The sequence below is a fragment of the Aquarana catesbeiana genome, linkage group LG13 (genome assembly GCF_042186555.1).
Source record: "Aquarana catesbeiana isolate 2022-GZ linkage group LG13, ASM4218655v1, whole genome shotgun sequence".
NCBI lineage: Eukaryota > Metazoa > Chordata > Amphibia > Anura > Ranidae > Aquarana > Aquarana catesbeiana.
In genome coordinates, this window is record NC_133336.1 from 194,501,864 (window position 1) to 194,573,952 (window position 72,089).

The 72,089-nt window shown below is 44.3% G+C and overlaps 1 protein-coding gene across 1 annotated transcript; it reads left to right on the top strand.

Moving 5' to 3' along the window:
- The first annotated feature begins 4,756 nt into the window (after positions 1 to 4,756).
- Positions 4,757 to 53,996, top strand: LOC141116646 (Fc receptor-like protein 3). Its single transcript, XM_073609038.1, has 7 exons — positions 4,757 to 4,874; positions 16,420 to 16,440; positions 18,675 to 18,926; positions 26,586 to 26,843; positions 29,819 to 30,100; positions 51,876 to 52,157; positions 53,701 to 53,996. The coding sequence occupies exons 1-7, from the start codon at positions 4,757 to 4,759 to the stop codon at positions 53,994 to 53,996; spliced, it is 1,509 nt and encodes a 502-aa protein (XP_073465139.1).
- The last annotated feature ends 18,093 nt before the right edge of the window (positions 53,997 to 72,089 follow it).

Sequence of the window (72,089 nt, forward strand, 5' to 3'; positions counted from 1 at the left end):
GTTAATTGTATTTTTTAAAATACAAACAATGAAAGTACCTGAATGTGATCTGGTATCAGCCTCTTATAGCCCCTGTACAGCAGAGCTCGCGTGTGAGAGCAAAAGCAGCACATGGAGAAAATGTGTTAATTTTCTGATATGAAGCATGCTGATGGAAGGCAAAGCAGAGTGACAGAGGGATAAGCTCATCACTGTGCTGCTTCTCCTTTCACTCCTTTCACTGTCCAGTCACAGGTTGGGGGCTGGTCCGGGATGATCTGGGCTCAGAAAAAAAAGGTTTGAATGGACATTTATCAGTGGAAAATAAGTACTCTGGTGGTTGTACTAAAGGTGAACATTGCAAGAAAAACATTTTTTCTTTTAATGGGCTATTCAATTATATCTTGTTATTTTTGGTTGGAATTCCGCTGTAAGAAGTATAATTATGTAACTGTTTATGACAATCAGTCGTAATATATGACAATGTAGGTCTATACAGACATAGGTAGATAAGATAGGCAAGGCAAAACTGTAATTCCCTTCAGCCAACGCTTACCCCATACGTGGCAGTGTAGACCACAAACTAGGGTGGAGGAATATTCGGACAGTGGCAGACCACGTATTCTTTCTTTCTTTCTTTTTTAATTTAGTGGTATGCAACAGATACAGTATAAATATACTTCTAGGGAGAAAAACTGCGTTAATGAATTTTGAAAATAAAAACATAAATATAATTTGAGTGGAACAAAAACAGTGATTAAACAAGCTGCAACTCTACTGTGTGATATAGGCACAGTCAAACATAATCATATACAAACAGAGTCACGCTAACAATTAGCAATTATAAGTGTAAAAATATAATAAGAATTATACTAAAATAAATATAAACATAAAGTCCAAGAGGATGCTGCAAAAAATTATTGAGATAAGTCCTCCACATATGTAACCCAGGTTGGAATACATGCAGTCACAATCTCATCACTATGTCTGCAGAAGATGCTGCCACCTTGGAATAGTAAAATTGCCTGCTTACCAGCTTGAATGGACCTTTGCTCAAGAAAGATCAGGAGCGCTTTTGGCTATATATCCAGCCAGGGTCTCTCAAAGATGTCCCTGCGGGGTACCCTTGGGCCAAAGTTTGGGTTATCCAACCAAACTCTCCATGTTATTATACCCAAAATAGAAGATGCTCCACATAGTGTAAAAACGTATTGGTAATTTACTATCCCATTACTTTACAATGACAGCTGATCATGTGACATCAACAGAGCCGCTGACAGCGTGAGGAGGAAAAAAAAGACGATCACCGGCGGCCGTGAGAGGGACATGAGTCCCGATCATGGCAAGCGCCACCAGATCATCAGTACCCACCTGTGCCCTCTGCCAGTGCCACCTAGCAATAGACAGCAGTGCCACCTACCAGTGCCCACCAGCGCCACCCATCAGTGCCCACAGTGTCACCCATCAGTGCCCACAATGCCACCCATCAGTGCCCACAGTGCCACCTATCAGTGCCCACAATCAGTGCCTCAACAACAGTGCTGCACATCAGTGCCACCTATCAGTGCCCATCAGTGTCACCTACCAGTGCCCATCAATAGTGCCCATCAGTGCCACCCATCAGTGCTCATCAGTGCTGCCAATCAGTGCCACCCATCAGTGCCACTCATTCATGTCACCCCTCCGTGCCACCCATCAGTGGCCATCAGTGCCGCCTTATCTGTGCCCATCAGTGCCGCCTTATCTGTCCCCATCAGTGCCGCCTTATCTGTCCCCATCAGTGCCGCCTTATTTGTGCCTATCAGTGGCGCCTTAACTGTGCCTATCAGTGCCATTTTAACTGTGCCACCTTAAATGTGCCTATCCGTGCCCATCAGTGCAGCATATCAGTGCCCACCAGTGCCGCCTCATCAGCGCATATAAATTTTATGTAAAATTTTATAACAAACTATTAAACATGATTTTTTTTTTCAAAATTTTCCAGCTTTTTTTGTTTGTTTAGCAAAAAATAAAAATCCCAGCTGTGATTAAATACCACCAAAAGAAAGCTCTATTTGTGGGAAAAAAAATGATAAAAATCTCATTTGGGTACAGTGTTGTATGACCGCGCAATTGTCTTTCAAAGTGCGTCATCGCTGAAAGCTGAAAATTGGTCTGGGCAGGAGGGGAGTTTAAGTGCCCAGTAAGCAAGTGGTTAAGAAAGACTGAACTAAAGTGAGCAGAGGCTGCAAAGAGACAGAAACAGCCATTTCCTGTAGACGTGAGAAACCCTGATATATAGATCAGGGGCGGAAGTATAGGGGTCGCAAAAGTCGCCATTGCGACTGGGCCCCATGCTGCAGGGGGCCCGTAGGGGCCCGTGTGCCCCCCTCTCCCCGAGCGGTGGCTGCATATGAGACCGAGCTCCCTCATCCTCAGCCGATGCGTAAATCATTGCAGGAGCTCGGTCACAAAGTGAAAGTAAGTGAGACTGTCTAGCACACTGTGTGCTGTGCTCTCTGCCTCCCCCTACAGTGCAGTACCCGGCATGGAGAGTTTAAGGTACAGAGCTGCAGCTGCAGATTTTTAAAAAGGCGATCTATATATGTTTGTATGCATGTGTGTGTGCTTATATGTGTGTGTCCGCATGTTTGGGTGTGTGCATGTGTGTGTGTGTTTTATATGTGTGTGTGCATTTATTTGTGTGCATGTGTATGTTTACATGTGTGTGCGCATGTGTGTGCATGTGTATAGAGTTATATGTGTGTGCGCATGTGTGTGCATGTGTATAGAGTTATATGTGTATGTGCATGTTTGTGTGTTTGCTCATGTGTGTGCGTTTATGTGTGTGCATGTATTTATATTTATATGTGTGTATTTGCGTACGTGTGTTTACATGCGTGTAGGTATACACATTACTTGTAATTCTGACCCCCTTTTTCTTTAGAGCCCTTTCACACTGGGGCAGTTTGTAGGCGATATTGCGCTAATAATAGCGCCTGCAATCCGCCCCGAAAGTGCCGCTGCTTTCATTCCAGTGTGAAAGCCCCGAGGGCTTTCACACTGGAGCGATGTGCTGGCAGGACGGGAAAAAAAGTCCTGCCAGCAGCATCTTCGGAGCGGTGAAGGAGCAGAGTGTATACCGCTCCTTTACCGCTCCTGCCTATTGAAATCAATGGGACGGCGCGGCTATACCGCAGGCAAAGCGCCTCTGCCACCGATGCCGTCCCCGCCCCACTGTGAAAGGGCTCTTACGATCAGAACAGATTTTTTTAGGGTGGGTTCATAATACCAACAAGAAAATACCATTCCTCTGAAAAGCGATGCAGATCGCTTTTCAGAGGCATTTGACAGGCAGTGAAGAGGCAATATGTTGCATCTTGACTAAAATGTTGAAGAAATGTTGAAAAACACCGATACAGAGAAACTGATCTCTCCATTCTCCTCCTGCAGCTGCTGAAAGGAGATGAGAAGTGGGGGAAATGGAAAGATCAGTTCCTCTATATGCAGCCGCACCCACCATGCCTCCTATGCAGCTTCTTTCTGCTGCCCCGTATGCTCTCCAGCCCCCCTGTACTTTTTCCTGCCCCCCCCCCGCTCTCTCCTGGCCCCTCCCCTTGTCCCCACAGCTCAGCAGAGTCCCCCCCTCCCCTCTCCTGCCAGCTGCTGTAGGGTATCTGCATGGAGAGTCAGTGATCCATACCGATCACGGACTCAATCCATTCACAACTGAAACATAGTAAACTGTATTTACTATGCTTCAGTTTGCGAATAAAGGGGCAGCTCTATACAGAGCTATTCCTGTCCATTCACTCTGTGCAGCTGAGGCTGTGCTCTCAATCTCCTTTCTCATTCTTAAAGGTGAAACATCAGAGGTCTGCTTAGACCCCTGATATCTCACCAAAGCCCCCCAACTCTTAAAAAAAAAATGTAATATTTTTTATAAAATAATATTGTAAAACAATAAATAAATGGTAGAAAAATACAATAACAATAAAAAAAACAGACGCCAGTGGCAGAACTACCAGGGTCACAAACATCACACTTGCGACCGGGCCTTGGCATTTATGCCATCGGCTCGGAGGGAAGGGCCCCAGCTGGGGGTCAGGGGGGCCCTTCATGATTTCTTGCACCGGGGCCCTGAAGGTTCTAGTTACGCCACTGATATAGATATGCAGCAGTCGGGTGTTTGGTTGTCGTGGTCCACTATATACCTCAACACAAAAAGAAAAAAATCTGAAGCCTTTAACCACCTCTATTTCCACTAAAGCCCAGAGCATTATTTACATTACTGGTATGTACCAGTTTATTAAGCAATAACTTTGTAATCACTTAAAGTGATACTAAAGTCTATTTTTTTTTCATTTCAAAATAACAAACATTATACTTACCTGCTCTGTGTAATGGTTTTGCACAGAGCAGCCCCAATCCTCCTCTTCTCGGGTCCTTCTTTGGCACTCCTGGCCCCTCCCTCCTGTTGAGTGCCCCCACAGCAAGCATCATGCTATGGGGGCACCCGAGCCAAGTCACAGCTTTCTGTGTCCATTCAGACATGGAGCTGTGATGTGATAGTACACCACAAGGAAAAGGGCGTACTCAAAAAAGTCTAAGGAAAAGTCTGTGTAAATAGTGTTGAGGTGAAGTGGGTCTGGGATAAAACTCCATCAACAATCTGAATATCCAATATGGGGTCATCAAAACACTGGATAGGTGTGGGTACGCTTACCGGAACCGGTGGACTCTAGTGCCAGCAGCATAGAGTCTATCGAGCAGTGTGCCACCACGGGCAGATGTAAAGATGGCCACAGGAAAGATGGATGGCTTCCGGATCACCCAAACCACGAGCCACACGGCTGGATCTCGAAGGAGAAAGCAGGGATGGACTCAAGATGCAGACGTCCTCTCGTATCCGGGAAGTATGTGGAAAAAAGTAAAATGCTTCCACAGTGCAGATCAAGGTTGTTTATTGCTAAAAAACCACTGTACATAAAAGTGATCACAAAGATAAAAAAGAGTGGCAATGTAGAGAGTAGTAGCCGCCCTACGCGTTTCGATCAATAGATCTTCAACAGGGGCATAAGAAAACCTCTACTACACTGCCTATATATATAGATAACATTAAAAATAGAATTATGACACAAGACCAATCAGCTTACGGGAGACTGAAAAAAGAATATGATTGGGCAAGAGATCGTCACATGATACATGTGGCCAAGCCTCACTGTGAAATCCAATCAACAGCCAGTCATTGGACAAAACTTACCAGTGTTGTCCAACCAGAAGGACACACATCACATGACCGGACAGTCAGCTGACAGGCCCGGGACGCGCGTCACGTAAGAAAGCCCGCCAAAAAAGCGGGACGATGATGTCCAACCAGAAGCACACACACCGCGTGGCGGGGCAGCCAGCCGACAATGTACATCACGTCAAAAAAAACAGCGAAAACGCGGGACAAATCACGTGACGATCACATGACCTGGCAGACATGTGACCAATAGTGGCAGGCGTCCTGTAAAAAAACGCTAAAACAAAAATAAAAAACCACATGATAAACAAAAAGCAAGGCACGCGGCCCCACAGGAAGGAACCGGAGTCCATAAACAGCAGGGCCACGTGACTGGCTGTTGATTTGATTTCACAGTGAGGCTTGGCCACATGTATCATGTTACTATCTCTTGCCCAATCATATTCTTTTTTCAGTCTCCCTTAAGCTGATTGGGCTTGTGTCATAATTCTATTTTTAATGTTATCTATATATATAGGCAGTGTAGTAGAGGTTTTCTTATGCCCCTGTTGAAGGTCTATTGATCGAAACGCATAGGGCGGCTACTACTCTCTACATTGCCACTCTGTTTTTTATCTTTGTGATCACTTTTATGTACAGTGGTTTTTTAGCAATAAACAACCTTGATCTGCACTATGTGGAAGCATTTTACTTTTTTCCACATACTTCCCGGATACGAGAGGACGTCTGCATCTTGAGTCCATCCCTGCTTTCTCCTTCGAGATCCAGCCGTGTGGCTCGTGGTTTGGGTGATCCGGAAGCCATCCATCTTTAATGAGGAGGGGAGTCCGAGACAGCCGAGTCTCTCGAGGACATCGGTGGATCGCGATGGGGCTCTGGTAAGTATTAGAGGGGCTGAGGTGGGCTCCTGCACACAGAAGGTTTTTTATCTTAATGCATAGAATGCATTAAGATAAAAAACCTTCTGACTTTACAACCACTTTAAGATAACAGCGTAATGCATATTATTGTGTTTTTTCAGGACAATCACGGCTTTCATTTGGTGATATTATCTTACATTGTTTTTATTTTCTATGCAATCCAAATAACTGAAACAAGTGCATATTTTCTTACTTTTATAATTGTTAGTTTTTTAAAAAGGTTTTACTGTAGATAAAAGTATAAATGCTATTCAATAATGTGTCCTTTTCATAATGACACAAAAATTACTTTCTGGTACAAAGTACTGCAGTCATTTACAAATGAAATTATGGCATTTTTTCCATTTTGCTCATTTTTTTTTTTCGTTCAATAAATGTTTTATTATATAATTGTGATTTTAACAGGGTTACATTCAAAAAATAAAGAAATAGTACATTTAGGATTACAATTTGTAAGAAAAATTAATATGTCTCTAGAAAAAAGATGTAATGAAAATGAGCGTAATTGTCAATTGGTGTTCAATATACATCAGCATAAAAACATAATAGGTAAAAGATTAAAAACCCCAAAAATGAAAATCAGATTTTAGACTCAACCCCTTCTCTTGTATACAAAGTAGAAAAATACTCTTTTAAAACTCACTGGACTGTATGCAAAAACTTATATTATACTTTCTTTTTTACCAAGCTTAAAATGACAACAAACACTGTGCCCGGCTCTCTCAAATAGATCACCCATTCTCATAATATACTGTATATAAAGCATCCTGTGTAAATGTTCATGATTATGATAAAAATAGTTTGGGTAGATCTGTGGTAGTCTTCGAAATGGAAAGCAACTATGGGGTCAAGTCACTAAGAGTTAAATAACGGCTCATAAAATGCACTAAAATCCTGCACGCGGTAACAATTGTGCAACTGTTCAATTCATTAAGAATTTTGCGTTAAATAGCTAATGCGGTATTTGTTCTATTTAGCACCCCTCCAAGGCCACGACAGCCTAACTCTCCATATCCAGATTCCACCCGAACTCCACCCTCCGCCCAGCTGGGCTGATCCAGAGTATTTGAGGGGGCCTTCTGTTGGGGATTGGTCAGGGCCCTCAGAATATCCAAACAGCTCCACCCTACTTCCCCTCCCATTCTTCTAGAAGGTTCCAGTACATTCTAGAAGTAAGGGGGAGGTCTCAGTGATGTTGCTTGTGAGTCATCCAGCTCTCCCAGGATCTCTGCCCAACCCAGAAAAAACACAGACAGGCTAGGCTGCCAGCCAAGCCTGCACAAATGTACCTGCTCTAAATAAAAAAAACTACACTCCTAGCACACCAGAGGGTGCTACATATATTATAACTCTTACTAAATCCTTTCACACACAAACATAAAACACATGACATGACACTTGAGATGAGACAGACTAACAAGGGTACAAATCCAAATAATCCTTTATACCTTTTACCAAATAAACTGCTTACTTCTTATTAAGCTTAGCCTAATCCTGACTGCTCACATTTTCTATTGCCAACTTGTGGGCTAGGTGCAGTCTGGTGCAGTGGCAATAATCACATTGAGCCCCAAATTGCAGAAACCAATGCATTAAAGCACTTGCAAAACAGCGCAACAGCCTGGCGGGGAGGCCAACTGACTCACAGTCAATACAGCAAAGAATCAGTGGAAGTAGGCCCAAGCTGAAGGAAGTGCTTGCCAAGGAAGGTGGAGTGGGGCATGGCCGGTCCAACCCAAGAGGGAGTTTGTGGAAGTGCAGATGTAGGCTCTGCTCTTTCCCTACTCCTCCAGACCATCTCTCTACCACTAGTGCTGTCCCTAGCAGATGGGTGTACTCTCCCTACACTACCCACTTTGCAAATGCGCACCAAAACCTGGGGGCAGGGACTAAAAAGACTCTGCTTGACCCAAGATGGCTGCCAAGGTCACCTGCATGCAGCGTAGCCATCTGGAACGCTGCTCCAGGGGACCAGGGAAATCATAGAGGAAACCAAGTTACTTTTGACTTCCTCCCCAGCTGCAGTATCACTCAGGTCAAGCACCACACACAGTGGAGCAAACACACTGCACATGCCTACAAGCTCACCTTGATCCCTTTACACAACTCTAACTTATATCTCTCGATTGTTGATTCTCTGCACCACTAACCTACTATCCCCCCCCCTTCCTTTTACAATCTGGATGTCCTCTTTCTCACCTTCTATCACTGTCCTATCCTATCTTTTATCAACCAAATCATGTGGGTTGGGAGATATTCCCACCCTACTATCAACCTAACTAAACATGGGGGGTGATGAAGCTGACCCTCAGTCTCCTTCCTAGTTTCTCAAATAGCTCCCTTTACTTTAAGTAAAGGATTATAACTCATTTTAGTTCATAATTTGTGTAGGCTGGGAACTTCTCCTCCTGGACAAGAACAGGGCTGCCCCAGGCCCCAAACAATTTATGTACCCCCCAGCCACCTACTGGACACACTCACCCAGGGACCCAGAGACTGTATAAATATTCAGTCCGCTGATTTGCCATTTCCAACCCAATACATTCTAGAATCCTCCAGAAAGCAGGAGGAAACAATCAAACCTGCAGCCAGTGCAGCCCAGAATAGCCCAAAGCAATCACAAACTGCTCCACTGATTACAAAAGACCAAACAAGAACAACATTTACAAAATCACCCTTGCAACCTATCTAGGAGGGTGCTATATCTGGGAGAGACATGAAATGCTCTCTAACACTAAGTAAATATTTCCATAGAAAAAAGAAATAAGTGGGAACAGGAAAAAGGTAAGGTGGGGGGAGTGGGTATCACATCCTTTTCAAGCTTGTTTTATAGAATCAGAGGGTCTCTGTTACAGGTAGGTGGAAAAAATGGTCAGTTACTGGGGACAGATAGCCTCAAATGTATTCATAGTATCCAATTTTGCACATTTTTAATACAACAGTAACAAAAATAGCTAACAAAATTAATAAAAATGTTAAAAATAGCAGAAAAATAATAGCCAAGGAGGGATTGGGGGTAATGATTAATTAGGATAGAGTAGGGTTAGCTAGGGGGTTAGCAAGATGATAGATTTAATTAAAAAAAAACCTTTAGGGTTGTGGGTGGGTGTCATGAGAGGGTTTACCCGTTGGTGGCGCTATCGGCCTCTTGGATCGCAGTACCAGTGTCCACCAGCGGGTGTCTTCCAACACCTGGGACCTGCAGTAAGAGGTCTCTCCTGCTGGTGGCACTGTTGCATCCTTGGGCCGTAGTACCGGTGTCCACCAGCGGGTGCACTCCAGCAGTGTGGAGCAAACAGCACCCTCTGCGCTCAGGTGTGACTTGAAGTCAATTATAGTCAGTCCTATAAATACCCGGCAAGCCCTCATATGCTTGCCTTGGTATCTTTCTTCCTTGTGCCCTGACCTGTTATCCCGTATCCTGTAAACCTGTATCTGAACCTGAGCCTGCTCCTGAGCCTGTATCCAATCCCATCCTGATTTCGTCCCTCCTGTGTTCCTATTCCCTTGTATCCATATCCCATCCATTATCTCCCTCTCCTATCCTGCCCTTGTTCAGTTGCTGACTCCCTGTGTATGACCCTGGCCTGGCTTACGTGTTTGATTTTGGTACTTCCCTTTGGCTGTATATATTATCTGTTGTCTGTGGGTTTCTGTTGGTTGGCTGAGCACTATTTGTTTTAGGGATGTTTGTTTATTTATATCACTTATCTTAAATAAACATTATTCTTATTTCACTTTACATGCATTTTGGTTTCCTCTTTGCAGGCCACACAATCTGGTCACACCTGTCCATGACAGTGGGTCCTCATTGTCCTTAGGACTGCTGGCCTTGAAATTTCCATGATGATGTCACAGTTGGGGGATTTATGGAGTTGAGAAGCCTGTGGGAGCAGGGAACAAGGTAAGTATAACTGCTTGTTGTCATCCACCTAGGCAAAAATGAGCATTTATCCCTTGTAATTTTGGGTAAAGCCACTGCAAAGGTCAACTTTTTTTTTTTTTTAACCGTACTTCAGCTTTAGAGAAAGAACATCACTACAACATTTCACTTGCTTATTTCCTGTGTTTTACTTTTAGTTATGTTCTTCGTTTCTTTGATCTTTTTTGCTAATACCATGAGCCCTTCACGCGTCCCGGAAAACCAAAAACATCTTAAAATCCTCGTACCTTCTACACTCACAAAATTGCAATGATGGTCCTGTCCACAGCTCTGATAGTCTTCATCTGTAAGTATCTGCTTTTACTATTGTCAATATTTAATTATCTACCTATGTACCTATCTATTTCTATTTTAAATGTTTCTTATTCTAGTTACTTATTCAATGAACATGTATCTAGTAACTTTTTTCGAAAGAGCTGCAAAAATAGAAAGTTTTATTTGAAGTCCCCAGTCATTGTCAGTTTGTCGGTAACATAAAACCCTTGAGTTCCCAGATCTGCCCACCTACTGCTGCCTTTACTATGGGGTCCCTCTCTCTTTGCATGTCTAATGTAGAAGTAGGAACACCTCTGTTGTAGGATGAGGAGTGAGACATCAAAGTGAAAAGGCAAACAACTTTAGTGGGGAGATGTCACTGTTGGAGGCTCCAAGAACTGAAGAAATCCGGGGCGATACAGCTGACCAGACTCTTTAAAACTGAATTCTAGTTGCTTGGATGCAAGCGACCAATCATATTCAAGCATTCACTTACTAGCTACCATTTTCCAGTGCAGAATTTGATTGGTTACTGTGAGACAACAAAAGTATTTCTATGAAAAAGCACTATGATGAAGGTGGGCAGAAGAAGCTACACATCCTAGGATAATTAAAGCTCATCCTCACTACTTTGCTAATAATTTGACCAATTCTAGCACTGTAAATGATAATTGGACTGTGTTTAAACAAAAAGCTTTTATTAATGTTTGAAAATAACATTGGTACAATCATATTAACATTTGTACATAAGTTTCATATAACAGTGAATAATTGACTTCAATAATAGAGTATTTACTGGTAAGGCCACCAAGGTGGTTTCGTATCCGACCTATTGTTATATTGGTAAATTATTTGGAAATACTCTAGCTTTGTATAGAAAAAATCTGTTATTTATTTTAAAAGGGAGAATAAATTTGTGGACCCCTGAGAGGTGTCCTTAGATATAGATATAGACTGTGCAGGTTATGAGCTTAGGTTGTGGTCCAAATGAGCAATTAAATGATGGCCATTGCTGCAAAACACATATTTTTCTGATAGAAAAACCCACCCTACAGTTGACTAAACACGCCCCGCAAGTGTCCAGGAAGAATAGCAGAAAAAGATGTGTTTTGCAGCACTGCCTATCATTTAATAATCCGCCCCTCACCAACATGAACATGCCTCGCCAGCGTCAGGCACAATCTGACACAAAAATTTCTTCTTTGGCTATTGTGCGCAGGCACCGTCTCGCTGTCACAACAGCTGATCGTAAAATCAGCTGTTGTGCTGCGCATGCGCCATTCATCCCGGATACTTCTCAATAGCATTATCCGATAGAACACCGGCTATAGCCTGCTGAACCGGACAAAATTAGATCCATCTATATCAGGAGCTCCTAATTTGTCATGCTCTGTTGACTTTTTAAGTGTTAACCAGGCAAATTACTTGTTATAGGTATTGTCAGCGTTTCCATATTGTGTTTATACTGATCAAATATTTATTGTCTTGTCAGTAAAAAAATGTGCTCTGTCAGTAAAAAAATGCTTCGGGAGGTGGTCAACACTGAACCATATAGTGCTTCAATTCTCAATCACTCACAATTATTATGTAGCACCCTCGTAGATAGGTGTTAGGTTAGGTACATTTAGTTAGTAGCTCACCATAATCAGTTGAGCTATGTGTGATTATTCTGGTCTGTTCCGTGTTGCACTGGCTCCAGGGTTGACTGCTTCCCTTTGTCTGTCTGGAGGTTTCTGGAAGATAGTGGGCTGGGAAATAAATAAATATCTGAAAAGTGTGGCGTGCATTTGAATTCAGCCCCCATTTACTCTCATATCCATAACTAAAATCTAGTGGAGTCTATTGCCTTCAGAAGTCACCTAATTAGTAAATAGAGACACCTGTGTATAATTTAATCTCAGTATAAATACAGCTATTCTGTGAAGCCCTCAGAGGTTTGTTAGAGAACCTTAGTGAACAAACAGCATCATGAAGGCCAAGGAACACAATAGACAGGTCAGGGATAAAGTTGTAGAGAAGTTTAAAGCAGGGTTAGGTTTTATAAAAAAAATATCCGAAGCTTTGAACATCTCACGGAGCACTATTCAATCCATCATCCGAAAATGGAAAGAGTATGGCACAACTGCACACCTACCAAGACATGGCCGTCCACCTAAACTGACAGGCCGGACAAGGAGAGCATTCATCAGAGAAGCAGCCAAGAGGCCCATCGTCACTCTGGAGGAGCTGCAGAGATCCACAGCTCAGGTGGGAGAATCTGTCCACAGGACAACTATTAGTCATGCTCTCCACGAATCTGCCCTTTATGGAAGAGTGGCAAGAAGAAAGTCATTGTTCAAAGAATGCCATAAGAAGTCCCGTTTGCAGTTTGCGAGAAGCCATGTGGGGGACACAGCAAACATGTGGAAGAAGATGCTCTGGTCGGATGAGACCAACATTTAACTTTTTGGCCTACAAGCAAAATTCTATGTGTGGTGGAAATCATGTGGCTGCACATCACCCTGAATACACCTGTATTCTGTGGCAAGACTTGAAAATTGCTGTTCACAGACGCTCTCCATCCAATCTGACAGAGCTTGAGCTATTTTGCAAAGAAGAATGGGCAAAATGTCACTCTCTAGATGTGCAAAGCTGGTAGAGACATCCCTAAAAAGACTTGCAGCTGTAATTGCAGTGGAAGGTGATTCTACAAAGTATTCACTCAGGGGGGGCTGAATATAAATGCACGCCACACTTTTAACATATTTATTTGTAAAAAAATAGGAAAACCATTTATCAGTTCCCTTCACAATTATGTGCCACTTTGTGTTGGTCTATCACATAAAATCCCAATAAAATACATTTACGGTTTTGGTTGTAACATGACAAAATGTGGAAAATTTGAAGGGGTGTGAATACTTTTTCAAGGCACTGTAAATAGCCTGGGGCCTGGAACAGAGGCGTAATTGTCCTAGAGCAGGAGGTCCCTTCTGGGCAGACTTGCCATGTGTCTGCTACTCATCAAGGTCCCAGCTGGGAGGCCTACCTTTTCTGCTGAAATTTGCTGGAGCTGACTGAGGGACTTGTTTCTGGGGATTTGGTCTGAAGACTTCACAGGAGATGTGTCTGGAAGATATTGGAAGGAGGCATCCAATTACCCAAGGACATTAGTGAGTACAGACTGGTGTGAGTAATCCCAGTGACAGTGTGCTGCTGCTATCCTTCTTGTGCTAAAGTCAGTGTTTCCTAACCACTTCTCCTCAGGTGGATGTCATATAACGTCCTGGAATTTAAGTGGTTAAATCTGAATGATGCCTGCAGCTACAGGCATCATTCAGATATCTTCTTTTTCAGCTGGCGATTCCCTGTCATGTAAAACCAATCATAGCGGCTGTTCAGCCACTTGTTTTTACAGACGGCAGGAGGGGACACCCCTCGCGCCACCTTCCGGTGCTTCTACCAACTCGTACCATGCGATCGGCGATTCGGAGAAGGAATCCGCAGGTGGCAGAAGTTTACCATAGAGCTCACCGAGGACCAGATGGTCCCAGGTCATCTTTATAACGTCACGTCTGGCCCACGGCAGTTGAAAGCGCTGGGGAGCCCTTAGATCTTTTTTTAATTTTTTTATTTCAGGCTTTCCAGCCTAGGGGAGAGATGTGGGGACTTATAGACCCCACATCTCTTCATAAAGAGGACCTGTCATGCCCTATTCCTATTACAAGGGATATTTACATTCCTTGTAATAGGAATAAAAGCATTTTTTGCTTGCACGCAGAAGGGAACGCATACATACATTGTGCCTGCATATGTAAACAATGTTCAAACCACACATGTGGAGTACTGCCGCGAATATTAGAGTGAGAGCAATAATTATAGCCCAAGACCTCCTCTGTAACTCTAAGCAGGTAACCTGTAAACATTTTTAAAGCATCGCCTATTGAGATTTTAAAGTACCAACGTTTTTTTAAAATCATGAAACAGTTTTTTTTTCCCCAAAAAAATGCGTTTGAAAAATTGCTGCTCAAATACCGTGTGACATAAAAAGTTGCAATGACCACCATTTTATTCCCTAGGGTCTCCACTAAAAATATATATATAATGTTTGGGTAATTTTCTAGCAAAAAATTATTTTTACATGTAGGAGAGGAGTGCCAGAATAAGTGGACGGTGTACTTAGATTCCTGGTGTAGCTCAGCACAATTTTTGCTGCTGAAAATACTGTGCTCAGATTCTTAGAAGGAAGATTAGTGTCCTCAAGTTACTTCTTAATGTGGCTTGCACAGTTACCCAGCACCTATCCAAGTTCAAGTTCTGCAATAAAGCATCAAAAAAGTATACCCCTAAATTGATTACTGAGCCAAAAAAAGTGACTGTGACTCTGTGCCTGGCTGCTAGTGCATCTACTGGGAAAGAGCCGAGGGACCTAAACAGCGGGCCCCTTCGGGCGTGATCACTATAATTAATACATCTGTAGCACCCTCTAGTGTGTGCTAGATGTAGTGAGTAGAATAGGCAAACCATATCCTGACTCATATTGTACATTTGTGAGTCTGTAATTGTGTCAGGGTTATTAGAGGTCAGGGCTGGATGACTCATCCTGGAAGCCCTCTAGTGCCTCCCCCTGGTGTCTGGAAGGTTGGAGAACTTTCTAGAATTAGTGGGTGGGGGTTAGGAGGAGCTGCCATATATATTTATGAGGTCTCAGCCAATCCACAGTAGTGGCCTGGCAGGCAGACTGAGTTTAGCTCATAAATAGACTTGGGCCATAACAGTGAGGCAGTCGGTGGAAGATGGAGATGTAGTGTTTAGGAGGCTGTTAGTGGCCCTGAGGTGTACCCCCTAGTTTGGGGGGTGATCTGCCTTGGGCCTGGGGCTTGGGTGCTGGAGAGATCATGCCAAAGACACAAGAAGGAATCTTTCCTAGAGGCACAGGAGCAAGGAGAGGACAGAGTGAGTAGTTCAACCCTGGTGGAGACCAACAAATGGGGGAGACTGCCACGTGTAGCCAGTCTCCCTTGAAGACAGCGGTGGGCTTAAGTCTTCAGTCCTTCTCCTGAGAGATCTTCTGAGAATGAGTCAGGTGGACTGGTGTGAAGAGGTAGCCAGGAGGACTGGTGAGGCAGCTGTAGCCAGGTGGGCTGGCAGGGCCTGAAGAGGTGGTGCTGGGATCAGTGACCACAAAGGAAGCAGAAGGGAAAGTTATATGCTGTGTCACTCCACGTGTGCTACTGTTAAGGGACTGTGAGTTCCTGCCTGTAATGGGCTGCTAGTGAACTGACAAGGAGACTGTCAAGTTCCCCCAGGAATGTACCAGCAGAGGGTAAGCAAGAGAGAAGCCAAGTGTGTGCAGGAGAAAAGTGAAGAGAAGACTGTATATAGCTGTATATAAAAAGTTGTCCTTCAAGTTTGTTGCAGTCAAGTGGGCATCCCATAACTTCCCATACCTATCCAAGGTATATAGTCCAATAAACAACAAAAACAAAGCTACAGACTATTTTCTGACCCTGTGTGCCTGTGAAGATTTGGTGTGTCTGACTGTGCAGGACAGGGGGATCCCCTTCATCTGCAGCGCCTATGTGGGGTATGCTACATTTGGGGGCTTGTCTGGGATTTTGCCCAAGATAACCTGCACAGCCTTAGAACCTAGCAACCAAGACTCATCGAACCAGAGGACTGTGCTTTGTTGCTGGGACCACTAAGGGAGTGAAACAGGAAAACTGAGTTATATGTATTGCCAGACTGGGGGAGTAGGGGATCCCTTTCATCTGTAGCTCCTACGTGGGGTATGCTCCATTTGGGGGCTCATCTGGGATATTGCCCAAGATAATCTGCACAGCCTTTGCCCCTAGCAACCAAGATTCATCGAGCCAGAGGACTGCGCTTTGTTGGTGGGACCACTAAGGGGGTGAAACAGGAAGACAGAGTTAAATGTATTGCCAGTCTGGGCAAGTAGTGGATCCCTTTCATCTGCAGCTCCTACGTGGGGTGTGCTACACATCATATACCGAATTTATGTTATTGAATAGTTCCTTTTCTAGAAACAATATAGTATTTTTACATAGACTGCAGTTTGTATTTCAGACATGTAACAGTTTTTTTGTCTTATTTTACAGCCACAATCCTGGGACACACAGGTGGGTCTTAGATCTATCATTCATTCATTAATTCATTCATTCATTCATTCATTCATTCATCCAATTACTCTATCACTATAGTAGAATTATAGAAACAGCAGAATCATAGAGGGAATTCCAGTAGGTACATGTTCCAATTCATCCTATCTACACTGAAAATACTGCATACACCTAACTGTATGGATAATTTTTTCTTTCACTTAGTTTTTATTGAAAAAGCAAAAGAAACATACAACCAGTATACGTTGAATGTTTGTACAAAATACAAATGTAGATGACCATTGTACAACGTAACATAAGTGCTAAAATGTAACATGCTCTACTCCCCGGCAGATTTAGCAAGGGCTGTTGAAAAAGATGAAGTTAAATAAATAACCCACCAGGTAGTGAAAATTAACAGAAACACATTAGTTCCAATCCTTTGGAACCAAGAGGAACAGCTAGGAAAATATCACAAGAAAGCCATGGACATATTGGTAAGCAAAGCTACAATAAGACACAGATCTAATTGGCAATGTGCAATCCATTGGGAGATGTAAACATTTGCCTGTGGTCACCTATAGGTAAGTGAGAGTAAGGAAAGATAATAAAAAAGGATTTAAAAAAAAAAAAATGAAAGCCCCCCCACTCCAACCTAGTTGAGGGAGCCTGGCATTATCCATCAAGAACGGACAAGGAAGAAGACAAAAAAAGGAAAGGGCAATGAAAGAGAGAGAAAAATGGGGCAAGATGAATACAGGGAAGAGGAAATAAAGAAGAATGAAAAGGGAAGGGGACGGAGAGACCCCAGAGGCCCGTGGTGACCATGGCAGAAGAAATTACTTATATAATCAAAGCTCCAGAAAGTGCACAGTAAATTGAGAGGGTGGCAAGTGATGGAGCCAAGGCTGCCAGGTACGTAAAAATGTATCATGGGTATAAGAAGCGCCATAAGCTTTTCAATAATCACCATGCTTTGTACTCAATGTTTTATCTTGTCGAACCTGAGAATCTGCAATTTCCACACTTTTGCTATAGTCCGTTTTGTCGCCATGCAAATATGGGTAATTAATGTATGTTCTCAATGAGTAACCTGTTTGATCAGTTGATGCAAGAGAGCTTCCCAGGGGTTCTTTCAGAGGTAATAAAAAGTATCTTATTGACCATAGCGTATACCTGTATCCACAATCTACTAACTTTTGGAAACGTCCACCAGATGTGCGTCATATCTCCTAATTCCAGGTAACCTCAGAAATAAGAGGAAGAATAAGTAGGTAGACAACGTGCTATCCTGGCAGGAATGTAATACCATTGAGACATAACTTTGAAGGAATTCTCCAAGGCCAGGACAATTCCCTTAATTGCGTAGTAAATCATATCAAATAAAAATGCCAGGTCACAACAAACACCACCAAAATAATCAATTTTTGGAAAGTAGACATTCCGAAGGTGATATAATTATTTGCTACAATTGTTTGGGGAATTAGAGCTTAAGTGCAGCCAAAAGTTAAAAAAAACCCCACAAAAATCAACTCAGGGGATATAACTTACAGCCAGTAGCAAATGTCCCTTGTGTTGATGTCTGCCACCCCCATCCCTCCCCACAGTAAGTTTTGTCCCTTCTGCTGATTTTTGTGTTTTATGTTTTGGTTGCACATAGGCTTTAAGAAAAATGCAGAGGGAGAAGGTGAAGGGGTAATTGCACAGGCTACATACAATGGGAAGATTGATATGAAGAGGTTAATATACAAGACACAGGAAATCAGATAGTTTTCTATAAAAATCTGCCACTGGCTAAGTAGAAGATCCTGCTCCTTGCCAGCATGCTGAAGAGAGGGACCCTTGCTCTCTGTGTGGAAGCAGGGGTCTCTCTGCAGAAGTCTGACATGCCTTGTGCTGAGCCACGTCTATGGCTCTGCAAACACAAAACCTCAGGCTTCCTGAAGATTGGAAGGCTATAGCTCTGACTCAGCAGGGGGTATGTCAGACCTTTTGCTGAGAGACCACTGCTTCCACATACAGAGCAAGGGTCCTTCTCTGCAGCATGCTGGCAGGGGACAGGCATTTCAAAGAACTTTATAACTTTGTACACTTTATGTTTTGATGCACCTGGAATGTATTTACCGGAAATAAACTGAATCAGTTGACTTATAACCCTGTTGTATAACTCATATTACACTCTCTTAGAACATATTACATTTTATTGTGTGAAATTACCATGGCAGAAGTTAGAATTTCACTTTAATCTTCTTCAGGATCGACAGTGAGCCCTGTGGTCACCTTCACTCCAAACTGGAAGAAAATCTTTACAGGAGAGTCTATAACAATGACATGTGATGTGGGGTCCACTGGAGCAGAAGATCTGACCTATTACTGGTACAAAGATTACTGGGTGTATACAGGAAAAATCTATACCATTACCTCTGCAAACACTTGGGATAGCGGAAACTACAGATGCCTGGCCGGTTCAGAAAGAAGCTCCACTGCCAGACTGGATGTTGTTGCTGGTCAGTTCATTGTGCTACGTTTGGAAATGTAACTTTCAATGCGTTCTTTGCTAGTTTAAGACCAAATAAGCAAAATGAATGAGCTGCTCATTTCGTCTGATCCCCTAGATGTCACCAACCAAATTTGGGTGTGTTTTTATGTAGCGCTCATCCTGTAGGAGCTGCAGGAATGTTGCCCAGGTCTTCCCCAGATAGTTTGCCCCACAACCAGGCACACAGGCTCATTCACTCGTCTAGGGTTTTGTTTTTCTTTTTGGAGAACTTAGATAGGGTTGAGGGAATGAGTGGGATGCTCCAAAAACAAGAACTATGTACACTGGAGGACTTAGGTTTTCTTCAAGACAAGCTATGTTAAAGTCTGTGCTTGAAACAAACAGTAGACTAACTTTGTTTAAGTAGCAGTAGTAGTAGAAGACTGAGCAGAGTTTCTTAAAGTAGGAGATTTTCTGGACAAAGCTCTTCAGGACACCAGCTAGCGTCCCCTTTGAATAGACCCACAGATGGCTATGTAGCAGCAGAAAGGTGGCAATAGAACACAGGTACCCAAGATCTCTAGAAAGTGTCTGTACTCACAAGGCCCAAGGACAGCTGGTAGCCTCCTCCCAACTTCCAAGCGATACCCTCCAGTGATACCAGACTGGATCTTCAGCAGGCAGCCCCCCCCTTCCCCCTTAGTCAGCTTTCCTTAGCTCCAGGCTATCAGCATCCAGGCCCTCAGGTCACCCACCTGAGGCCTCAAGACAGCAAACACTACCTAGGAGGCAGCGTGCCTTCACAGGCTGGACTTATCCTCTCCAGGATGCCATCAGAGCCTGCCTTTCTGGGATAGGCCAGGTCTGTATCATATTCATGCTGCCATCTGCATAGCTCCACACCTATCATCTAGAAGCATCCATCCTGGATACAGAGCAAGTTATAAACTAAACTGACATCAGCTGAGCACACAGAGCAGACCTAACTAAATGATCATAGCTCACCGAGTACAGTGAGCTAGCTATGCTTTTACCTAACAACACTGACTACAGAATGGCAACTAAATGTACCTATCGAAATACACACTAATTCTATGTAACTATCCTAGCACCTACTGAGGAGGGTGCTGCATCCAATGGGCCAAACACATCATCTGAGAGACCCCTGATGAGCTCTTCTCTCTGTCATTCTGCTCTCTTCTCCTATCAGCAAGATCCTTTTTTAGCATGTGAGCACTGCAGCATAACTGATTAGCTCTTTTTGCTGCTTTTTCCCTTCCCCAGTCTGAGCACAGCTGTACATCAGGTGCATACAAAGTCAATAGGTGGACACAAAGTCAAATTCAGGTACTTACACTACTTGTTTTTAACCACTTGCCGACCGCCTCACGATGATATACGTCGGCAGAATGGCACGGGCAGGCAGAATCACGTACACACTGACACCAAGCACTTTTTTTTTTGATTACTGCATTGGTGTCAGTTTGTGACAGTTAGTGTGGTAGGGCAGTTAGTGGTAGCCCCCTTTAGGTCTAGGGTACCCCCCTAACCCCCTAATAAAGTTTTAACCCCTTGATCACCCCCTGTCGCCAGTGTCACTAAGCGATCATTTTTCTGATCGCTGTATTAGTGTCACTGGTGACGCTAGTTAAGGAGGGAAATATTTAGGTTCGCCGTCAGCGTTTTATAGCATCAGGGACCCCCATATGCTACCTAATAAAGGTTTTAACCCCTTGATTGCCCCCTAGTTAACCCTTTCACCAGTGATCACCGTATAACTGTTACGGGCGGTGCTGGTTAGTTCGTTTATTTTTTATAGTGTCAGGGCACCCCCCGTTTATTACCTAATAAAGGTCTAGCCCCCTGATCGCCCGGCGGTGATATGCATTGCCCCAGGCAGCGTCAGGTTAGCGCCAGTACCGCTAACACCCACGCACGCAGCATACGCCTCCCTTAGTGGTATAGTATCTGAACGGATCAGTATCTGATCCGATCAGATCTATACTAGGGTCCCCAGCAGTTTAGGGTTCCCAAAAACGCAGTGTTAGCGGGATCAGCCCAGATACCTGCTAGCACCTGCGTTTTGCCCCTCCGCCCGGTCCAGCCCAGCCCACCCAAGTGCAGTATCGATCGATCACTGTCACTTACAAAACACTAAACGCATAACTGCAGCATTCGCAGAGTCAGGCCTGATCCCTGCGATCGCTAACAGTTTTTTTTTTGTAGCGTTTTTGTGAACTGGCAAGCACCAGCGGCCTAGTACACCCCGGTCGTAGTCAAACCAGCACTGCAGTAACACTTGGTGACGTGGCGAGTCCCATAAGTGCAGTTCAAGCTGGTGAGGTGGCAAGCACAAGTAGTGTCCCGCTGCCACCAAGAAGACAAACACAGGCCCGTTGTGCCCATAATGCCCTTCCTGCTGCATTCGCCAATCCTAATTAGGAACCCACCGCTTCTGCAGCGCCCGTACTTCCCCCATTCACATCCCCAACCAAATGCAGTCGGCTGCATGAGAGGCATTTTCTTTATGTCCTCCCGAGTACCCCTACCCAACGAACCCCCCCAAAAAAGATGTCGTGTCTGCAGCAAACGCGGATAAAGGCGTGACACCCGTTATTATTGTCCCTCCTGTCCTGACAATCCTGGTCTTTGCATTGGTGAATGTTTTGAATGCTACCATTCATTGGTTGAGTATTAGCGTAGGGTACAGCATTGCACAGACTAGGCACACTTTCACAGGGTCTCCCAAGATGCCATCGCATTTTGAGAGACCCGAACCTGGAACCGGTTACAGTTATAAAAGTTACAGTTACAAAAAAAAAGTGTAAAAAAAAAAAAAAAACACAACAAAATATATAGAATAAAAAAAAATAGTTGTCGTTTCATTGTTCTCTCTCTCTCTTTATTCTCTCTCTATTGTTCTGCTCTTTTTTACTGTATTTTATTCTGCAATGTTTTATTGTTATTATGTTTTATCATGTTTGCTTTTCAGGTGTGCAATTTTTTATACTTTACCGTTTACTGTGTTTTTTTGTTAACCATTTTTTTTGTCTTCAGGTACGCAATTCACGACTTTGAGTGGTTATACCAGAATGATGCCTGCAGGTTTAGGTATCATCTTGGTATCATTCTTTTCAGCCAGTGGTCGGCTTTCATGTAAAAGCAATCCTAGTGGCTAATTAGCCTCTAGACGGCTTTTACAAGCAGTGGGAGGGAATGCCCCCCCCCACCCCCCCCACCATCTTCTGTGAACCAATGTTTTTCTCTGGCTCTCCTGTCTCAACAGGGAACCCGAGAATGCAACCGGTGATTCAGCCAGCTGACCATAGAGCTGATAAGAGAGTGAGTATTTTGCAGACCTCACTTTTTGTCACAAAGTTTTGAAAATTGAAAAAAAAAATTTTTTTTTCTTGTCTTTCTTCATTTTCAAAAACAAATGAGAGCTACAAAATACTCACCATGCCTCTCAGCAAATAGCTTGGGGTGTCTACTTTCCAAAATGGGATCATTTGGGGGGGTTTTGTGCCATCTGGACATTCCATGGCCTCCGAAACTGTGATAGGCAGTGAAGAGTGAAATCAAAAATTTACACCCTTAGAAATCCTGAAGGCGGTGATTGGTTTTCGGGGACCCGTACGCGGCTAGGCTCCCAAAAAGTCCCACACATGTGGTATCCCCATACTCAGGAGAAGCAGCTAAATGTATTTTGGGGTGCAATTCCACATATGCCCATGGCCTGTGTGAGTAATATATCATTTAGTGACAACTTTTTGTAATTTTTTTTTTGTTGTCATTATTCAATCACTTGGGACAAAAAAAATTAATATTCAATGGGCTCAACATGCCTCTTAGCAATTTCCTTGGGGTGTCTACTTTCCAAAATGGGGTCATTTGGGGGGGTTTGTACTGCCCTGCCATTTTAGCACCTCAAGAAACGACATAGGCAGTCATAAACTAAAAGCTGTGTAAATCCCAGAAAATGTACCCTAGTTTGTAGACGCTATAACTTTTGCGCAAACCAATAAATATACGCTTATTGACATTTTTTTTACCAAAGACATGTGGCCGAATACATTTTGGCAGAAATGTATGACTAAAATTGAGTTTATTGGATTTTTTTACAACAAAAAGTAGAAAATGTCATTTTTTCTCAAAAGTTTTGATCTTTTTCCGTTTATTGCGCAAAAAATAAAACCGCAGAGGTGATCAAATAACATCAAAAGAAAGCTCTATTTGTGGGAAGAAAAGGACGCAAATTTCGTTTGGGTACAGCATTGCATGACCGCGCAATTAGCAGTTAAAGCGACGCAGTGCCAAATTGGAAAAAGTGCTCTGGTCAGGAAGGGGGTAAATCCTTTCCGGGGCTGAAGTGGTTAAAGTGGATTTCCACCCCCCCAAAAAAAAATAATTATTAATGTGCTTAAAAAAAATTAAAAAATAACATTTGGAGAAAATTTTTTTTTTTACTCATCTCTAAATGCCTGTTGCTAGTCTGCCTCCTTTGGTGCCTGGGCTCCTGATGTCACTTCCCTCAGCGCAGGAAGGGAGATTGCCTCTCCCCCCTCCCTCTTGTCTTTCATGTGGGACATGTGACCGGTCCCAGATGATAGCGCGGCCAGTGACGGCGCACGGTACAGCTCGCGCATGTGCAGTGGGTGCCCACAGTTGAAATGCATGCGCCGCCGAGCGGAGGGGGGGACAAGCGGGGCTTCGATCCCCCCGCATCGCTGGACCCAGGGACAAGTAAGTGTCCGATTATTAAAAGTCAGCAGCTGCAGTATTTGTAGCTGCTGACTTTTATTTATTTTTTTTTTTAAGTGGGAACCCCGCTTTAAATAAAATAATTTTAACTATATATTTATGAAAAGAAAGTTGCATTCATTTGTTCCTTTTATATCTGCCTATGACACAATTTTTGGAAAATTGCATTTATTGCTCTGTATCAAGATGGAAGCAGCCCCCAAATTTATTCTGCAATTAGGATAAAACATTTGAGACAGAAAAACCCTGTAAAAGAAGATGTTGAATACTTAGTGTAGAGTGGTTGGAGTTTGGTGATGAGACTGAGAAGGACCATACACTGGGAGATGTAGTGTTACAACTTAGTGGGGTACCCCTTGGCAGAACCCTGGAACGGGACTGTCAGCTTGCCACATTACATTCGGTTGGAAATCATTACAAGCTAAATGTGTGAGACACCACAGCATAGCCCAAAATCCTGTCCAATGTAAAAGAGGAGTGCTATCACCTTGAGATTTTTTGCATTGCCATTTGATTAATGGAAAACTGTTGAAGAGGAGCTATACAGTTTTGCCAACTTTATTCAGTCAACTGAGTTGTTGGTTAACCGCTTCAGCCCCTAAAGATTTGGCTGCTGAATGACCAGGCCATTTTTTGCGATTCGGCACTGCGTCACTTTAACTGACAATTGCGCGGTCGTGCGGCACTGCACCCAAACAAAATTGACGTCCTTTTTTTTCCACAAATAGAGCTTTCTTTTGATGGTATTTGATCATCTCTGTGTTTTTTATTTTTAGCGCTATAAATAAAAAAAGTGACAATTTTGAAAAAACACAATATTTTGTACTTTTTGCTATAATAAATATCCCCATTTTTTTTTAAAAAAAGCTAATTTTTTTCTCAGTTTAGGCCGATATTTATTCTTCTACATATTTTTGGTAATAAAAATTGCAATAAGCGTATATGGATTGGTTTGCGCAAAACTTATAGTGGCTACAAAATAGGGGATAGATTTATAGTATTTTTATTATTATTTTTTTTTTTACTAGTAATGGCGGTGATCTGCGAATTTTATCAGGACTGTGATATTATGGCAGACACATCGGACACTTTTGACACATTTTTGGGACCATTGGCGCATTTATACGGCGATCATTGCTATAAAAATGCACTGATTACTGTAAAAATGTCATTGGCAGGGATGGGGTTAACACTAGGGGGATCAAGGGGTTAACTGTGTTCCCTCTCTGTGTTCTAACTGAAGGGGGGATGGGACTGTCTAGGAGAGATGACAGATCGCTGTTCACACTTTGTATGAACACACGATCAGTCTCTTCTCCCCTCAGAGAACCGGGATCTGTTTACACACACAGATCCCTGGTTCTCGTGTATCACGGGCGATCGCAGGAGCCCGGCGGTCATCGCGCCCGCCGGGCACTCGAATCTGCTCTGGGGGCGAGCAGCGGGCATGAAGTGTAAACCTTCATATTAACCTTATAGGTACTGGAGAGTGACAAGTAAAAGAAAGGAGAAGCAGCCACTTCAAGAGAGGAGGCAGTGGTGGCTGGTGAAGGGAAATCAAAGTAGATATGGTGCTGTTCTATTAATAGCAGATATTTAGTTGGAGGTTTAAAAAGAGGTGAACCTACTTCCCTTAGTGGAAAAATCCATGGGAGAAAGAAGAATAAATCACACTACTACTTTTGGTAAGTGCTGCCAGTAAACATCAATACGGTGTAAAACTAAAATATTAATAAAAATATAAAAAAAAAAAAAAATGTAAATAATATGTTTTGAGTAACTGAGTCTCCCAATTTGGTCTTTGCAATCAGTTACGAAACTTAGTGTGTAGTTCTTTTGTATGATTGAGTGTTCCAATAAAGTTAAAATACTATGCAAAAATACTGTGCATACTGAAACAATCCAAAATGTATTATTACTAGGAAATTAACAAGCAGATTCCCTGTACATACGATACTACAACAATGACCAATCCGTTTGATAATACCAAATCAATAAAGTGCTATTGGAAAAAACATCAAATTATTTGAAAAGACTATGAAAAGTGCTCTTGTGCCAGTGAAGGAATCCGTTTTCTAATCTAGCGGACTTTTCAGTGAGTAAACACACCGTGGGTGCCTTATTAGTGCTCCTATTACGGCTGCACTCACCAGATCCTTCTCCCCCTCCTGGGGTCTAAGACATCCACAGTATGTGCCACTGTGTAGCAATGTAGGATCTAAAACGTCCTTATTGTTGATTATGAGGAGATTCCATTATATATTGAACGTCTGTCTCCATGTGTTCATCTCTAGTGGTGGCTGGTGATGGAGGTTTTGTTGGAGGGGTGGATTGGTGGAATTATAGTATGGTCTACGATTTTAAGAGGCAGGAACCTAAATTAGCAGAACCCTCCTGGGGACTGGTCCTGGTCCACGAGTGTGTGTGGCCTCCCAAAGTATACAGCAGCTTCTCTCCATGCCCTCAGGTTGAATAGCAAGTGTAAAGAGTAACTTGTGTAAAGACCTGGTGGAGGAAAATCAGTGTTTCATGCTATCGCCCTGAAAATGACTACGTAGTCAGTGCCAGCGTAGATGTCACTGGCACGTGAAAAGACATTATCCTTCCAGTGGGGGGCGTGGTATAGTGCTTTGGCCTTTGGCCACAAAGGGTGCTAACCCGCATATAAGAGCAATTACATCATGCTAACACTTGGTGAAAGTAATTATAAAAAATCAACGGCATGCAGTTGCCCCATGCAAGCAAGGTAGTGCCGCTTGCTGCACTCTAGGGTTCCCCAAAATGACGCATATATTATAGAAGTCATGGGGGTTCAGCACAAAGGCATTCACTATATACCTATACTACAAATGTACCTGGTTGTGGAGGCAATGCTATGTCTGTCTTGTAACCTTTATCTTCTCATGTGATCTTCTCTGTGTTCCAGACCCGGTGATCCTGCGGGTTCCTCTCGATGTTCATGAAGGAGATGATCTGACTCTGAGATGTCACCATCGCTCTGGCTACAAGGAAATCTATACTGTATTCTACAAGGATGATTCTGCTTTTTCAAGCCGAAGATACACATTTGTATTACCTGTAGGAATTGTAAACATGAGGGACACCGGGAGATACAAATGTACAAAGGAAATAACTTTGCATACAGATGTAACTTCCACAGATGAAGCTTTTATCTCCATACAACGTAAGTCATAGGATGTTTGCACTTCTACTCTTTAACCACTTGTTGACCACCTACCGCAGATGTACTGTAGAAGGTCGGCTCTATTGTGCAAAATGACATACCTGTGTGTCAGTTTGTGCAACAGCCACTGGGAGGCGCGTGTGTGCCACCGGAGGAACGACCGTGCACTGATTGAACACAGGGGATGCCAATCAGCGGGTCCAGTGGACCCGATGTCCACTGGCCACCCGCGATCGTTCCCCAGAGAGGCAGAATGGCGATCTGTCTATGTAAACAAGGCAGATCGCCATTCTGACAGAGAAGATAGAGATCTTGTGTTCCTGCTAAGCAGAAACACCGATCTCTGTCTTCATCCAGTCAGAACAATCCCTACACAGTTAATAAAAGAAGAAATGGCCACACTCTGTACTCGATCACAATTCTTTTATTCAGAACATCCCAAAGTGTTGACAGAAAGCTGGTAGATGCATTTCACATACTCCAAGTGCACTTAATCATTACCACACAGTTAGCAAGCACCAGCTAGGCACACATTTAACCCTTTGAGGTTAACCCCTTACCTGCCAGTGTCATTAGTACAGTGACAGTGCATATTTTTAGCACTGATCACTATAATAATGTCACTGGTTGCCAAAAAAGTGTCAAAAGTGTCAGTTAGGTATCCGATTTGTCCGCTGCAATGTCACAGATGCGCTAAAAATCGCTGATCGCCACCAATACTAGTAAAAAAAAGAAAGAAAAATGGCATGAAAATATCCCATAGTTTGTAGACGCTATAACTTTTGCGCAAACCAATCAATATACGCTTATTGGGATTTTTTTTACCAAAAACATGTAGCAGAATACATATCGACCTAAATTGATGAAGAAATTAGAATTTTTACTTTTTTTTTTTTATTGGATATGTTTTATATCAGAAAGTAAAAAATATTGTTTTTTTTTCAGAATTGTCGCTCTTTTTTTGTTTATAGTGCAAAAAAATAAAAACCGCAGAGGTGATCAAATACTACCAAAAGAAAGCTCTATTTGTGGGGAAAAAGGGACATCAATTTTATTGGGGTACAGCGTCGTACGCCCGGTCAGTTGTCAGTTAAAGCGACGCAGTGCTGTATCGCAAAAAATGGTCTGGTCATGAAGGGGGGTAAAACCTTTCAGGGCTGAAGGGGTTAATATAGCTTAAAGTGGATGTAAACCTGAAAAAAACATTTTTAATGAAGACTTTTACCTGGTACAGTAGAGGATGTCAACTCACCCATGCCCAGTCTTGCCATGAAGAGTTAATCCAGCTCTTGCAATCCTCTTGTCTTTTTGTAGTAAGATAAAAAATGACCAACAGATCAGTTTGTGTCGCCACATCCCCCACTGCTGTGACTGACAACTCATTTCTTTATCTCAAGCATGGCATGAGAGAGAGATAGTGTTACGATTCCAGCTTCACATCCCTCCTTCTTTCTTCTTCAGCTCTCCCAGGATTGGCTGCTCCACACCTGACCATGATTGGGCATGCTGAAGTCATGTGGTGCCTTTTCTTGAGTTTTGACTGGATGTTACTCACAACTCAGGAATAGGAGAGTGTAGAGGTGGGGGTGGAGTCCTGTGACATCACAACTCCGCCCACTGAGCCCTGGCAAAAAGACCCTCTCACCAAGTTTTGTGGGGCTTCTACTGCTGAAGTGGGTGACATTTGCAAGGTAGGGATACATGCAGGAGGCTTGCATGTATATATATATATATATATATATATATATATTTTTTTTAATACTGTGACATTAGTTTATACTGGGTGAGTAGTGGGTTTACGTCCACTTTAAAGATTAGAATTGTGTTAATGTCCCAATATTTATGAACCTGACTGTAGTTTCCCACCCCATTAATTTGTTAAGATCTTTTTGCAAGGTTTCCACATCCTGCGGAGAAGTTTATTGCCCTGGTTAGCTTAGCATCATCCTCAAATACAGAGATTGAACTGTTTACCCCATCCTCCAGGTCGTTTATGAACAAATTAAACAGGATTGGTCCCAGCACAGAACCCCAGGGGACCCAACTACCCACCCCTGACCATTCCGAGTACTACCCGTTTATCACCACCCTCTGAACTCGCCCTTGTAGCCAGTTTTCAATCCATGTACTCACCCTACGGTCCATGCCAACGGACCTTATTTTGTACAGTAAACGTTTATGGGGAACTGTGTCAAATGTTTTTGCAAAATCCAGATACGCCACGTCTACGGGCCTTCCTTTATCTAGATGGCAACTCACCTCCTCATAGAAGGTTATTAGATTGATTTGGCAAGAACAATTCTTCATGAATCCATGCTGATTACTGCAAATGATACCGCTTAAAGTCCTCTATAATATACCATCATGTACATGACAGGTTTTCGTTAACGGGACATCAGAGGTCAAGTAGACCTCTAATGTACCCCTGAACCCCATTAAATATGATCAGGCACAGATCGTGCCTGAACAACTTCATTCCCGTCCACACAGGGAATGACAACTCTATAACAGGAAGTGATGAGAAGCTCTTCGCTTCTGGTTTCATCCAGTGCAGATATGATCAGTGGAAGGAAGTTCATTGATTGTCCTCTTCTCTCCCCAACAACAACTAACAGTCAGCTGAAGAGATGTAAAAAGATTTCCGGCTGCTATAGTCAGTTTACAAGGCTGTGCTGCCTAGGATGTAGTACTTACACCCATAGAAGTGATAGGATTAAACAAAGGAAGGCACTAAGTACAAAATAATACACCTGCAGAATTTTGTACAGCTGTGACGTGAGTTCTGCACCCAGTAGTAATCAATAGAGAAGATACATTATTGTTACACTTTGTATTTTTTCATGCACGTGACTGGATGATGGAAATCAACAGAGCTTCGCCACATTCACTAAGCCTGGAGGAAAATGAGTGCAACTACAGTTGCAAAGTGTATGGTCTACTTACCTTTAGTAAATGTGTATGAAATTATTTTTTAGAGCTATTTGGAATTCCAGAGATAAAAGTGGCCCTGTATCCAGTGGTAGAAGGTGATGAGATGACCCTGACATGTGACACTAGTCTCAGCCCACTCAGACCGAGGACACAACTGAAATTTGCTTTTCATAAAGATGGACGGAATGTCCAAGGATTCACTTCATATAACCAATATGGATTTCAGTCTGCTGAGGTGAAGGACTCTGGGAAATATTCCTGTGAAGTGACAACTGCAACCTACAGTGTAAGGAAGAGGAGTCAGGAGAAATTGGTAGAGATAAATGGTGAGTCGGTCATCAGACAAACAATGCATTGAGTAATATTTTATAACACAAATCAGAGAACTCAGATTTGTGAGTATTGGTATTTATTAATTAATTAATGAGCCATCATCTATCTCCAAACTTACTTAGCAATAATGTCCAATATGAGCAGTAATAGTCTCTAAAAACCAACAGGTGAACAAACCTCTTGATGTGTAGCAACCCCTCAGTAAGGACCCCGAAGTGGCTTTGTGGGATTTGACCTCAGGATTGGATCATTGACTTGCAGGATTGAAGAAATTTGGTGCCAGTCACTTTAAGATGGTTCAATAGAATTTATTATACGACCAAGTAAACTCAGGGAAAGAGGGATTGGGGTTCAGGCTACCCAAAGGGCAAAAAATGCAGACTCTGAATTCCTACTCATAGTTAAAACAGAAAAATTAACTTTAAGAGAAACAGGAGCTCTGTACTATTCAGACTGTAGAACAGTTACAGTTCAGTACACCAACCCCTTGGATGAGCCACCAGAGCTTCCTGCAATGTCCTCCTGCAGTAGCTTCTCCCAGGCTCTCCAGGACACTCTTCCACAGCAGTTTTAGTGCTCCAATCTAAGTAATCATATTCCTGCCCCACGTACAGGAGGACGGAAACACAACCTCCCCCAGCAGAGCCTAGGAGGCAAAAGAGTTGGTTACTCCCAAATATTTATACCTTTCCCTAGCACACACCACTGGTGATAAGCCACCTAATGGTTGGCCAGGGAGATATAAATATTTATAACTCAAGTTATTGGATCCCCTTACACTGTTGCTAGGAATCCTCAACAGCAGACAGAAACAAACAATTATGCCCCATACACACGATCGGACATTCCGACAACAAAACCGTGGATTTTTTTACGAAGGATGTTGGCTCAAACTTGTCTTGCATACACACGGTCACACAAATGTTGTCGGAAATTCCGATCGTCAAGAACGCGGTGATGTACAACACGTACGACGAGCCGAGAAAAATTAAGTTCAATAGCCAGTGCGGCTCTTCTGCTTGATTCCGAGCATGCGTGGACTTTTGTGCGTTGGAATTGTGTACACACGAACGGAATTTCCGACAACAAAGTTTGTTGTCAGAAAATTTGAGAACCTGCTTTCAGACATTTGTTGTCGGAAATTTCGACAGCAAATGTCCGATGGAGCATACACACAGTCGGAATTTCCGACAACAAGCTCCCATCGAACCTTCCCTGTTGAAAATTCCGACCGTGTGTACGCGGAATAACAGTGGTTTTAGGAAAAACCCGAATAAAGAAGAACTATCAAATCAGGCCTAGGCTGAAAACAGCCTACAAGTGCTAAATTTAGAATAAGAATTAAGAATAAGGACACGCCTTCTTCAGGCAGAGTACTTACAGGTAATCCCATGGGGGATTTCAGTACTGCATGGCAATATACGCAAAGAGCAATATTTGTAGAAGACAAGAAAATGATTATATGGTTGTTCTCAGCCCTGGGAGTCAAAAGCTGTTGCTGGGATTCAGTGCCAGGTGAAGAGATCTAGTTGGCATAATCCAACAACTGACATCTAACAATCTGTCAAGTTAGAACATATCTTGAGTCTTTGCTGCTACACCCAAATACATTGTACTCGGAGTCAATCTGTGGATAGTGTAGGAAAGGAGCAAAGAGCAACAGAGAACATAGACCTGAAGTGTGCCTGGGTCACGTGGTCAGTATGCCTAAAAGGGGGCAAAAATAAACCCAGTAGGATGAAAGTTTTAACAGCCAGATTTATTACCCACTGAATAAACGTACAACCTGCCAAATTGACAACTGCTTGTGGCATCTCAGAAGTGGCTCTGGGACATACCCAGAGAAACAAGACGACCTCCACCTACCCAAATAAGGGCCGGGGCCCCCAGCACGAATTCACAGAAGCTGCTCCTATCTTGAACAAATGCCAAAGTATGCCTTAGGGTCCAGACCCCGACAGATACGACACGAAATATGACCCAAGGCGAGAGGTCTGTTGAGCACAGCAGGAGGGCTACTCTTCAGGTTCCCCGAGGACAGCTTAATAGAGTGCGTAGAAAATAAAGAAAGGCCTGTCGGGGTCTACCAACAAGATGAAATGCTGAGTCCCAGCCAGATATGCCCTGATAGTGCTGTAGGCTGATATGAGTTGAAAGAGGCAAAAAGCAAAAGCAAGTAGGAACTGGATGTTAACCATCAGGACTGGGAAATTTTGACTGGAAAACATCCCAAGCAGTGTCATACTTCCTGGTAATCAAAATAAAGACTTAACGATCAATGCTGTTGAGACAGCCCAAATAGAAACCCCAATCCAACACAAATGCTGGAACCGATGAAAAGGCGTGACGCCAGCATCTGCGTCCGAGACCTGAGCCTACTGGTACTGGCCTAGGCACTGAGAAGGTTCCGGAATCCACTAATGCCCCTGAGCCCATAGAAGCTTCTGGAGCTGCCATAGGCTGACTTACCAACAGTTCTAAACTATTGCAACTCCTGGCCGGACGTAGCTAGGAAATTAAAGGTAGTGTGCATTGGGACAGAAAAGAAACCGCAGTCCGCTGGGTAACCAGCTCCGCACTTGCGCTTGACGAGCAAGGGATCAGTAACTTAATAAGCTGGGTTTCCCGCGCCGAAGCCGGGAAAGCAGTCCACTGCGTAGGAATACTGCCATCGGGTCAAGAGTTGAAGCTAGCCGGGTGTGAAAAAACGAAGCCTTGGGACGGACCAGGTTTTGAGAGAGCATGAGCTACTTGATGAATTGATGAACAACGTGAGAAACATGAGTAACGAGAAAACATAAAAAATGTGAGTTGGCATAGAAACAAATTGCATGAAAAACGTAAATTGCATGAGAAACGAGAGTTTGAATGAAATATGTAAGCAGCGTAAGAACAAATGAGGAGACTTGCCACCGAACAAGCCAATTAAAAACGATCACCTCAATCTGTTAACCCATAGACATGAAGGGTAACCTGCAGTGAAAGAACATGGACAACCCAGCTGTGTAAAAGTGACTGAAGAACATTACAGACAAACAGCCCATGACATAACACCCCTACTACCTGACAAGTATGAGGATGTGGGTGCAGACATGACAAGACCAACAGCGCATGAATGTGAACCAATGACAACATCACCCTACTGAATGCAGCAAGCCAGCCCGAGCAACCTGCAGTGCCAAGACAGGAAATTAAAAACGAACACTCAGGGCTGAAGTCCCCACAGACTGTGGTGGGTAGTAGTAAAAGGTGTAACGGTGAAGAGGACGTATGACGTATGAACTACAGGTGAGAAGATTGTGGGATGACAATCAATTAAAAACGAAACCTCACCCTGTAATGGATCTGTAGACGTGAAAGATCCTGGATGCAAGCACTAACTAACGGAAATGCAGTGAACGAAAGACAACGACATGAGTGGTGTGAGAAACATGGGAAACGCAAGAAACATGGGAAACGTGAGAACATAGGAAACGTGAGAAACGTGAGAACAAGGGAACCATGAGAAACGTGAGAACATGGGAAACGTGAGAAACGTGAGAACATGGGAACCGTGAGAACATGGGAAACGTGAGAAACTTGAGAACATGGGAAACGTGAGAAACGTGAAAACATGGGAACGTGAAAACATGGGAAACGAGAGAACATGGGAAAGGAGAGAACATGGGAAACGAGAGAACATGGGAAACGAGAGAAACGAGAGAACGTGAGAACGTGGGAAACGTGCGAACATGGGAAACGTGCGAATATGGGAAACGTTTGAACATGGGAAACGTGCGAACATGGGAAATGAGAGAACATGGGAAATGTGAGAAACGAGAGAACGTGAGAAACGTGAGAACGTGGGAAACGTGCGAACATGGGAAACGTGCGAACATGGGAAACGTGCGAACATGGGAAACGTGAGAACATGGGAAACGAGAGAACATGGGAAACGAGAGAACATGGGCAACGTGAGAACATGGGCAACGTGAGAACATGGGGAACGTAAGAACATGGGAAACGTAAGAACATGGGAAACGTGAGAACATGGGAAACGTGAGAACATGGGAAACGAGAGAACATGGGAAACGAGAGAACATGGACAATGTGAGAACATGGGAAATATGAGAACATGGGAAACGTGAGAACACGGGAAACGACAGAAACACGGGAAACGTCAGAAACATGGGAACACTTGAATTTGCATGAGAACCGTAAATTTCATGAGAAAAACGACAAATTGCATAAGAAAGCGTAAATTGCATGAGAAACTGTAACCTACATGAGAAAAACTGCATAGAAAAAAACTTAAAACTGCATGGAAAAACCCTAAAACTGCATGAGGAATCGTAAACAACACGAGAAATCATAATTGACATGAGAAATCGTAAATTGCACGAGAAATCGTAAATTGCACGAGAAATTGTAAATTGCATGAGAAATCGTAAATTGCATGAGAACATAAATAGCATGAGAACATAAATAGCATGAGAATGTAACTAGCATGAGAATGTAACTAGCATGAGAACGTAACTAGCATGAGAACGTAACTAGCATGAGAAACCGTAAAATTGCATGAGAAACCGTAATTGACATGAGAAATCGTAACTGACATGAGAAATCGTAACTGACATGAGAAACTGTAAAATTGTATGAGAAATAGTAACCTGCATGAGGAATCGTAAATTGCCTGAGAACATAAATTGCCTGAGAACATAAATTGCATGAGAAAAACATAAATTGTATGAGAAAAGCGTAAAATCGCATGAGAATGTAAATTGCATGAGAAAGTAAATTGCACGAAAAAAGCGAAAAAACGTCATAAGAAAGCGTAAAATTGCATGAGACACCGTAACTACATGAGAAAGTCGTAAAATTCCATGAGAAAGCCCTAAAACTGCATGGAAGAAAACGTAAAATTGCATGACAAAACCGCAAAATTGCATGAGAAATCGTAAATTGCCTGAGAACGTAACTTGCATGAGAAACATAAATTGCACGAGAAACCGTAAAATCGCATGTGAAAGTAAATTGCATCAGAAACCGTAAATCGCATGAAAAAAGCGAGAAATTTCATAAGAAAGCGTAAAATTGCATGAGAAACTATATGAGAAAGTCGAAAATTGCATGAGAAAACCGTAAAATTGCATGAGAAATCGCAAATTACCTGAGAATGTAAATTGCATGAGAAAATCGTAAGCGTAAATTGCATGAGAACGAAAAATTGCATGAGAACTGTAATTTGCCAAGGACCCTCGAAGAACATAATGCGATAACAGGCGACGAGCAAGTGCCATGTCTACAGCCTGAATAACCCCTGAAGACCCACACTGTTGACCACGTGGAGCTCGGGGGGGGGGGGGAGACCCACTACGTGGAGCTCAGGAGGGTGGGGGGGGGGGAGACCCACCATGAGGAGCTAAGGAGGGAGGAGTCCCTGCCCAAACATAACTATGCTGCAACCTAACCAAGGCATCCCTGAACCTGCCAACAGATATATTTCTGATACATACAGTACACCATAACAAAACAACAAAGATGATGTTTTCCTATTTCCATTCTCCGTTATCAGTGGTAACAGTGGTTGTCCAGTAAGCTTAAAGTAAGGCCCGGAGCGATGAAAGAAATGAAGTTAGAGCAGGGCCGGGCATGACAGTGTGTCTAGTGACACACAGGGTTAAGTTTTGGGAAAAGGTAGGGGGAGGAGAGAGGAGGAAAGTTGGGGGGAGTGTCCAGTTATAAGGTGGGGGTGGAGCCAGAACGGGCAGTGCGTGGGGTGAAAAGACACAAGGAGGCAGAATCTCTCTGCTCCTCAGCTATGGCCGGTTTAGAGGACTTGTTGGAGCGTTTGAGGCGGGCAGCGGAGGTGAGAGGGTCGGATTGGCTGCACGGACAAGTGGTGGAGATGCTCGGAGGGGAGGCAAGCGGATCGGCGAGGGCGGAGGAGCCGGCGGCGCGTGCGCGGAGATCGCGGCCTCCGGCACGGTACTCGCCGGGGCCTGTAAACAGACCGGGAAGAACGGAGAGGAGTCCAGGGGAAGAACGATCGCTTCCGCCGTCAAAACGGAGCAGCAAGGAGGCACCGGCGAGGCCCGGGCGCGTTTCACGGCGGGGTCAGAGTTCACCGGGCGGGGCCACGGGCCGCAATGGCGCCGCTTCCCTGCGCATGGTCACCAGAGGAAAACAGCAGACTGGCACCCCAGTAGCTCTAAACGAGCGTGGGGGGGAGGATAGCAGAGCAGTGGCGGGAGTAGGAGAAGCGGTGAGCAGAGGGTCAAGATACGCTGCGAGGGGGCGGAGCTCACTCGGCGGCGCGGAGGTGTCACAAGATGGCGGACGGAATCGTGTGCAGGCTGGCCCGGTGGCAGGGACGTCAGGGCAGCATGTGCTCTCGTCGGATCGCAACAGGGGTCAAGCCATACAGCATGCAGAAGGCCGGGGCTCCAGGAGGGATTCGCCTGTGGCGTCCGTTCCAGCGCACGGGGCACCATCAGAGGAGGAAATGTCGGATGAGGCAGAGGAGCCCAGCCAGCAAGCACCTGCGAGGGAAGGCGGCTCAGCGGCTGTTGGGAGGTCTCCTGGTCAGCCCGGTAAGTCCAGTGACAATCTATCATTTACCAATGCATTGCAGGGCTTGTTGGGGGTGGTGGCAACAAGTGCACGGGGGGTGGCGGCACCTTCGCCGCGGGCGGTTAGACAGGTTCCGGACCAACAAGTGGCGGGTACAGTATCCGCCAGTTCGGGGTCCACGGGACAGCTTCAGGAGCTATTGGAGGGTTTACGGGTGCTGGTAGGTCGTTTTGGCAATGCACAAGGGGATGCACAAGGGGGTGCCCAGGATGAAGAACAGGTTGTGAGTGTGAACCCAGGGGTTGGGCCGGTGGAACGGGCGGTTACGGTGGGTCAAGCTGCCCAGACGGTGGAGCCGGTGACAGGTAAGGACACGTCAGGTGAAAAAGGGGGCCCGGAAGCTAAGGGTAAGACCGATGTGGTAAGGCTGGCAGATGCAGCGAAATGTGAGATATATGTATGTTTCGAAGGCCCGCTTGGAGCTCATCTGAAACAGGAAGTGAGAGACAAAATTCACAAAGGGGAATATGTAGAGATATTCTCCTTGTTGCCATTGGAAAAGTTTAACCTGGACAGGGTTAAGCCCAACGATTCCAAGAAGGAGGATGAGGAAAAGAGGAGGTATAGACTGATACCGCGGACGTTTGTAAATTGGTTACAAGCATTTGCTATCATGGCCAGCGTCATTGGCGAAAAGAATCCAGAACATTGTTCTGGGTTGTTTTGTTATATGGATGCTATAGGGGAAGCACACAGAGTATATGGTGGTACGGCTTGGTTACGGTATGACGAGCAGTTTCGTCAACGCAGAGCGATGCGTCCGGAGCTGCGTTGGGACCATAAGGACATTGGCTTATGGATGAGACTGATGACGTCTGCTAGGGCCCCGCCTCAGTTATTTCAGGGGGGGGCCGGGGGTACCCACTCCCCAGGACTACCGGCCGGCAGAAAATGGGGAGTGTGCTGGCAGTACAATGAAGGATCTTGTAAGTTCGGTGGATCTTGCAAGTTTAAACACGAATGCTCAGGGTGTGGGGGAACCCATACCCTGGCACGGTGTTTCAAAAAAGGAAAGCGTACCGGAGATACTGTTAACAAGAGGGACGACACCGGTGATGGCGGAAAGGATGCGGCCTTTCCTAAGTAAATATCCAGATAGGGAGGCAGCGAGGTTGTTGTTTGAGGGTTTTACTGAGGGGTTTAAAATACCGTGTTCATTGGAGGTGGTGCCTCCGGTGGCTCGGAATCTGAGATCCGCAGTACAACACCCGGGGGTGGTAGGGGAAAAATTGGAGAAAGAGGTGAAATTGGGGCGGATGGGGGGGCCGTTTGGGGAACAGCCGTTTAAGGCTTTAGTAGTGTCCCCATTAGGTGTGGTACCAAAGAAGGAACCGAACAAGTTTCGGTTGATTCACCACTTATCATTCCCAAAAGGGGGTTCGGTTAACGATTTTATTGACCCGGAGGCATGTACCGTGTCGTACACTTCGTTTGACGCGGCTGTTCGATGGGTTAGGCGATATGGAAAAGGGGCATTAATGGCAAAATCGGATATAGAGGCGGCGTTCCGGCTACTTCCGGTTCACCCGGATAGTTTTTGGCTGTTAGGTTGCCACTGGCAAGGGCAATTCTACGTGGACAAGTGCTTGCCCATGGGTTGTTCTATTTCCTGCGCCATGTTTGAAGTTTTCAGTTCCTTCTTAGAGTGGGTGGTAAGGGATGTGTCAGGGCTAGAATCGGTGATCCATTATTTGGATGACTTCCTATGCATAGGCCCCCCTTCATCCAAGGTGTGTGCGATCCTCATGGCAACGCTGCAACACATTGCGGAACGATTTGGGGTGCCCCTGGCAGCAGAAAAAACAGAAGGCCCCAAGACAGAGATTAGTTTTTTGGGGATTGTTATTGATTCCATGGCAATGGAATGCAGGTTACCGCAGGACAAGTTGGGGGATCTGCAGAAAGAAATCAGAGAGATACATGGGATGAGGAAAGTACAGCTGCGGGTACTTCAATCATTGCTAGGAAAATTGAACTTTGCTTGCAGGATAATACCGATGGGCAGAGTTTTTTGCCGCCGGCTGTCAGCGGCTACAGCAGGGGTTAAAGCACCTACACATTTCGTTAGGCTTAAGAAAGAGCATCGAGAGGACCTAAAGGTATGGTATCATTTTCTGATAGAGTACAATGGAAAGTCGGTGTGGATGGAGGGCCCGGTAAGTAATTTTGACATGGAGTTGGTTACAGACGCGGCGGGGTCAACTGGTTACGGGGCTTATTTTCAAGGGCAACGGAGTGCGGAGCATTGGCCAAAATCCTGGGTGGAAGCGGGATTCCTGCGTAACCTGGTATTGCTGGAATTATTTCCGGTAGTATTGGCTATAGAGTTGTGGGGGAAGTCTTGTCAGAACCTGAAGTTGCGATTGAATTGCGACAATATGGGAGTGGTGCAGGTAGTCAATCGCATGTCGGCGTCTTCCCCACCTGTCATAAGGCTATTACGGCAGTTGGTTTTGCGTTGCTTGCAATTGAATATTTTCATATATGCTGTCCACATACCTGGAGTCGATAACACACTGGCTGATTCACTGTCTCGCTTTCAGTGGGACAAGTTCAGGGAATTAGCTCCGGCTGCAGAGTTGGAAGGAATCCCTTGCCCGGAGTGGATCTGGGAGCTGGCATTGGAGTCATCGCGGGATGGATACAACGGTCTGTGAGTGAGTCCACTTGGGCGGCATATGTGAAGGTATGGAAGGAATGGTCAGGACTTATCTGTGAAGCTGGGGTTAGTGAGGCTGGCGGGGAAGCGAGATTAATGGTACTATATTTTGTGGCCAGGAATATGGAATGTGGGGTGGCATTTTCGTCCATTGGTAAAAAGTTGGCCGCATTGTCGTTTCTCTTTAAGCTACAAGGAAAAGGGGATTGGACTAAAGATTTTGGGGTGAGGCAGGCACTAAAAGGGTATCGGAAAGGTCAAAAAAGAAGGGATAACCGTAGGCCTGTCACGTTTCAAAACCTGGTATTAATCTGTGCACAGTTACGAGTTGTTTGTGATTCAAGTTATGAGCGTTTATTGTTTGCAGCGGCTTTTTCGTTAGCCTTTTTTGGGGCTTTTAGGGTGGGCGAGTTGGTTAGTCCGTCCAGGAAGGAAGCGGGAGGTATTTTGGTTCAGGATGTAAGTACTCACGCTGACAGGGTGGGTTTACGGCTGCGCAGATCGAAAACAGATCAGCTTGGCAGGGGCGTGGATGTGTGGTTGTTCGCCTTGCCAGGATCAACAGTGTGTCCGGTAAGAACGGTTAGCGCTTTTCAAAAAGTGAGACCGTCAGTTGAGGGGCCATTTTTGTGTCATGCAGATGGATCGCATTTATCCAGATTTCAATTTGTGGCAGTGTTTAGGAAATGTTTGGGTGCAGTAGGTTTGGATGGGAAGGCTTACGCCTCACACTCCTTCCGCATTGGGGCGGCTACAGAAGCTGCCAGATGTGGATTGGACGAGGTGGCGGTGAAGAGGATCGGGCGTTGGGAATCAAGGAGATTCCGCACTTACATCCGTCCTCAATTAGTAGTTGAATAAAAAAAAAAAAAAAAAAAAAAAAAAAAAAAAAATGAAGATGAAGGGTTTTGATATTTGTACGCAGATGGCGGGGTAGTCTTGGTTTTACTGGTGTCACCGTTCCTTGTTGTCTTTTCGTTTCAGATGGAGTGTCTCCACGCCTCGTCTGGATACTAGGACACTCGTATGTGTGTTGGGGGGCAAGGAGAGGTGATGCGAGACCCGATGGTAGGCAGTTGGGCATATCAAGGAGGGAGGCGTTTATCAGATGGTTGGGGAGACCAGGCATGTTGTGGGGTAGAGTGGTGCCAGAGGTGGAGAGATATGCATGGCTCGATAGGACACCGGATGTGTTGGTTATTCACGCCGGGGGCAATGATTTTGGAGTAAGTACTGTCAGGGAGCTGATAGCGGCTGTTAAGGCGGATTTGTTACACATCCGTTCTAAATTTCCGCAGACATTGCTGTTATGGTCAGATATTGTGGCACGTACGACGTGGCGCAATGCCAGGTCAGTGGAAAGAATCAACAAGGCTCGGATAAGAGTTAATAGGGTGGTTGGAAGGTTTATAGTGCAACAAGGGGGCATGGTGATTCGTCACAGAGAATTGGAGTTAAATGTAGGCCTCTATTTGAGAAGGGATGGGGTTCACCTCACGGATGTAGGGATTGATCTTTGGTCTATGGGATTGCAGGACGGAATTCAGAAGGCTTTGAGGGTGTGGAGGGGCCCTTAAGGATAAGGTTTCATCCTTTCGGGCTGTGGCTGGTTTTTTGATGTTGGTCGGTGACGGTAGCGGTAAATGAAAGGTTAAAATGGGGTGGGGGGTCATCAATAGTATGGCCCCTCCTGTGTATTCCGAAATGGAATACCGGTATGTTGCACTGCGGGTAGGGGTTGTCTCCGAGCGGTACAGCTGGAGGCCTTATTCAGTTTAAATCATGGTGCCCGCAGTGTACTGTTTTTGATGGGTGGTAAAATAGGGTGTAGCTCCGTCACTGACCAATAGATTGGTTTAAATAGGTTGATCGTTACCTGAGGTTATATATATATGTTATATATATATGTTATTTATATATTTAAAGTTTTGATATTGGAGTTAATTTTATACGGTGTTAATAAAGAGGCTGTCGTGGCCATTTTATACTCCAGAAGTATGGTGTGGTCTCATTATTTAGGAAGGTATGGGGGTTGGAGTATGGGTGGCCTGTTTTTGGTAAGTACAAGATGGGGGTAAAATCTGGACTACACTGGTCAAGTAAGGCCCGGAGCGATGAAAGAAATGAAGTTAGAGCAGGGCCGGGCATGACAGTGTGTCTAGTGACACACAGGGTTAAGTTTTGGGAAAAGGTAGGGGGAGGAGAGAGGAGGAAAGTTGGGGGGAGTGTCCAGTTATAAGGTGGGGGTGGAGCCAGAACGGGCAGTGCGTGGGGTGAAAAGACACAAGGAGGCAGAATCTCCCACCCTCCCTCCCTAGGTGATGTGTTGTTGTGCCGGTTAATGTGTGTGTTTTTCGTTTCAGGATCAGTGGATGAGCGTCGTCATGACAGCTGGATGGCTGGTTTTTTGATGTTGGTCGGTGACGGTAGCGGTAAATGAAAGGTTAAAATGGGGTGGGGGGTCATCAATAGTATGGCCCCTCCTGTGTATTCCGAAATGGAATACCGGTATGTTGCACTGCGGGTAGGGGTTGTCTCCGAGCGGTACAGCTGGAGGCCTTATTCAGTTTAAATCATGGTGCCCGCAGTGTACTGTTTTTGATGGGTGGTAAAATAGGGTGTAGCTCCGTCACTGACCAATAGATTGATTTAAATAGGTTGATCGTTACCTGAGGTTATATATATATGTTATATATATATGTTATTTATATATTTAAAGTTTTGATATTGGAGTTAATTTTATACGGTGTTAATAAAGAGGCTGTCGTGGCCATTTTATACTCCAGAAGTATGGTGTGGTCTCATTATTTAGGAAGGTATGGGGGTTGGAGTATGGGTGGCCTGTTTTTGGTAAGTACAAGATGGGGGTAAAATCTGGACTACACTGGTCAAGAGCACCGTGTGGTAAAGAGACTATAAACTGTGGTGAACAGGATGGCTTAAAGAGTGTCAACTGATTTATACTGATGAAAAAATGCTATCTGAAAGCACAGTGGGTGGAATATCCTGTGCTTCCACTCTGTAACACAGCTTCCACCCACCGCCGCTGCCTACCGCCGTCATCGCTAGTGGTTGGTTGCTAGGACTGTCCGGTGTCAAAACAACCAATCGCACGCTAGCCCCATCCCTAGGAGAGATCTGATGAAAATGGCAGGAAGACGAACTTCCCTCTTACCAGCGCCTGCAGCGCACGAGACCCTCCGAGAAGACTGCCGTAGCCCTCGGTAAGCCGGGCCAGAAATGAGGCAGGGGGAACAAGCGTCCGTACATCTTCCACACAGCACCCGCAACCCGGAAGTGACCGAAGAGTCGAGCCAGAAATGACGTCACACGAGATCCTACGACCACAAGGAAGGAGGCAAAGGAGGGCAGGCTTTATGCAGCCTGACTCCTCCTACAATTACAGCCTTACACTTAACCTAAGCATACCGCTGAAATCTGTTCTTAACACTCCCCCCCGCTCTAGACATTTTTCTCTTAACTTGTCCTTTAACATTTACCGTCAAAACTTTACCACTTAAAGTACATCCAAACACTCTCCAGCTATCTTCTTCATTCAGGTTAAAGCTTAAGTTTAGGTATTGCAATTTTTACATATGTTAGTTACACCGTTCCAGCTTGGACCAATACATTTATGTAAGTGCCATACCTGTTTCCCGTGGAAGCTGGAAATCACTCTAGTAGGCACAGCTGCATCGTGAACACAGGCACAAGCGGAATTTAGAGAACATTTTAAATTTTCTTAACGAATGCAAAGCATTCTGTGATTGGATGAAGTGGAGAGGTGGGACAGTGAAGTCACAATCTCCAACTCGTTCAATCAGAGAACACTTTGCATTAATTAAGGAAATGAAAAATGGCACCCATGCTGAGTAAGTGATCTCCTCCGTTCAATAAGCAGCAGAGTAGCACCTCTGAACAGGACCTGGAAGCTTGTAAACAGGGCCTAGACCCAAGGTACCCGATTAGGGAGAGACAATGCACACATTCCTTGATGTTATGATTAGCTGGAATATTATAGATAGATAAGCAGTAATGAATAGCAACAGTTGTTTGTAAGCACTGATATTAAACAGTATGGCAGTTGGTGTTTACAGTGTTACCAGGCTTGGACCTGTATTATCGGAGGATGGCTCCTGTTGGAGGGATGGCAGTGTACTGGGGGAGCACTATAATGCTGCTGGAAAGTGCCCCACATTACTATTCTGGATACCCGAATGCTTTCTTGAGGCAGACATTGTCCCTGATCTGACACTATTCACCAGGAACCTTTCCCCTGCAATATTTGCTCTACTTAAAGAGTAGGGATGAGCTGAACCTGCGAACGAACCGAAAATTCGCATGAACGTTAGAACCCTATTGACGTCTATGGGACTCGAACGTTCGAAATCAAAAATGCTCATTTTAAAGGCTAATATTCATGGTATTGTCCTAAAAAGGGTTTGGGGACCCGGGTCCTGCACCAGGTGACATGTATCAATGCAAAAAAAAGTTGTAAAAACGGCCGTTTTTTCGGGAGCAGTGATTTTAAATATGCTTAAAATAAAAAAAAAGTGAAATATTCCTTTAATATCGTACCTGGGGGGTGTCTATAGTATGCCTGTAAAGTGGCGCGTGTTTCTCGTGCTTAGAACAGTCACTGCACAAAATGTCATTTTTAAAGGAAAAAAAGTCATTTAAAACTGCTTGTGGCTTTAATGTAATGTCGGGTCCTGGCAATATGGATGAAAATCAGTGAGACAAACGGCATGGGTACCCCCCCAGTCCATTACCAGGCCCTTTGGGTCTTGTATGGATATTAAGGGGAACCCCCGCACCCAAATTAAAAAAAGGAAAGGTGTGGGGCCACCAGGCCCTATATACTCTGAACAGCAGTATACAGGCGGTGCAAACTGGTGCTGGTGGGATGATGATCCTGGATGGGTTCAGGAACGTCCAACAGGAGTCCTTGCAAGGTCGGGGACAAGCAGGAGTCGGCAACGTGCTGGCTGGAAGGTACACAATCGTTAGGCAGGTTCGTAGTCAAGGGCTAGCAGAGGTTGGCAACGGGCTGGCGGAGAGGTACAAGATTGGAAGACAGAGCCGTGGTCAGGAGTTCAAGCTGGGTTCGGTACAGGGAGCAGAGGTAAATAGAGTTGCAGGGATAATCCAAAAAGAGTAGTCAGGAACGCCAGGGTTTCAGGGTCAAGGTTCAGTCAAACAGGCAACAAGGATACAGGAACTAGCTGAGACAATCCAGTACTGATGCTAGTATGCTGATCCTTTAAATAGGGCGCCCTGTGCCGTGATTAGTTGGCGTGCGGACGTGCCCACGCTGACGTGCACTCGTTCGTATACTAACGTGCGTGCCTGATCCGGGGTTCACTCGTTCGTACCGCACATCTAGCTGGCGCACGGGAACGAGCGTTTGTAATGGTTCTCTGACACTCCAGCAGCATTGAATGTGCGTTCCGAGAGAACGCTGGATGCAGGACAGGCCAGTAGCTCAATTGCATACTGTGCAAGCTCTGGCCAGTGATCCATCCTCAAGACCCAGTAACCCAGAGGATTTTCAGTGGGAAAGGTGTCCAAGTCAGATCTTGCCCCTAGGTATTAATGCACCATGTAAAACAGACGCTGGCGATGGTTGCTGGAACCGATCATACCTTGGGGCTGCAGACTAAAAAATTGTTTGAACGCATCGGTCAGACGGCCACCTTCTCCACCGCTCCTTCTTTGACTGACCGAAGCCTCAGCAACATGTTGTCCAGAAATAGGAGTTTGTAACCTCCCAGTCTCTGGGAACGCATTGCACAGACCTTTCTGCAAGGTCTCCCGAACATGTTTCATCCTTTGCTCCCTCTGCGACAGCAAGATGAGGTCCGCAACCTTACCCTTGTAACGTGGATCAAGGAGGGTTGCCAGCCAGTATTGGTCCTTCTCCTTAAAACCACGAATACGAGGATCCTTACGCAGGCTTTGCAGGATCAGGGAGGCCATGCGGTGTAGGTTTGCTGAGGCATTTGGTCCTGAGTCCTCTGGGTCACTAAGGACGACATGGTCCGCAGCCACCTCCTCCCAGCCACGTACAAGTCCATGTGTTTCTTGGGACTGATCCCTTAAAGACTGCTGCTGATGCTGAGTGCCAGGCTCCACCTCCATACTGACACAATCCTCCTCCTCCTCGTCCTCTTCCTGTGTGATCGGCGAGCACGCAGGAACACTGTCTGGATAAAGGGGGCCTTGAGAGCTAAGGAAGTCCTCCTCTTCCTGCCTCTGTTCTGCCTCAAGTGCCCTGTCCATTATTCCACGCAGCGTGTGCTCCAACAGGTGGACAAGGGGGACAGTGTCACTGATGCATGCACTGTTACTGCTCACCATCCTCGTGGCCTCCTCAAATGGTGACAGGACAGTGCATGCATCCCTGATCATGGCCCACTGGTGTGGGGAAAAAAAACAAGCTCCCCTGACCCTGTCCTGGTGCCATAGTCACACAGGTACTCATTGATGGCCCTCTGCTGCGTGTGCAGCCGCTGCAGCATGGCCAACGTTGAGTTCCACCTGGTGGGCATGTCACAGATTAGGCGGTTCTTGGGCAGGTTAAACTCCTTTGGGAGGTCCGCCAGCCGAGCACTGGCATTATATGACTGGGGGAAATGCACACAGACTTTCCTGGCCTGCCTCAGGACATCCTGTAAGCCCGGGTACCTGCCCAAGAACCGCTGCACCACCAAGTTAAGGACGTGAGCCAAACAGGGCACATGGGTCATTTGTCCCTGTCGGAGGGCAGAGAGGAGGTTGGAGCCATTGTCGCAAACCACCATTCCTACCTTAAGTTGATGTGGCTTCAACCACCTCTGAACCTGCCCCTGCAGAGCTGACAGAACCTCAGCCCCGGTGTGGCTCCTGTCCCCCAAGCACACCAGCTCAAGCACCGCATGGCATCTTTTGGCCTGCGTACTTGCGTAGCCCCTTGAACGCCTACGGAGCACCGCTGGTTCCAAGGACAAAGCACAGGAAGAGGCCATGGAGGAAGAAGAAGAGGAGGGGGTGGAGAAGAGAGGTGTGTCACAATCATTAGTAGTGGCATTTTGGAGGCGTGGTGGCGGAACAACCTCCAACACTACTGCACCTTGTCCTGCATCCTTCCCAGCTGCCAGCAGAGTCACCCAATGCGCGGAGAAACGTAGGTAACATCCCTGTCCATGCCTGCTGGACCATGAGTCAGCGGTAATATGCACCTTACCGCTGACTGCCCTGTCCAGCAAGGCATGGACATTGCCTTCCACATGCCGGTAGAGCGCTGGAATCGCCTTCCGTGAGAAAAGTGGCGTTTGAGAACCTGCCACTGAGGAACCGCACATTCCACAAACTCACGGAAGGGGGCAGAGTCTACCAACTGAAAAGGCAGCAGTTGAAGTGCTAGCAATTTTGCCAAGCTAGCATTCAACTGCTGTGCATGTGGATGGCTGGGAGCGAACTTCTTTCGGCGGTGCAGCAGCTGGGGCAGGGAAATTTGCCTGGTACAATCTGATGTCGGTGTACCGAAAGCAGATCGCCCACAAGTACTTGGCTGTGACTCACCTAATTCTACACCTTCATTCCTCTCAGTGCAGGTCTCAGAGAGGACTGAAGGTATAGTGGGGTTGGAGATCTCAGCTGATGAGGAGCAAGGAGAGGTCCTCTTTGTTCTTTGGTGTGGGTCTTTTAGATACGCTTGCCAACGAACTGCATGGCAGGTCAACATATGTCTGGTCAAGCATCTGGTGCCCAAGCGGGAGATGTTTTGGCCACGCGAGATACGCTTGAGACATATGTTGCAAATAGCAGCGGTGCGATCTGATGCACTCGTCTCAAAAAAGGCCCACACCAAAGAACTTTTTGAATAACGCGCAGAGACTACAGCTGCCTGCACATGCGGAGCTTTGGGGTGTGATGCAGTCAGTGTGCTGCCCTTAGGCTGGCCCCTGGAGGGCATCCTGCCTCGTTGGTGATGTGCCTCCTCCTCCTCCTCCTCTCTCCTATCAGGCACCCACGTTGAGTCAGTGACCTCATCATACCCTCCCTCCTCATCACTGGAGCAAACCTGGCAGTATGCTGCAGCAGGGGGAGCATGACTGTCAGATTGCTGTCCTTCTTGGGCACCCCCTCTGTCCATGCTCACGTTACTGCCTTCATCTAGCTCAGTATCATCATCAGAGCCTTCCAAACACTGGGCATCCTCCTGGAGCATGTACCCAACACAGTGGTCAAACAGTTCGAGGGACTCCTCAGGAGGACATGGTGGGGCTAGGGAAGGAGTCACTGATGACATTGAGCCGAGGGAAGAGGCCGCTGCTTTGCCAGACAAAGTACCCTGAGCATGGGTGAGAGAGGATGAGGAGGATGAGGACGGCTTGGTCATCCACTCGACCAAGTCTTTTGCATGTTGCGGCTCAACACGGCCAGCTGCCAAAAAAATAGGCCAAGCGTGTCCCACGGCCACGTGCTGATGAGGATGCACCGTCTCCACGACCAGCACTAGACACAGAGCCTGCTTGCCCTCTTTTATTGGCTTGCGACTGTCTGCCTCTCCTTCTTGGCCTTCCAGACATATTAATGGCCTGTAGCTGCACTAAGCTGGGAGATATATATATATATATATATATATATATATATATATATATATATGTATATGTACTGATAATGCAGCTAGCAAAATCAACTGCCTGCCTGTAGTATGAGAACACCACCAACCTTTTACAGGTAGCTTTAGGTGAACACTGTGCAGAGCTCGCCAAAAAATAACTTGTAGCTTATTTAGCTGCCTGCGGTAGTGATAGGATCAGGAAAACACCACCAACCTTCTACAGGTAGCTTTAGGTGAACACTGTGCAGAGCTCACCAAAAAATAACTTGTAGCTTATTTAGCTGCCTGCGGTAGTGATAGGATCAGGAAAACACCACCAACCTTCTACAGGTAGCTTTAGCTGAACACTGTGCAGAGCTCGCACTATACTAACTTGTAGCTTATTTAGCTGCCTGCGGTAGTAATAGGATCAGGAAAACACCACCAACCTTCTACAGGTAGCTTTAGGTGAACACTGTGCAGAGCTCACCAAAAAATAACTTGTAGCTTATTTAGCTGCCTGCGGTAGTGATAGGATCAGGAAAACACCACCAACCTTCTACAGGTAGCTTTAGGTGAACACTGTGCAGAGGTCTCACTACACTAACTTGTAGCTTATTTAGCTGCCTGCGGTAGTGATAGGATCAGGAAAACACCACCAACCTTCTACAGGTAGCTTTAGGTGAACACTGTGCAGAGCTCACACTACACTAACTTGTAGCTTATTTAGCTGCCTGCGGTAGTGATAGGATCAGGAAAACACCACCAACCTTCTACAGGTAGCTTTAGGTGAACACTGTGCAGAGCTCGCCAAAAAATAACTTGTAGCTTATTTAGCTGCCTGCGGTAGTGATAGGATCAGGAAAACACCACCAACCTTCTACAGGTAGCTTTAGCTGAACACTGTGCAGAGCTCGCAAAAAAATAACTTGTAGGTTTAGCTGAACACTGTGAGGAGGACGCACTACACTAACTTGTAGCTTTAGCTGAACACTGTGCAGAGGTCGCACTACACTAACTTGTAGTTTTAGCTGAACACTGTGAGGAGGACGCACTACACTAACTTGTAGCTTTAGCTGAACACTGTGCAGAGGTCGCACTACACTAACTTGTAGCTTTAGCTGAACACTGTGAGGAGGACGCACTACATTAACTTGTAGCTTTAGCTGAACACTGTGCAGAGGTCTCACTACACTAACTTGTAGTTTTAGCTGAACACTGTGAGGAGGATGCACTACACTAACTTGTAGCTTTAGCTGAACACTGTGCAGAGGTCGCACTACACTAACTTGTAGTTTTAGCTGAACACTGTGAGGAGGACGCACTACACTAACTTGTAGCTTTAGCTGAACACTGTGCAGAGGTCTCACTACACTAACTTGTAGTTTTTGCTGAACACTGTGAGGAGGACACACTACACCAACTTGTAGCTTTAGCTGAACACTGTGAGGAGGACGCACTACCCTAACTTGTAGCTTTAGCTGAACACTGTGCAGAGCTCACACTAAACTAACTTGTAGCTTTAGCTGAACACTGTGAGGAGGACGCACTACACTAACTTGTAGCTTTAGCTGAACGCTGTGCAGAGGTCTCACTACACTAACTTGTAGTTTTAGCTGAACACTGTGAGGAGGACATACTACACTAACTTGTAGCTTTAGCTGAACACTGTGCAGAGGTCGCACTACACTAACTTGTAGTTTTAGCTAAACACTGTGAGGAGGACGCACTACCCTAACTTGTAGCTTTAGCTGAACACTGTGCAGAGGTCACACTAAACTAACTTGTAGCTTTAACTGAATACTGTGAGGAGGACGCACTACACTAACTGTAAATAGTCTAGCTGCCTGACTGTGGTACTAATAGGATCAAAAGAACACCAGCAATTTTTTTCAGGTAGCTGTAAATACTGTAACAAGACAAGCCTGCCTGTCAGTCGGAAGATAACAGGAACGGATCTAGCTAAACTGAATACAGTGTATATATATATATATATATATATATATATATATATATATATATATATATATATACAAAACCTGGGATGCATATATATACACAATACACTGTAAGTGCAGCTAACTCACTGACTGTCCTGCCTAATCTAGCTAACTCAAATGAAATGACACTGTCTCTCTGTCTATCTAAGCACGCCGGAACACACTACACAGGGCCGCCGTGCAGGCGGCCTTATATAGTGTGGGGCGTGTTCTAAACCCCCTGAGCCATAATTGGCCAAAGCCACCCTGGCTTTGGCCAATTACAGCTCTCTCTACCGACGGCGCTGTGATTGGCCAAGCATGCGGGTCATAGTGCATGCTTGGCCAATGATCGGCCAGCAATGCACTGCGATGCCGCAGTGAATTGTGGGCCGTGACGCGCCATACGAATTTGGCGCGAAGGGCCCATATCGTTCGCAATCCGATGAACGATCAAACAGCCGATGTTCGAGTCGAACATGGGTTCAACTCGAACATGAAGCTCATCCCTATTAAAGAGGAAGTAAACCCTGCGGGGAAAAAGTTTCCCCCTTCCCTGCAAAGTAAAGGTAAAATGTGGTAGTATGCATCGCATACTACCACATTATGTGAAACTTACCTGCAAACGAAGCCTGCATCAACCCCACTGCAGGCCGCATCCATGTTCTCCCATCTTTCTTCTGGGGACGCAGACTCCGGCTCTGTGATTGGCCTAAGCCACGTGATGTCACTACAGCGCATGCGCGTGGGAGCCGCCAGTCATGGCACTCGCTCCTGAAAAAATGTCACGGGTGGCCATTTCTTCAGAGCGCATGCGCCGATCACATCATACCCAGTATACAGTAAATATCTCCTAAACAGCACATATTTAGGAGATATATACAGTATCTATAGGTAAGCCTTATTCTAGGCTTACCTATAGGTACAAGTACTGCAAGGAGGTTTACAACCTCTTTAACCAGCGGGGTCTCTGTCCCCAACCTACCACTTGCCCAGGTGCTCCCAAATGATGTGGGTCACCCTATTAAATAACGTTCCACACCAAAATAGCCACCTGAGGTCTCAAGAGATCTCAGATTTCAATCGGACAGCTGATTACTCTGAGAGACTGATGGAGTCCATGAGGGGACAATTTCCCCTAACAGTGTCCAAACTATCTGTAAGACACATTGCCACCTACAAGATGAAGGGGAAACCTGCATCTTCCTACAAGCTGGAGATTACTGTATTAACGGTGCCGAAAACACTGTTGGCACATACATACCTAAATTGGTCCAAGCTGGACGAATGTATATATATAAAAATTGCCATTCCTAGTGTGACAGACCCAACCAGGACAGGGGCTTTTGGAAGGAACTGCAGGCTAGCCTCTTGCCTATTATCTATGGCCCCTGGCATTTGAGGGGGGCTCTATTCTTTGGGAGGTGTGTGCTTGGGGGCACTCCCTTGGTGTAGTAGAGATAACAATACTGATCGTTTACACTGATAATGTTCGCAAATTAACATTCTTACTCCACTCCAAAAATATGTTATTGGTAGGATCAGCAGGTAAAAATAAAGGAAAAAAAGCCCAAAAAAATAATGCAATTACCACATATAAGTTACAGCTTAACCCCAAACCTAATACTAGTCCAATAAACCTTTTAAACTAGGGATATGCAATTAGCGGACCTCCAGCTGTTGCAAAACTACAAGTCCCATCATGCCCCTCCTCTGGGTGTCATGCTTGTGGCTGTCAGAGTCTTGCTATGCCTCATGGTCCGCTAATTGCATACCCCTGCTCTAAACTAAGCCATAACACTATTTAACCCTTGTTGCTATGCATATTTACCTCACCTTTTGTCAGGAGATCCATAGCATGCTGGCATCTCATCTGTTGTATTTTACATTGAAATTTATATTTTTTTCCTCGTGGATTTTCTTCTCTGCAGAGCTGTTCATAAATTCAAGAATCAGAGCAATGGGATATCCAGCAGTAGAAGGAGATCATATGGTCTTGACATGTAACACTAGTCTCAGTCCGCTCAGACAGAGGACAGAATTGCAGTTTGCTTTCTACAGAGATGGACGGAATGTTAAGGAATTCAGTTCATCCGATCAATATGAAGTCCAATTCGCCCAGCTGGAGAATTCTGGGAATTATTCCTGTGATGTGAAAGCTTCAAATGTCAAAGTGAGGAAGAGTAGTCATTTCATCCATATTATGATAAAAGGTGAATATGATTTATTCCCAAACAGATCACAAAATATACCTCCAGCTTTAAGGTAAAATACAGTTCTAAGTATGTCAGACATCTGGTGTTTAAGCTACTAGCAATTTATAGGAAAATATTTATGAAACTTCTATGAAATTTGTCCCCCTAATTGACTCCAAAATTGATATTGCAATTGTCAAAATGTAGGGTCTTTTGGCAAAATGTATGTTAAAACTGGTTCCAGGCATGGATTTTATTGCATGGTTATATTGGTCCAGCTTGGATCAAAGTATGTATGCAAGTGCCATATCTTTGGGACTTCTATGGAATCATAATCTGCACTACTAATTGTAATTGGCACTACTACAGGGATTGCCACTTTGTTTGGGGTCCGGTGCCTACTGCAACCTTTCTGAACTGGGTTCCCATGGGACCTTGAGGTTCCTCCAGAAGTTGTTAGGGGTTCCTTGAGCTGTGGCTGATTGACCTCCCATTTATTGGTGCCAGCCAGTGACGTCGGGATGGGGGGGGCTGAGGGGGGCTGGAGCCCCGAGTGGGTCCCCACAAAGCCCTGGGTCTCGGGCATGCACAGTTCTGTTATCAGCCCTGAGCGCCACCGCCGAGTGGGGACCGATCTGACCCCTAGCGCGGCCAACTGACATAGCAGGTCCCGCCTTCTGGAGCCTGCAGCACCCATGATGGACGTTCCACTGGACCGCGGGACATGTGACATCCATCATAGGCGCTGCAGGCTAAAGAAGGTGGGAATTACAATGCGGCCATCGCGCCACTGTGAGAAGATCCCTACTCGGCGCTCGGGCGGGCTGCTCTGCTATCCTGTCCTGTCATGGCTCTGGCTGCCTGAAGTGCCTGCTGTCTACTCTACTGTGATGGGCGCGCCACACACTACGGCTGAGCTACAGGAGGAGGTCACGTCACCTGAAGTCTGGTCAGGTAGGTCAGTGTATGTCAGGTAGGTGAGTGTATGTCAGGTAGGTGAGTGTAATGGTCAGTGTATGTCAGGTAGGTCAGTGTATGTCAGGTAGGTCAGTGTATGTCAGGTAGGTGAGTGTAATGGTCAGTGTATGTCAGGTAGGTCAGTGTGCGTCAGGTAGGTCAGTGCGCGTCAGGTAGGTAACACCCCCACCAAACCCCCCCCCCGGTGCCGGGCTCAGACTTCGGGCTGAAGCCCCTGGTCTTTTTACCACTTGACAGAGCCAGCTGTAGGACATCAATTATCTTTTATATGTTGTTATATGCTATATGTAACGGTGACATTCAGAACACCACTTTAAGGGCAGCATTTGGGATGGTTCCCTTGCCAAGTGAGCAAACTCCTGTGTTTACAATGCAGCAGGGCACAGGACCCAGAAGACAGCAGTTACCATTGTATCTGTAGCGCTCCCACAGGTATAGGATATGCATACTTACATTGGTACAATGCAATAAATCTATACCTGGAGTTCAACTTTAAATGAAGATGAATTTTACCAAAACTTCACAAAATCTTAAAAACTCGTCCTTTCTAGGAAATAAGGTTTTTTTATCTCAATTTTTTTAGAGCTGTTTTTCACCCCAGTGCTAAATGTAAGTGCCATCAATGTCTTAGAAGGTGATGCCATGAACCTCACGTGTAACACAAGTCTCAGTCCACTCAGACAGAGGACAGAACTGCAGTTTGCTTTCTACAGAGATGGACGGAATGTTCAGGACTTCAGTTTATCTGACCAATATGGAGTCCAATCTGCCCAGCTGGAGGATTCTGGGAATTATTCCTGTAAAGTGAGATCTGCATTAACATCTAACATTACTAAGAAGAGCAAGGATGCCTTTGTCCAAATAAGAGGTAAATTCTGAATTGTTAAGTTATGAAAAAAGTTAACCTACATAGCTATGTACATCTAGTGCCGGGACAAGGTCTTTCAGTGCCCAGGGTGAATATGACAAACTGAGCCCACACTGAGCATCACTCCTGTCATTCAGGTAGCTGACCAACTCCCAGCATCCCCTCACATAAAAAACAACTTCCGAGGCAAGTTTCCTTCTTGCCCCTTCCCTGTGCACATCTACTAATACTGTAAGCAGTATACATTCTCATTAACTAAAAACAGTTCTATTTTTCTTTATGCAGAGAAAAGTAGCAAACACACAACACCAATAATCATAGTGACTCTTCTAGTCTTGCTCTTGGTTGTCACTTTCCTGCTCTTCAAGTACAGACACAAGCTGCACTGGCCAACCGTTGGGTGTCCACATCAACGAAGAGGACTGCAACCGGAGCCTCAAATTTCTCCAACATGTATGACCATTATCAATGTATTAAAGGTGTATGGTAAACTAGGATGTAGTAAAAATAGGCTTGTAAGAGCCCAAAGGCAGTTTCTCTAATATACGTGACTAAAGTTGAAGCTTGAACTCCTAATGTTTTGCTTTGACTGGTTCCTTATTTCCCTTCACACCAACATGCTAATGGAAATTTTCACATAATATCTTTTCATTTTTTCATTTTTATTATATGCCTTATTTTAGACCAAAATACGTCATTACTGGGTTTGTGTGCTTTTTTTTCCCCGAGGGTTCTCTGGCAGGTCCATTGATGTCACAGGTCTTCCTTCTTCTCCTCCAGTGTGCTTTCTGCTGGACTGTACAGCACCCACTAGCTGGGTTCACAGGAAGTGGGTTGACTGATGCTTGGTGTCAATCAACCTGGAGGCTGAAGATACAGAGGAGAGCTGATGGTGACTGTTTTTGAGGGGTTTTAATCTATTATTACTTTTTCTAAACTACAATATTATTTATTTTTTTAGCTGGAATTCTGCTTTAAAGTGGTTGTAAACCTCAAACATGAAATATGAACAAAGCATAGCCTTTTATAGTGTGTACTTGTCTCAGTCAAGTGCAAAGTGTAATTTCTGTTCACTGCCTTATTTCTCTACTATCATCATGAGTCACTTGTAACAAGCTTTCCTGACACCAAGAGACAAATGGTGACAGGGGAGGAACCTCCAGCTGATTGACAGCCTCGCTCTGTTCCTGTGTGCTGTGTGAAGGGGGTGTGTAAATTATGCACTTTGATTAGCTGTAGGGGGAAAGAAGGCTGTAGATAAACAGGTAAAATTTGTGTAGGAGGATTGGTTTAATCTCTGTGTATCACCTAAGGCACTTCACTGGGTATAGGTAAGGGTTCACAACTACTGTAAATAAATGTTGCATTCTGCAAATATAATACAAAATAATGTGTTATTATAATCTCCCTCCTTCTCAGATGCTGTCGGAGAGTCAGCCAATGACACTGAAGTCACTTACACCAACCTTATTCTGCATCGTGGGCCACAAGGTAATCCTCGTGTAGGAGTTCATCTTACAGCTTTCTGTTTACAAATTCATAAGACATTGACCACATAGTGGTAATTTTCTGCCTGTAAGCTCCCTTTGTATGATTGAAACCTCAGACTGAGCCATCTAGTGAAGTAGAGGTCAGTGTTCTGACTCCTTTACCCATGTATGTATATCTTAGCTTCAGCTACTGATCTCTGTAGACATAGGGTAGACATAGGCCTTTTGAAACACTGCAATAAAAAGATATGGAAAGTATATGAAAAGGGATCTGAAGATCTAAACTACTATACATGCAGTTATTCATATTTCACTGACTAAATAAAAACATTTCTAAAATGTGAGTATTTTTTAGATCTGACCATAATAAACACATAAGTAAATAATGTACAAAACTATTATACATTTCCTTTAAAAGTCCCATGTTTTTGTTTCTCTTTGGCTGCATGCCCTGTGTCAGACAAATGAAATATTTTTTATATGATTTGCTGCTAAACGATATGAAAAATTACATTTTTGTTATCTTTTGTAATATATTTATTAGTGGGATGGAACAGGTGAGGCTCAGAGGTCATTAGGACTTGACAGATGAGGCCTGTGTTTAAAAAGGTTGTGAACTGATGGGGTAAAGAATCAGTGACCAATAAGGGGGGGTGGATTATTTTTTGATCATGGAAAGTAGTCCCTGAAAATCAAAATGTATTTTGTTTATCACCAAAACGTACATTTTTACATTTTCACTTTTGTTTAAGTTATATATTCATAGCCCACCAGTGGATATTAGTTTGTCAGAAAGAGCAGTTGGCATCCTTGCTGGACACTTGTTAGCCTTAGGCCAATTACACAGTAGATGACATTGTTTTCATTGCCTCACTAAGGTCTGTCCGTACACTTGTAGTGGAATAAGAAGAGAAGTAAACCGTGACTATTGTGTACATTTATTGTGTGTTCATTTTCTAGGGTCTTCAATATTGACCAGGGTACCTGTGAGTATAACTCAATGTTAAAATTTAAATGTCAAGTTCAGAAGGATAATTGTGAGAATTGATGGGTGGTGTGGAAACCCTAAAGTGGTTGGTGTTTCCACCCGGTGGTGTGGAAGTGATGGTAATGTGTAGCATTTTATCACTGGGCTGGCTGTCCTCCCAAACTAAAGGGCATCCAAAGTCACTTTAGACAGATACTGAAAAATAAACATGTGCAGAACGGAAAAATGTGTTTTGTTTAGATTTGGATAGATTCGTTATGTTACTAATTTCGTTTTGTTTCAGAATTCGTTTGGTTTGGTTTCGGAATTTGTTTAATTTCATTTTCATTCAATTTCATTTTATTTTGTTTATTAATTTTCTGACAAATTCCAAATTTTCAGAACGATTAGACTTCAGATCTGTCGAAAAGTGATCGATCGATTCTAATTCTGTGTGAAGAATAGATGATTGTTAAGGCGGCTGCCGCATCCTTAACAATTGATGACTCAACAGCTGTCAGCAGACTTCCCTACTGACAGCTGGAATTTAAAAAAAAACAATGCCGGCAATACAAAAATGTAAAAAGAAATTGCATAGGGGTCCACCCAATCCATACCAGGCCTTTCGGGTCTGCTATGGATTTTAAGGGGCACCCCACTCCAAAATTTAAAAAAAAGTTGTGGGAACCCCACTGAAAGTGAAACGGTAATAATAAAAAAAAAATCCTTACAATATAATGCATGGGGAGTCCCCTTAGTCTGCCTGTAAAGTAGCACAGCTGTACTGTATATAGAACCTGCAGCAGCAAAACTGAAATTTCTAAAGAAAAAAAATGAGTCAAATCACATTTAAATTGACTCGTGGCTATTTAAAAAAAAAAGAAAGAAAATAATGGTATGGGGTCCCCCCAAAATCCATACCAGACCCTTATCCGAGCATGCGGCCTGGCAGGCCAGAAAAGGGGGGAGGAGCGAAGGCCCCCCCTGAACCATATTAAGGCCACATGCCCTCAACATGGGGTGAATGAATAGGGGTACATTGTGAATGGGTAGGGGTACATTGTACCCCTACTCATTCATAAAAAGTGTTGAAAATAAAAACAGAACACAGGTTTTTGACAATTCCTTTATTTAAAATAGCATCCACTGGTCGGTGATGTCACAAGGGGGCGGGGCCACCAGGTGATGTCACCAGCTGCCCCTGCCCCTTACCTATTTAAGAACTGTCAAAGGGCGGAGGAGGCATTCGGCGGTCAGCCATCTTCACGGGCAGAGCTTTTTCTTTCTTGGGGTCCGGTGGACATTGTGATTAACGATGGATCTAACATGGGGGACATTGTTTTTTTATTCTTTTTAAGAAAAAACCTGTGTACTGAAGAGCACCCCCCCGCTCCAAAGCACCCACCCCCCTATATTGAGGTCATGTGGCATGGTATGTTTCAGGAGGGGTGCTTGCTCATCCCCAACCCCCCTTTCCTGGCCTTCCAGGCTGTGTGCTCAGATAAGGGTCTGGTTTGGATTTTGGGGGGTACGCAACGCCACTTTTTCTTTATTTTTTTAAAATAGCTGGGTCTGCAATTGCAACCGCGAGTCAATTTAATTTTAATTTTACTAGTTTTTGCTGCAGCATGTTCTATACACGGTACAGCTGAGCCACTTTACAGGCAGACTAAGGGAACCCCCCCAGGCACTATATTTAAAGGATTTTTATTGTTTCACTTTAAGTGGGGTTCCCACACATTTTTTTTTTAATTTGGCATGAAGTTCCCCAAAGGGCCTGATATAGATTAAGGGGGATCGCATGCAATTTTTAAAATATTTTTGTATTGCTGGCATTGTTATTTTAAAATTTCAACTGTCAGTGGGGAACCCACTGACAGCTGATGAGTATTCGATTAAGGACGCTGCGCCGGCTTTCTGGCCTACTGCTTAACAACCAGCTACTCTTCACATAGAATTCAAATCGATCGATCATTTTTCAACTGATTCGAATCATTCTAAAAAAAAAAAACAAAACAAATTTTAGCGGATTTCAACAAAATTCATTACTATTTCATTCGGAGATTCGGATACATCCAAATCTCCAAACAACCAAAAATTTGTCCGAATTTGTATTCGGACGCAAACTAATTGCACATTTCTACTGAAAAACAGATAAGGACTAGAGTACCACATTAGAGGACTGAACCATCAGTTGCTGATGCGCATGCCTAAAAGATGCCTTAAAGCAACTCTGTGAATGTAATGCCTGAAATCCATTCCCTAGACCAACCTTTCTCAATCTTTTACCCCAGAGGATCCCTTGAACTAATTTTTAGGTTTAAGGAACCCTTTACAGTGGTATCCTGAATGTCATGCTTAGATACAGCTAAAAAGATCATTGGTGTCCTGCAAATAACTCTACCAAGTGGCACTGGCCCCAGAAGTATGCATACACCATCAAATAGGAGGTGCATGACCCACAGCTCAGGGAACCCCCAATAACTTCTGAAGGAACCCCAAGGTTTCATAGAACCTTGGTTGAGAATGGTTGCCCAAGACATTCCAACTGTCAATTCCTGATGTTAAGGGCACCTAGAGCCTGCATACATTAAAGGTGTGCTGTATTTGTACGTACTGCTTACCACTGGAGATTAGCAACTTTTTCAGAAGTTAAACCAGTTGTGATTTTAAAGTACTTTAAAAAAAATTAGCAAACTTACAATGTTCGCATTTTACAACCCAAAACTCCAATTGAAGTCAATGAAAATCTGTATTAGGCTAAAAAAAATTGTATTACAGAGCAAATTGATGCAAAATTTGAGAAGATTGGTTTGGTACGCTCTTGGCAGCTCTCCTGATGAGATAAAGGTGGAAAATTAGAGACCAGAAACACTTCCTAGCAGCCCTGAAAGTCCTTATATGTTAACCTCTCTGGAAAAATAAAAACATTTATTTCCATTGCTTTTGGGGGAGGCTGTGACAGCTTTGATTGAACTGAAACAGCAGCAGTAGGAATATGTCTGGAAGTAGTGTAAGCCACTTCAAAACTGAAAAATAGATACTAAGATATAAATCAAAATTTGGTCTTGGCAGGTGTCAGGACCTCTGAAGGCACCCTAGGGTTCCACAAAACCCTGGTTCAGAATCACTGATTTAGAAAAAAGCCACATTTGTGTATTAGTAACAGCACTGAGTTTTCGGATGATGTTCAGTTTAGATCGAATTTCGTAGGTTTGGATTGCCAGATATGAATTTTAGTGGTTCAGATTTCCAAAAGGCAACAAACAGGAACCAGAAGTCATTCCAAAATTTGTAGAAGGAATAGTAATATATTTTCCAGATTTTGGGCCTGGCAAGAGCCTTGGGGTGGCAGACTTAGATCAGTAGGCACAGGTTGGTGCACAAGTAGCGTGAGCCTCTCATTCAAAAAAAAAAATTGTATTAGGAATAGTAATTATATTCTTCAGATTTTGGGCCTGGAGATAGCCTTGGGGTGGCAAGGTAACTAAGGGCAGTAAGCATAAATCAGTGCACTAGTAGGGTGAGACCCTCATTCAAAAATAACTACAAGGAATAGTAATATATTTTTCAGATTTGGGGCCTGACAGGATCCTTTAGGTGGCAAGGTAACAGGGCACTGACACTTTTTAACGTTTTACGCTTCCTATAGTTAACAGTATTATCCAGGGCATGTATTGAAAGTTTCAAAATAAAGTCTACAGAAAATACATAAAGTATGTACAACATAATGACCAATGTCAATAATGCTTGTACTTTTACAGGATGTCACCTATGCCGCTGTAAAATGCAGAAAAGCACCATATTAAAGAAGACCTCTGTTGACCTCTGTCTGACCACATAACATCACTCCGTTATCATTTTTTAAAGACTAACCCTTGTTTGAGAAATAAACTTACTTTCTATAGTGTTACTATGTGTATATTGATTATATTGTAATGCTGATATATTCCATGGTTATTTGCACTAGCTCTTGAACGCACCAGAGCTTTCTGTCCCCATCACACTGGGAAGATTTTTATCACCGTAATAACCTAGTAGTATGTCTTTTGGTTTGGTAGAGGAAAATGGCAACGAGCATGAAGAGAATATCGAAATTCCCCACAGGAAGTGCTCCAGTGGTATAAACTGGAGGGATAGATATGGTCCTCTTTCTTAACATGTCAAAGTTAAATATGAACTTCACCTGTTATTTCTTTAAAAAGTAAGTTCACCTTTACAGAAAAAGGTCCCCCTCCACGCCCCCCCCCCCCCCCCCCCCAGGTCCGGCTGACCTGAACCGCCACAATCTCCGGTTCTAAGCCCCATTATATACGCGCCAGGAGCCCGGGGTTTTGAAATCCTCTCTCCATCCTTGTGTCTTCTGCATAGCTGACAGGACGGGCTATGCAGGTGCTCATTGGTCGGCGCCGCCCGTCTGACCAATTAGAATGCTCGGACATTCAGCTCAGTGGATTTCTAAGCCCCGGACACCTGGCGCGGATATACCGGGGCTTAGAACTGGAGATTGCTCAGATTTTTTGCTAGGTTGAGAATTACTGGGACTTCTGAGGTGCGACATAGATGTATTTAACATACACATTATAACTTATTAAAAAAGAATGATTTTAATAGGATATATTGTGTATGTTGAATACATCTATGTAGAAGTCCCAGTAATTCCTAACCTGTTCAAGAATGTCACTTTTCTTTCAGTAAACCTTCCCTGCAAGGTGTAGGACAGGTTTACAGCACAGCTCAGCATAGTGTAAAAGGCAGAGAAGGTCAGTACAGAAGATGCAGGCTGCATAATTCAACTAAGATCTTCAGTCTGCCCCAGGGAGAGCTGTGCTGTATGCTGGGCAGGAAGCGGTGATCGGGGGTGCACTGCATACCTCCCAAATTTTGAGATGGGAACGAGGGACACCTATCAGCAAATGTATGCAGGCATAGGACACACCCCCTGCCACGCCCCCTTAAAGGAGAATTGTACAAAAAAAAACAAGTGCTTTTTATACCACTACCATTCCTTTATATTGGTTTTTGGAATTTACAAATGCAGCAATTTAGAAATCAGATGAAAAGTTTAGCTCTGGAAAAAACTTTTTGATAGATAAAAAGTGCATTTTATATACAAGTATATAGATCAGACCAAAATGAGGGACAAATGAGGAGGAATGAGGGACAGAGGGACATTGCTCCAAATCATGGACAGTCCCTCAAAATCAGGGACAGTTGGGAGCTATGGCACTGTGATGATCTCTTCCTGCTCCGCCCACCTGTACTGGAGCTGTGAAAGCTCCAAGTCAGCCAGAGAAACCAAGTCTTCGGTTGTCAGCTGTTTTTGTGGCAACAGGAAGCATAGGATGGTGGGCTCTGGTAACCACTAACTCCTGTCAGTGCTGCAGCCTCCAGCTGTGGAGTAAGCTGTCAGGAATTAACCGATGCTGCCTCTGTAGTCCCGGTGTTCTGTCGGATAGTGCCAGCTATCGTGAAGTGCCTGCGATGTACGGCGCATGTGCAGCATAACAGCTGATTTTACGATCTCCTGTTGTGACGGCAAGACGGCGTCTGCGCACAATAGCCGATGGAAGAAATTTTTCTGTCAGATTGTTCCTCGCGCTGCCGATGCATGTTCATGTCGGTGAGGGGCGGATTTGTACATGTTGGGGGCAGATTGTAAAATGATGGGCAGTGCTGCAAAGATGGGGGAGGATTTTTAAATGATACCTCATGTCGGTGAGGGGCAGATTTGTACATGTTGTGTGCGGATTTGGGTACGGATGGGCACGCCCCGCAAGCGGCCAGGAAAAATAGCAGAATAAAATTTGTTTTGCAGCACTGCCCATCATTTAAAAATCCGCCCCCAACATGTACAAATTCGCCCCCTCACTGACATGAACACGCCTCTCCAGCGGCAGGCACAATCTGTCACAAAAATTTCGGCTATTGTGCGCAGGAGCCGTCTCGCCATTACAACAGCTGATTGTAAAATCAGCTGTGGTGCTGCTCCCTATGGCGCATGCTCCTTTCGTCCCGGGCACTTCTCGATAGTGGGCACTATCCGATAGAACACAGGCTACAGCATCCCTGACAGCAGGTGGCGGAGTGATATTCAGCTGTCAGGGATGCTGTAGCCGGTGTTCTAAAAAAATCCTCAACCTCGTCACTTCTGGTGAGTGTACGTCACTACCCAGCTGTTCGCTCGACTTCACCACGCATGTGCCGACTGTTTTTTTCGTGTTCAAGGAAAATTATAGACCCGAGCAGCGTGCTGTGCCAGCTGATACACTGCGTCCAGCCATTCCCCTGCCACTAACACGCCCCTAGTCTGTTCTAGTAACCCGTACCAAAGGAAAGTGGGAGGGGGAGATAGAGCAGTGCTTGGAGAGGCTTATCACTCATGGTGTTAAAGTACAAAAAAAACTGAACAAATGCATTTTTTCTACTTTGACCAGTAATAGTTTAAAATAAAAACAAAACAAAAAAAAAAACATTTTACTGTAGGTAAAATGTTAAATGTTAAACTGTATAATTTGTCTTATTATAATATCATCTTAACGAGTATACTTATCTTAGTTTATAATTTGTGAGGGAACTGAAAAGGCATTAAGTAGAGATATTCATGGAAAAAAATAAGTGGAAATAGGAAAAAAAGGTAAGGGATGAGTGTAATCCTTTCCAGTTTGCAGTCAACAAGTTCTTTGGATTTGTGGCCATACAATAGTAGATTTTGGAAAGAACATTTGTACGAAAATTCTCACAGTAAATTTGATGACATGATGAAAAACATGTCAAAAAAAGGTTTGCTTTTAACATTTGCTTTTGGAATAAATGGAATTTCCTGAACAAAAATGTCTTCCACTGTTAGAAATCTGTTCATTTGAGAAAATCAAAATCAAAATGAGAAAATCAAACATTCCTGAATGAAAAATGTTTCATTCAACTCTGCTAGTGTTTTGTCTTATAGAATTTATAGAATTTTAGAGTTCCTATCCGAAAATGCGTTCATCTGTATGCAATTCGGACGCTCCAAAAATCACGCATGCTCGGAAACAATTTGACGCATGCTCGGAAGCATTGAACTTCATTTTCTCGGCTCGTCGTAGTGTTGTACGTCACCACGTTCTTGACGGTCGACAGTTCAGAGAACTTTTGTGTGACCGTGTGTATGCAAGGCAAGCTTGAGCGGAATTCCGTCTGAAAAACCATCCAAGTTTTTTCTGACGGGATTTCTGATCGTGTGTACGGGGCATTAGGGTTTCCAAGGGGATAAATAGGAATATATGTAATAAAAAAAAAACTTTTTCTTTTTCCTATATTTTATACTTATTTTGCTGAAATGTCGATGAGAGTATTGTATAATTGTCACCCCTACTTGTTTTCTCCCACTATCTCATACATGACTACAAGACAAGTTGGCAGGAGAAACCCTACTTACTGCAAGGATTAAATGCTTTTTTTTCTAGTTGTCCAGCAACTGGCACTTTCCTCTACCGTCTGGCGCTCAGGGTTGTGGGCGAGGCCCTCGGCATACTCACATTCACTCACTCACATACAATACATGACTGCTGGTCCTTCAAGCGATGGTTTCTGAGAGTTTGCAACCAATGGGACCCCAACAGAAGTCTGGTCAAGGACCAGTTGCATGGAGAGGTGGAAGCCTGCAGTAGTGAGGTATAAGGTAAGTAAAGGTGCTTTTGAATGATATCCTAGAGCAGTGGTCTCCTGGATGTGGCCCTTTGCCTGCTTCTATCTGGCCCTTGGGACACTATTCCTCCCACTGACATCGATGGGACACTATTCCTCCCACTGATATCAGTGATGGTGCGCTATTCCTTCCATTAACACCAGTTATGGGACACTATTCCTCCTACAGACACCAATGATGAAACAATATTCCTCCCATTGATACCAATGATGGGCACTATTTCTTCAAATGATACCAATGGTGTGGCACTACTCCTCCCACTGACACCAATGATGTGGCACTACTCCTCCCACTGACAGCAATGATGGGGCACTACTCCTCCCACCGACACCAATGATGGGGCACTATTCCTCCCACTGACACTAATGATGGGGCACTATTCCTCCCACTGACACCAATGATAGGGCACTATTCCTACCCCTGAATATCAATGATAGGGCATTGTTTACACCCATTGATGCCAGGACATTTTCTTCTCCCACTGGCCACAGTCTGGCCCCCGTAACATACAAAGGACAGTAAACTGGCCCTTTGTTTAGAAAGTTTGGAGACCCCTGCCCTAGACAAATGCAAACATTTATCCCTTACAATGCTGAAGGAGCTCCACTGCATGGGCAGTTTTGGATTTTCTCCAGAGTTCAGCTTTAAATTTACACTCCAGATACAATGAAAAATTACCTTTGCAGGGGATCTTGCACTGTCAGGGTTATACTTACAGTATTCCTGGTTCCCCTCGAACTTGACACTATTCTCTCTGTGACACTCCAGGTTGTGGGTGGACTCCCTGTGTCCCTAGGACTGCTGGTCTTTCATTTTCTGTGATGACGTCAATGTGTCTGCAAATGAACAGAAGCTGCTTAGGGGGCTCTATTGTGTAGTTAGGAGGAAGCCTGCAGGAGCAAGGAATAAGGAGAGTATAACTGTTTTTTCTCACCCCTCCCCCCCCACATAAAAACTCACATTTAACTTTTGTAGTTTGGAGGAAACCCACTGTAAGGGTCAACGTTTACCAGAATTTAGCTTTATTGAGTGAACATCTCACATGGTTATTTCCTGTATTTTATTTTTAGTTATGTTATCATTTTCTTTGATCTTTTTTGTGGGTTAAATTAATATGAGCCCCCCAGACGTCCCGGAAAACCAAAAACTTCTTAAAGTCTTTGCTCTTTCTACACTCACTAATACTGAACCACACAACTGCTATGTTGGTGCAGTACACAGCTCTGATAGTCTTCATCTGTAAGTATTTGCTTTGTTTCTTGCCAACATTTAATTATCTACCTATTTACCCATCTATTTCCATGTCTTAAATGCTGTTGCTTGTTCTAGTTTCTTTATTCAATGAACACGTATCTAGTAACCTTTTTCAACAGAGCTGCAAAAAAGTAGAATGCTTGCTTGAAGTGGCCAGCCTTGGTCACTTTGTCTGTAACATATATAACTTGGGTTTCCAGATCTACCCAACTTTTGCTGCCTTTACTATGGAATCCCATTTTCTCTTTGCATGAGGAGTGAGACATCAAAGTAGAAACTGAGCTAAAAACTCTGCTAGGGAGATATCACTGTTGGAGGCTCCAAGAACTGAAAAAAACCCTTGGGTGATATAGCTGACTATATTATTTTTAAACTGTATTATGTATGCTAGTTGCTTTGGGAAAACCGAAAAAGACAACAAGCAACCAATCTTTTTCAAGTGTTCACTCACTATCTGTCATTTTCCTGTGTAGGTATGCATTCGATTGGTTGCTGTGAGGCAAACAAAAACATTTCAAGAAAAAGCACTATAATGAAAGTGTCCTCACTACTTGCTATTGATGTGACTGATTTCAGCACCTCAGATGATAATTAGACTGTACAAGCAAAACATGGCTCCTTCTGACACCATATCATCTTAAAGTTGACCTGGAAAGTGACAACTTGTTATATGACAGAAAACATCTAAAATTAATATTATCTTGATATAGACTAGGGATGAGGTTTGAGTTTGTTGCCTGATGCAATGTTTGTTTGTTTTTTGGTAGCGTCAGAGATGCCTTTACCTTTTTCACCACCATTGGGCATATGTCATATGTTGGCAGCAATGCTGGCATGTACACGCATTTTAGGCTGCTTTACCAGCAGAGAGTTTGTCTACATTTTCCCAGCCGACAGTCAACTTTCTTGTCAAGATGTGTGCCGTAACCCCTCCATCTATGCCAGGCTATCTTGGGTGTCTGGGATGTCCAAGGACCATGTCCCCTTCCATTTGCTAATCTTCCTTAGCTAGAATGAACCCAGACATGGTGATCTCTGATCACTGATGGGTTTAGAGCTCTCATTCTCTGTCCTTTGTGACACCTAAAGCTTTAAAAGAATGCAGAGGTAACTTTAGGGGTCTAATAGATAACTGATGCCTCCTTAAATAGTGTCTATCTGCAGTGTGCTAACACATAGGGGGATTGTCCACCTCCTTGTAATAGAAATTAGGTTAAGTAAAAAAAATAAGAAAAATAAAGTTTAAAAATTAAAGTTTAATTAACCACTTCAGCCCTGGAAGGATTTACCCCCTTCCTGACCAGAGCACTTTTTGCGATACGGCACTGCGTCGCTTTACCTGACAATTGCGCGGTTGTGCGACATTGCACTCAAACATAATTGATGTCCTTTTTTTCCCACAAATAGAGCTTTCTTTTGGTGGTATTTGATCACCTCTGGTTTTTATTTTTGCGCTATAAACAAAGAAAGAGCAACAATTTTGAAAAAAAGCAATATTTTTTACTTTTTGCTATAATAAATATCCCCAAAAAATATATAGAAAAACTAATTTCTTCCTCAATTTAGGCCGATATGTATTCTTCTAAATATTTTTGGTAAAAAAAATCACAATATGCGTTAATTGATTGGTTTGCGCAAAATTTATAGCGTCTACAAAATAGGGGATAGATTTATGGCATTTTTATTATTATTATTTTATTAGTAATGGCGGCGATCTGTGATTTTTATCGTGACATTGTGGCAGACAGATCGAACACTTTTGACACTATTTTGGGACCACTGACATTTTTACAGCGATCAGTGCTATAAAAATGCACTGATTACTGTGTAAATGACACTGGCAGGGAAGGGGTTAAACACTAGGGGGCGATCAAGGGGTTAACTGTGTTCCCTCACTGTGTTCTAACTGTAGGGAGGATGGGCTCGATGACAGGGAGAACTAGCTCCCTGTCATGTTGCTAGGCAGAACAGGGAAATGCCTTGTTTACATAGGCATCTCCCCGTTCTGCCTCTCCGTGTCATGATTGCGGGCCACCGGCGGACATCGAGTGCGGCGGGCACACCCACTAGCCCATGATTTAACCACTTGCCGACCGCCTCACGCATATATACGTGAGCAGAGCGGCACGGGCAGGCAAAATCACGTACCTGGTACGTGATTGCCTTCCCGCGGGCGGGGGGTCCGATAGGACCCCCCCCCGGTGCCATCGGCGGTCGGCGTTTGGCTGGGAGAGTTGAGAGACGAGGGGGAGGCCATCCGATCGTGGCCCCCCCCTCGCGATCGCTCCCAGCCAATGAGAAACATCCCCTGCTTCTGTATAGTACACAGAGGCAGAGGATGTGATGTCATCTCTCCTCGGCTGGCCAGTTTCCGTTCCAGCACCGAGGAGAGAAGACATGTGAGTGCACAACACACACACACAACACAGTAGAACATGCCAGGCACACTAAACACCCCCAATCACCCCCCAATCACCCCCCCCTGTCACAAACTGACACCAAGCAGGTTTTTTTGTTTTGTTTTGTTTTTTTCCTGATTACTGCATAGTGTCAGTTTGTGACAGTTAGCAGTGGTAGGACAGTTAGTATTAGCCCCCTGTAGGTCTAGGGTACCCCCCCTAACCCCCCCAATAAAGTTTTAACCCCTTGATCACCCCCTGTCACCAGTGTCGCTAAGCGATCATTTTTCTGATCGCTGTATTAGTGTCGCTGGTGACGCTAGTTAGGAACGTAAATATTTAGGTTCGCTGTCAGCGTTTTATAGCGACAGGGACCCCCATATACTACCTAATAAATGTTTTAACCCCTTGATTGCCCCCTAGTTAACCCTTTCACCACTGATCACCGTATAACTGTTACGGGTGACGCTGGTTAGTTCGTTTATTTTTTTTAGTGTCAGGGCACCCGCCGTTTATTACCGAATAAAGGTTTAGCCCCCTGATCGCCCGGCGGTGATATGCGTCGCCCCAGGCAGCGTCAGATTAGCGCCAGTACCGCGAACACCCACGCATGCACCGTACACGCACCGTACACCTCCCTTAGTGGTATAGTATCTGAACGCATCAATATCTGATCCGATCAGATCTATACTAGCGTCCCCAGCAGTTTAGGGTTCCCAAAAACGCAGTGTTAGCGGGATCAGCCCAGATACCTGCTAGCACCTGCGTTTTGCCCCTCCGCCCAGCCCACCCAAGTGCAGTATCGATCGATCACTGTCACTTACAAAACACTAAACGCATAACTGCAGCGTTCGCAGAGTCAGGCCTGATCCCTGCGATCGCTAACAGTTTTTTTGGTAGCATTTTGGTGAACTGGCAAGCACCAGCCCCAAGCAGCGTCAGATTAGCGCCAGTACCACTAACACCCACGCACGCACCGTACACCTCCCTTAGTGGTATAGTATCTGATCGGATCAATATCTGATCCGATCAGATCTATACTAGCGTCCCCAGCAGTTTAGGGTTCCCAAAAACGCAGTGTTAGTGGGATCAGCCCAGATACCTGCTAGCACCTGCGTTTTGCCCCTCCGCCCGGCCCAGCCCAGCCCACCCAAGTGCAGTATCGATCGATCACTGTCACTTTTTTTTGTAGCGTTTTGGTGAACTGGCAAGCGCCAGCGGCCTAGTACACCCCGGTCATAGTCATACCAGCACTGCAGTAACACTTGGTGACGTGGCGAGTCCCATAAGTGCAGTTCAAGCTGGTGAGGTGGCAAGCACAAGTAGTGTCCCGCTGCCACCAAAAAGACAAACACCGGCCCGTCGTGCCCATAATGCCCTTCCTGATGCATTCGCCAATCCTAATTGGGAACCCACCACTTCTGCAGCGCCCGTACTTCCCCCATTCACATCCCCAACCAAATGCAGTCGGCTGCATGAGAGGCATTTATATGTCCTCCCGAGTACCCCTACCCAACGAACCCCCCCCAAAAAAGATGTGTCTGCAGCAAGCGCGGATATAGGCGTGACACCCGCTATTATTGTCCCTCCTGTCCTGATAATCCTGGTCTTTGCATTGGTGAATGTTTTGAACGCTACCATTCACTAGTTGAGTATTAGCGTAGGGTACAGCATTGCACAGACTAGGCACACTTTCACAGGGTCTCCCAAGATGCCATCGCATTTTGAGAGACCCGAACCTGGAACCGGTTACAGTTATAAAAGTTACAGTTACAAAAAAAAAGTGTAAAAAAAAAAAAAAACACAAACAAAAATAAAAAAAAATAGTTGTCGTTTTATTGTTCTCTCTCTCTCTATTCTCTCTCTGGTGTTCTGCTCTTTTTTACTGTATTCTATTCTGCAATGTTTTATTGTTGTTATGTTTTATCATGTTTGCTTTTCAGGTATGCAATTTTTTATACTTTACCGTTTACTGTGCTTTATTGTTAACCATTTTTTTGTCTTCAGGTACGCCATTCACGACTTTGAGTGGTTATACCAGAATGATGCCTGCAGGTTTAGGTATCATCTTGGTATCATTCTTTTCAGCCAGCGGTCAGCTTTCATGTAAAAGCAATCCTAGCGGCTAATTAGCCTCTAGACTGCTTTTACAAGCAGTGGGAGGGAATGCCCCCCCCCCACCGTCTTCCGTGTTTTTCTCTGGCTCTCCTGTCTCAACAGGGAACCTGAGAATGCAGCCGGTGATTCAGCCAGCTGACCATAGAGCTGATCAGAGACCAGAGTGGCTCCAAACATCTCTATGGCCTAAGAAACCGGAAGCTACGAGCATTTTAGGACTTAGATTTCGCCGGATGTAAACAGCGCCATTGGGAAATTGGGAAAGCATTTTATCACACCGATCTTGGTGTGGTCAGATGCTTTGAGGGCAGAGGAGAAATCTAGGGTCTAATAGACCCCAATTTTTTCAAAAAAGAGTACCTGTCACTACCTATTGCTATCATAGGGGATATTTACATTCCCTGAGATAACAATAAAAATGATTTAAAAAAAAATATGAAAGGAACAGTTTAAAAATAAGATAAAAAAGCAAAAAAATAATAAAGAAAAAAAAAAAAAAAAAAAAAAAAGCACCCCTGTCCCCCCTGCTCTCGCGCTAAGGCGAACGCAAGCGTCGGTCTGGCGTCAAATGTAAACAGCAATTGCACCATGCATGTGAGGTATCACCGCGAAGGTCAGATCGAGGGCGGTAATTTTAGCAGTAGACCTCCTCTGTAAATCTAAAGTGGTAACCTGTAAAGGCTTTTGAAGGCTTTTAAAAATGTATTAATTTTGTTGCCACTGCACGTTTGTGCGCAATTGTAAAGCATGTCATGTTTGGTATCCATGTACTCGGCCTAAGATCATCTTTTTTATTTCATCAAACATTTGGGCAATATAGTGTGTTTTAGTGCATTAAAATTTAAAAAAGTGTGTTTTTTTCCACAAAAAATGCGTTTGAAAAATCGCTGCGCAATTACTGTGTGAAAAAAAAAAAATGAAACACCCACCATTTTAATCTGTAGGGCATTTGCTTTAAAATAATATATAATGTTTGGGGGTTCAAAGTAATTTTCTTGCAAAAAAAAATAATTTTTTCATGTAATCAAAAAGTGTCAGAAAGGGCTTTGTCTTCAAGTGGTTAGAAGAGTGGGTTATGTGTGACGTAAGCTTCTAAATGTTGTGCATAAAATGCCAGGACAGTTCAAACCCCCCCAAATGACCCCATTTTGGAAAGTAGACACCCCAAGCTATTTGCTGAGAGGCATGTCGAGTCCATGGAATATTTTATATTGTGACACAAGTTGCGGGAAAGAGACAAATTTTTTTTTTTTTTTTTCTTTTTGCACAAAGTTGTCACTAAATGTTATATTGCTCAAACATGCCATGGGGATTTGTGAAATTACACCCCAAAATAAATTCTGTTGCTTCTCCTGAGTACGGGGATACCACATGTGTGGGACTTTTTGGGAGCCTAGCCGCGTACGGGACCCTGAAAACCAAGAACCGCCTTCAGGCTTTCTAAGGCCGTAAATTTTTGATTTCACTCTTCACTGCCTATCACAGTTTCGGAGGCCATGGAAAGCCCAGGTGGCACAAAACCCCCCCAAATTACCCAATTTTGGAAAGTAGACACCCCAAGCTATTTGCTGAGAGGTATAGTGAGTATTTTGCAGACCTCACTTTTTGTCACAAGGTTTTGAAAATTGAAAAAAGAAAAAAAAAATTTTTTTTTCTGGTCTTTCTTCATTTTCAAAAACAAATGAGAGCTGCAAAATACTCACCATGCCTCTCAGCAAATAGCTTGGGGTGTCTACTTTCCAAAATGGGGTCATTTGGGGGGGGGTTGTGCCATCTTGGCATTTTATGGCCTTCAAAACTGTGATAGGTAGTGAGGAGTGAAATCAAAAATGTATGCCCTTAGAAATCCTGAAGGTGGTGCTGGGTTTTCGGGGCCCCGTACGCGGCTAGGCTCCCAAAAAGTGCCACACATGTGGTATCCCCGTACTCAGGAGAAGCAGCTGAATGTATTTTGGGGTGCAATTCCACATATGCCCATGGCCTATGTGAGCAATATATCATTTAGTGACAACTTTTTGTAAATTTTTTTTTTTTTTTTTGTCATTATTCAATCACTTGGGACAAAAAAAATAAATATTCAATGGGCTCAACATGCCTCTCAGCAATTTCCTTGGGGTGTCTACTTTCCAAAACGGGGTCATTTGGGGGGGGTTTGTACTGCCCTGCCATTTTAGCACCTCAAGAAA

Coding starts and splice junctions, on each gene's coding strand:
- LOC141116646 (XM_073609038.1), top strand. CDS start 4,757: ATGGCCACAGGAAAGATGGATGGCTTCCGGATCACCCAAACCACGAGC. Junction 4,875..16,419: donor CGTCCTCTCGTATCCGGGAA/GTATGTGGAAAA, acceptor CTTATTTTACAG/CCACAATCCTGGGACACACA. Junction 16,441..18,674: donor CACAATCCTGGGACACACAG/GTGGGTCTTAGA, acceptor AATCTTCTTCAG/GATCGACAGTGAGCCCTGTG.